At 38.2% G+C, this 72089-nt stretch overlaps 4 protein-coding genes across 6 annotated transcripts in view; 2 read left to right on the plus strand and 2 right to left on the minus strand.

The window, feature by feature from the left end:
• The window catches only part of LOC116214401, a 1940-nt gene extending 343 nt beyond the window's left edge, over positions 1-1597 (minus strand). Inside the window, exons 1-5 of the mRNA XM_031549810.1 lie at positions 1368-1597; positions 1210-1228; positions 794-1023; positions 562-661; positions 366-479 (exon numbers count right to left, since the gene is read on the minus strand). Of these exons, the coding sequence (XP_031405670.1) occupies positions 366-479; positions 562-661; positions 794-1023; positions 1210-1228; positions 1368-1597 (693 nt within the window). The remainder of the gene's footprint in view (positions 1-365; positions 480-561; positions 662-793; positions 1024-1209; positions 1229-1367) is intronic.
• An 18394-nt stretch (positions 1598-19991) lies between these two features.
• On the plus strand, positions 19992-36776 carry LOC116215493 (DNA replication ATP-dependent helicase/nuclease JHS1). Its single transcript, XM_031551219.1, has 34 exons — positions 19992-20552; positions 21183-21350; positions 21469-21675; positions 21957-22019; positions 22184-22390; positions 22485-22538; positions 22623-22684; positions 24645-24777; positions 24908-25018; positions 25112-25208; positions 25460-25542; positions 26115-26180; positions 26503-26655; positions 26771-26826; positions 26930-26987; positions 27062-27172; positions 27270-27326; positions 27434-27568; positions 27655-27912; positions 28210-28284; positions 28392-28507; positions 28598-28670; positions 28758-28862; positions 28950-29117; positions 30892-30961; positions 31038-31189; positions 32959-33036; positions 33164-33256; positions 33353-33490; positions 35108-35147; positions 35252-35325; positions 35454-35588; positions 36039-36158; positions 36331-36776. Exons 1-34 carry the CDS (start codon positions 20145-20147, stop codon positions 36502-36504), a joined length of 4098 nt encoding a protein of 1365 aa, XP_031407079.1. The 5' UTR covers positions 19992-20144; the 3' UTR covers positions 36505-36776.
• Positions 36777-46708: 9932 nt separating this feature from the next.
• LOC116213440 (protein PAT1 homolog 1-like) lies at positions 46709-55306 on the minus strand. 3 transcript variants are annotated; one of them, XM_031548381.1, is made up of 6 exons: positions 55132-55306; positions 54726-54851; positions 53607-53698; positions 53429-53485; positions 51861-51933; positions 46709-49508 (listed from the first exon to the last, which is right to left on the minus strand). In XM_031548381.1, exons 2-6 carry the CDS (start codon positions 54775-54777, stop codon positions 47419-47421), a joined length of 2364 nt encoding a protein of 787 aa, XP_031404241.1. In that variant the 5' UTR covers positions 54778-54851; positions 55132-55306; the 3' UTR covers positions 46709-47418. The 3 variants fall into 3 exon arrangements, with proteins under 3 accessions (XP_031404241.1, XP_031404240.1, XP_031404242.1); XM_031548380.1 differs by having other exon boundaries at positions 53607-53755; XM_031548382.1 differs by lacking the exons at positions 53429-53485; positions 53607-53698; positions 54726-54851; positions 55132-55306 and adding an exon at positions 52068-52190.
• Positions 55307-69343: 14037 nt separating this feature from the next.
• LOC116214402 (centromere-binding protein 1-like) lies at positions 69344-69877 on the plus strand. The gene has a single exon (XM_031549811.1). The coding sequence runs from the start codon at positions 69344-69346 to the stop codon at positions 69875-69877; it is 534 nt and encodes a 177-aa protein (XP_031405671.1).
• The last annotated feature ends 2212 nt before the right edge of the window (positions 69878-72089 follow it).

Raw genomic sequence — 72089 nt, forward strand, 5'->3', positions numbered from 1 at the left:
GAATAAAGCAGTAAATCCACTCCTCCAAATGCGATTCCACTGTTTCATGTAGCAAAAATTAATGGACAGTTAAAGTAAAGCAACATGACTAAATGAGAGAAGCCGTTTCTATGTAACCAACCATAGCCTAAAATTACATCAAGATCTCATTCGACACTCGTCAGTTGTCAAGAGTCGGACCAAGGTAAGATGGTTTTACATAAAAGATTTGTGGCTCTGGAATTGCTATAAACTTGCCTAAAGAGTAAAATCTTAACAACCTTGATTTTATGATAAAGCTCAAACACATCACAGTATTCAAGATTGCCGGAAATTATCTTAGAGGTTTGTAAAATTCACCCGAAGTAACTTCTACCCGAATTCACCTTTTGCAATGCAAATCCTCCGACAGAACCAATCCTCACAACATCTTTTGCTTGTGGTATCATATCTCTTCTGTAACCCTGAGTACTTCTATCAATGCTCTCTGATTCATTGATCTAAGAAGAAATCATGGTAAGGTTGGATTGTTTTTAATAATATATTGGAAACTGATCACATATAAGTTTGTTGCATGAGTACCGTGTTTAGGAGAACAATAATCAGGTCATCTTGGAAGTATTCAAACTCAAATAATTGTACAAGTGCCTCCGGAGCCAATGGTGGCCATGAAACCTTCACCCTTTCTTCCGCAGCAGAGAGAGAATAATCATTTCATTGAGAAGAGAATTCAAATAAAATAGGAGAGGAGATGAGACTAACAGAGGCGATTAATACAACTGGGTGAGCAGAGGAGTCCAGAGGAGAATCTTACTGGGAAAAGGAGCTTGAAGGAGAGTTGGAGACAAGAGCGACGGAGAGGAGCCGGAGTCGAGAGTCGGAGTCGAGAGTGACGGAGAGGAGGCAGAATAGAAGCTCAGCGGGAAAGAGAGCTGGAGTAGAGAGTCGGAGACGAGAGGAGCTGGAGTCGGAGACGATTTGCAATTTAGGGTTCCTCTTCCTTCTTGTCTTGTGTCTTCTTCCCGACTCTATTAGTGTTACAGACTAACTTTACCTTTCTTTTTTTCTTTTTTCTTTTTGTAATTATCTTCCGGTTCAGGGTACCGGTTCCGGTTCCAATTTTGGGTATCCTGTAGGTTGGAACCGAAACCGGAATTGGATTTCACCGGTTCCTTATTTTGATCTCGAACCCTACCTTAACGGGTAGGTTCCGACCGGTTCCGGATATACCCGGTATCTGTGCACACCCCTAGTACACACACACATATAGCAAAAACAACACTGATCGCTGACTTGTTGTCTTGGAGACATTCCCCCAAAATGATCCACAAATTTTTTAGTTTGCAAAAAATTACCCAAATTTTTAAAAATTTTCAATTTTGCCCCACATCTTCTCGAGGTTGAAACTGTTCATCGTCTTCTTCGGGAACCAGGTGGAGCATTGTTCATCGTCTTCTTCGGCAACCAGGTGGAGCGTCGATTCCTTCTGAATGTTGTAGTCGACAAGGGTCCGACCGTCCTCAAGCTGCTTCTCGGCGAAGCTGAGCCGCTGTTGGTCCGGCGGGATGCCCTCCTTATCTTTGATCTTGGCCTTCACATTGTCGATCTTGGACGCCATGAAATCGAAGCCCTCAATAACGGCGACATCGTCATCCTCGAGAAATTCGAAATCTTCGTACCTAGAAAACCCTCTCAAGGTCCAGCTCCTCCCGCCTCAGCTCTTCTAGCACCTGGAAAACCCTTCACTCTCAACCCAGCCCTCTCTCTCCCGCCTCAAGGACAAGCTCCTCTCGGAAAACCCTAACATCTACCGCTTCTTTGAGATCCGCGCCAACACCGACGACCTCTTCGCCCGACGGTTCTCCTATGTGTGGATTCGAAACTTAATCGAAGCTCTGGTTCTCCTCTGTGCCGATTCGAACCGTGCGGACCTGGAGAGAGAAGAAGAAGATGAACAATGCCAATCTGGGGCATTTTTCGAAAATGAAAAAAAATGAGGGCTTGCTATTCAATTTTAAAAAGTTTATAGTTGAGTCGGACCAATCGGAACGTGCCACGTCATCACAGTAACAGCCACTTTAGAGGTGTTAAGTCAACGTAGGCTGACGGTAAGAGTAAGTTAGATGTAGGACCAATGCTAACACTTTTTCCAAACTTATAGAATTTGATTACCTCTTGTAAAACTGTTAAGACTCAAAGTCAAAGAAGGCCAAACAATGAGAACCAACAGTGTCATTTTCCCGTTAATTTTCGTTTTGTTTGTGTTACTTTCCCTTATGCTTGGTGTCTTTATGTTCAATCTGGGTGATAGGTGGTTGGCCTCTTCAAGCTTACCCTATTTGTACCAGATTCCTCTTTAGGCGTCTATCTATGTGTACATTATGCTTGATCATCGTGCGAACCCGAATTTTGTCTCATCGGAGCCCACATGCGTTGTGCACGAACGCACGGCTTAGAAGTATCCCCTTTTTCGGGGGACGCGTGATGAAAACGCATGAGAAGGAGTTGTCACTATCTGTTTACGATCTAAAGGTTGAAAGCCGGTGAGATGCCCGGGTCTAGGAGTAAAGAATAGACTTAATTTGCTAAGCATATGATCTTGCAAAACCATGAGTTCCGACTTCGAGGGTTTTGTTACGTTCAGGCCTATATCCCACAGGTTCTATCGGTACTTTAATTTGTTTAGGATTTGTCATTTTTAGTTTACTGCTTCATTAGGTTTTGTTCATCTTACTCGGTTTGACACCGTAAATTCGTAAAAACAATCGATTTGGGCTAAAAGCCTGGGAGAGGAGTAGATTCTCGTGTCAGGGGATCGGTCCGCGTATCTCGGCTAACCGGATCATGATGGTCGGTTCACCGCGTGGACCGCACCCGTGACTCATGAGGTCCCACTCGTCTCAAGGATTCGCAAATCGACTCGATCAGTTCCGACTCTCGGACATCTCGCTCGCCGGCCAGGATCATTACAAGAAATGAATGTACAAATAAAATCATCATAGGTACTCTCAAATAAATATAAATTACATCAAGCGAATCTCAGTCGGTTCGCGTTTGGTCAATATTCAGCTCGCACTCCTGTGAGTTTAAAAGAATGAAATTGAAATTAATACGACGCGAACTCATGAGAACCGGAGGTCGGGTCCGACCGAACCAATGGATCCCAGGATGACCAAATGGTCTTCGAGTTAGCCATGGGACTAGTAGAGCTCCCAGGTGTTTAACCTCTCTTCACGTGCCTCGATCTGAGTTGTCATCCACTTGGACACTACTCGGATTGAAACAGTGACTCGAGGCCAGACCTCATGCCGCGCTCAGGTCGCGCACGGTCGGTGTGTGTGGGGCGTTGGACCCTGTACTCCACGGTTAAGGCATTGGACCTTGTAGGAACCGTATCCTATGAGTTCGAGGCTCGAATAGTTTGAAAATAGAATAAACAGACAAGCGGTTAGTTATTTACCAAATTTACGCGATTATCAAATTATGAACAGAGGTTGTTTAGCATACATGTCTCTATCCTAAATAGATTTTAAAAAAAAAACAAAATGGCAAACATGGTAAAAATCAACCATGGGTCGTCCCGGAAGAGCATGTAGCATTCGACTTTGCTTAGAGAGAACTCGATAGACATGATGCATGTCGTCAAGCCCCGAGTCTATTTTAAGTTCTTCTGTTTTGTGACACTGATAGATTAATCATTTATGACAAATATGTATTTTATTAGGATCCTAAAATTTAGGGTTTTGCCCTGCCTGTTTTCCAATGTTTGATTATGTCGGATGTATGATTAGTCCGATTTTGTATTTTATGATGGATCAACCTAATCTTAAGCACAAACTTAGAAAAGTGAGAATGTGAAACCCCACGCGAAACACCACGAGGTTGCCAAGGTCCCTGCTCATGTCTTATAAAGGACCAGATAACTTTTTACGGACCTTCCCTGCTTGCATCTTTGGTCCGGTTTCCGAAGCGCCCGAGTTTACGTTAGGATGAATAAAACATGTAGATAGGAAAGTGAGGGTAAGACAGGTGACAACCGCCCCTGGAGAGGCGCCCGCCCCTTTCCTTATTCGATATTGTTTTGATCATCCTAATGCCTAAGGTGGTGATAAATTATAAACCGATCGCCGTGCCCTTGAACCGAAGAATGTGTTTATGTGAAGAGAAAGCCGAGACTATCTGATACAGACCGTTGAGATCGATAGCTGGTGTCAACCGATCCCTTGGACCCGTCAGGATCGTGTAGACCCGAAGGGAGCCGAGAGAACGGTTGATCCTTTTGGAAGTGGTCTAAGAAGAACTCTTGCATTTCAACTCAAACAGCCTTAAATCAGGCCCAAACTCGGTCAAGACGCGTAAAGTCGTTTCCAAATGTCCATGCTACACATGTCACATGTCTCAATAATTTATCAAAAATTGTGAATTTTAAAAAAGGCATGATCATCAATTCGTGATATATCGATGCGATTACAGATTATTAGCCGGTTCGTGCACTTTATTAAAATGTCAAATGGATTAATTAGCCTAGTGAGCCGTCTCGATTTGCTACGCATGTGAGACTAATTAAATTAATTTTACCGACAGCTTTGGGTTGCGGGTTTCAAGCCGTCGAGCCAACCATTGATGGACCGTTCAATGAGAGCTCTAATTCCCTATCATTCTGGAATTAAATCCAATTATAAACCGACTTTACGTAATTAATTCTGTTGGTGTAAGGTCCTAATTGAAATGATAAGTAACACGTCCAAATACACTAATCATGGGAATATAAAATCACACTAACATTTAATTTATCAACTTTAAGTTCAAGTGGATCAATTAAGCCGATTTAGTGTGTTTAGTCGATTTTAATCCTTAAGGCTGAATAATCATGAAATTTGAATTCGCGTGGTTCATTCCCATTTCAAACAACTGATTTTAGGGCTGATTCATTTAAAGTACGACTTGCGGTGGAGTCGGTTTATGTTGCATGTCTCGATTTTAGAAGTCGAGTTTGATTAACAAACCAGTTCGTGCCATCTCAATCAAAATGCGCATTTCACGTCAAACTCATTCATACAAGCATCGAATCAACCAAAGAGGAGAGCCTTATACGTGATACGAGGTTTGAGTGTCCTTTTTTTTTTTTTTACCTCTCCCAAGCTAACGTTGAGAGGAACCACGTGAAGCGTCAAATCATCCACGACCCAAACCCTGACCAAGACATCCAAGGCCACTACAGCCATGGAAATAGGGCAGTAACAGTAGTGGCTTCATGTAGGAGGGGCGAAAACGGCATGAGCTTATCGATCGCGGGGAGCTCTAACCTACGAAAGAAAGAGAAGAACAACAAAAATAGAAAACACAGCAGCAAGGAACTCAGGGAGGAGTATCAACAGTAGCAGCAGCCTGCAAAAGAGGAGAAAATGAGCCCAACAGCAGCTGTTGGACGAGCTCATGGGAGACAGCAGCTCAAGGAGCTTAGGTGGGTACAACCACAATGGCTGGGGAAGCTCAAGTTTATAGAGCCCCGAGCGAGACCGAGAGGGCTGGTGAACAAAGCTCTCCCGAGCTATTGTTTATAGGAATCATACGAGCTCCGAAAATCCCTCAAGCCGAGGCTGGAGCAGGCTATCCAAGTAGCATAGCAGGCAACAACTTCTGGAGAGCCACTACAACAAACTCGAGCCCGTGTAGGAGCTCGAGCGGGGGCTGGAGTGGCTCAAAGGGGCCTGAGAGAGGCTGGACAACAGTTTCAGGAAGCACCCCCAATAGCAGCGAGGAGATCTGGAAGGATTGAGGAACAATGGCAACGAGCAACAAGAGCTCGATAATGAGTTAGGCAGCAGCGGCAACGACTTATTGCTCGAGGAAAAGTGACAGCAGCTTCAGGAAGTACCACCAACAGCAGCAAGAAGCAGTTCATGGTGCTTGGTGAAGAATTAGCAACACAACAGCAAGGTAGGACGAGCAGGAGCAGCTCGGGGAGAAGCTCACCATAAACACAACGACTTCAAGACGTCAGAGAGGGCCTGGACAGCAGCTTGGGAAGCTAGGTGGTCAAGAAAGGAGCAACAATTACGACTCAGGAGCTCGAGAAAGGGCTGAGCAGCAATTTAGCAGCTCAGCAGCATGAGGAGCTCAAGGAGAAGCAGCAACTGGGAGGTGGGGTAGCACGCAACTGCAAGGCAGAAGCAACAACAGCCGAGGGAAGAGCAAGAAGGAGGCGAGGGCAACAGCTGGACTCGATCAGGAGCTTCAGTGGTGGCAACAAACAGCAGCAAAAGGAAGCACAACAGAGGGAGGAGGAAAAAAAAAAGCAACACACAGATCAATGGGAGCTCGGAGGAGTTGTAATAGCGACTTGAGGAGCTCGAAAGAGACAGCTGCTTAGAGAAGTGTGAGTAACAACTTCGTGAGGAACACCGCAGCTTGAAGAGGAGGTAGTTCATAGACTCAAAGAAGCTCGAAATGAAGCACAACAGCAAGAGCAAGTAGTGGTAGAACTCAGACAGTAAAGAAGGTTGTGGTTGGATCTCGTAGAAGGAGCTCGTAGAAGGAGCTCGGATTACAATGACGACCGGCAGTAGCTCGAAGGAAGGAAGCACAACAACATCAGCCCAACAACCAAGGAATGAGGAGCAGCAGCAACTCAGTAAGCTGCAAGCAGGGGCAGCTCGAGCAGCTGTCTGTGTTGATGTTGCTAGTGCCGAGAGGAGGAATAGATGGTCGAGCTGGTCTGTTGTCCTGGTGCTATCCAGCCCAAGAGATAGTGAGTGAGTTATTGGTTGCGTGAGGATGAGCTCGGGGGCTATGTTACTGCTGTTAATGGCGTGAAGCTGAGGAAGATGAGCGGGTGATGGTGCAAAGATGAAGATCAGGGGAAGAGGAAGGAGAGGGAAGGTCTGGTCTGTCTTCCTCGTGCTCTCTAGCCCGAGACATGAAGAGGGGAAGAGATAGAAGGACTGAGCTGATGAGAGCCCGAGAGAGAGAAAGCAGAGAAGCGATGGTTGCATCTGGAGATGGTCATGGTTATCTGATGGAGACCTAATGATAAGCTGCAGCTACGAAAGAAGAAAAAGAGAAAGCCGGTTATGGTAATGGTTGCATGAGAAGAAGAAGAAGTAGAGGACATGATGTGGTAAGTGATTAGAGGTAGGCCGTGCAGAGGAAGGAACAGAAGGTAGAGTAGGCTCGTTTCAACTTGCATGGAAGCAGAAGAGGAAGGAAGAAGAAGGTGACAAGGTGGCAGGGGGTTGGCCACTGGCCATTGACCCCTCTGTCAAATGTATTTTTTTCTTTTCCTTTTTTATATATTTTTTTTCATTTACTTGAACATCCATCTTTTGGGTGAAATTCAATTTCTAGGCATTCATTGAAATTCCAAACAAATGTTTCAAAATTGAGAAATTTGACAAATAATCGACTCTATAAAAAGTCCAATTTGCATTGACGGAGACAGAATCTCAATAAGAATCGATATATGGCCTTCCGACATGCGTCCATAGTAATTGATTGATTAATTCCAAAATTCTTATCCTTACAATAAGTAATCCGAAAAAAAATAATTTTGGGGCCACTGTTGCATTCAAAAAAATTCGAGGATCAACATTATGCAATTTTTTTTTTCAATCTCAAGTATCATCTCGAATTTTGAAAATAGAGATTGACGCACGTAAACTTTGAAAACGTCCCGTAGGACTTTTTTTCCTCTTTTTTCTTCACTTTTCTTTCTTTTTTTTTTCTTGAAAATCAAAATTGGAGTTGATTAAAAGGAATGCCAAATTTCAAAAGTAGTGAATGTACTGAGCGATAGTCAAAGATGACTTCCTCGATAAATGAGAAATGTAGTCGGGTCCTGCTTGATGGTCTTGGAGAGGCAATGAACTAAAATGAGGTGCTGATAATTATCAATAGAACTTTACCATTGATAATAAAAAATAAAAATAAAAACTCGCATAACAACAACAACAACAACAACAACAACAACAACAACAATAATGATAATAACAACAACAACAACAATAATAATAATAATAACATATTATATTAGGTAGGTTTCAGGTAGTTAACAATAAAAAAATGAATAGATTCCGGGTATTGAAATTGAAAACCTTTAAAAATAGGTTCCAGTTGACAAATATTCAGAATTGAAACCAAGCATATAAAAATATATATACTATGTTATCATATTTTTATTTGTTTATTTATATTATTATTTTTAAGTAAAACCAAATAAAACTTATTTTCATAGCATTTTCACCTTTATTCTATTAATTTTCACTCTCTTAATTTCAACTTCATTCCATTCGTACGCATTTATTTACTCAATTTTCACCTGTACTTAATTCTATCCATAAGATTTTATTTTACTCAATTTTTAAAGAATTACGTGGCAATTACATATTTATTTCAATCAGTATTATTTATTTTTATCCACAGGCTTTCTTCTTCTATATTACATCTTTTTTATGGATTACACTTATACGCTTACCTTTTGTGAGACCTATGCGTATATATTGATATATAGTATGCATATATTTATTGATGACATTTACACACATAGGGCACTGTCGTTTACACACTTGCACTTGCATCATCATTCCAAAAAGGGCACCTGTAAAATGAGGATTTGCTGTAGTGTTTGATATCATCCTCAATGCTCGTACTCTGCAATAACATAGGACGATTCCACCTCTATCCATGATCGAATCACTTCTGTCCATGCTCGAACAACTGTAGTTGGATGTTGCTGAGGCTTGATCAAGATTTGTAGGGAAATCATCATTTCACCGTGGCATTTTGCAGCAATGGGAGTGCGAGCGATGGGAATGCAAACTCATCTTGAAGGTGATAGCTTGTTCGACTTTCTTCTGCATCCTCAACTCCCTTGCTCACTCCCTTTGCTCATCATCCCCTCCCTCCCAGCCGGAATGTTACTGCAATCAAAATTATAGCAAGATATCAAAATTAGGGCATAATGCAATAGGACAACAACAATGAGTAGACTGAAAGCAAAATTACTGCAACAACAAACAATTCTGACCAACACCAACCGGTCAAAATCACCAAAGCCTCTCTCAGCAAAGATGGCCTAATTTCTCTTCTTTTTTTCGGATTTCTTTATTTTTTCAAAAAGTGAAAAGGACAGAGACACTTCCCAATCGGAAAGCAAAGTTCCCACCGATGGACAGAGACACTGAGCAACTAGAAAGCAAGTTCTAATCAAGCCAAATCGAGTGAAGGTCGACTAACCTCAAAGCAGACAAACCAGACCGTCGTTTTCTCTTGTCGATTTCAGTACAAGTGAGTAAACGACGGTGCCCTGTCAGAGCCTCTCCCACCCGTAATAGTGAAGAACAAGGGCGAGAAATCCCTAATTTTGATTTCTTGCCCTAATTTTGATTGCAGATGGGGGAGGGAGGGGATGATGGTGACGACGTCGTTCGATGAGGGCGGGAGAGAGGAACGATGTCGTCATTCGATTGGGGCAGGGAAGTGGGGCAAGGATGGCGTTGTTTTAGGTAGGTAACTTTTTTTTTTAATAAATGGTCATTTTTTGAATGAGAACAAATGACGTCGCTCCTGAGCAAGTGCCACGTTAATTGGAGCCGTTTGTCCACTAGATGCCACATAAGCGTCCATATCATTTTTTCATAACGACACTAACGAAATTTTAATGGTTGTAGCAAAACGTTATGGATTTTGATCTTTGAATGATCGTTTTATTCGAAAAATTCTTTCAGGTGGTAATTTGTTAGTTTTAAAATCTTTTAATGATTATTTTGCTAATTGTCTCTTGATATAATCTATTTGGAATTATTGTGATATTAAAAGATGTGTATGGTTGTAATGAGACTGATATATTGTTGATGTTGCTTGTTTAATTATAGTTATGGGACCGCTGGACCTGGTGGAATAGAAATAGGGATATGATCGGTTGCTGATCTGGCGAAATATAAGACGGACGCCTACACCGCTGATCCGGCGGGATACGAGAAGGACGCTTAGACTGCGACGAGATACAAAAGGGGACGCCAGAACGCAGATCAAGCGGGATATAAAATGAATGTCTAGACTTCTACTACCGGAGGATAATAGGTAGGCCCTGCTTATGATAATTGATAGGAGGAGTTGAGATTGATGAGATGCGCGGAATCGCGGTACCGTATTAACTCTGTTGTAGGGAATGCGACCCTATGGCCATATTGTTTGATTATGTTATATATTGGTTGTATGGATTGATTGTGAAAGATGTGATAATTATTGAGGTTGTCTGAAGTTATTATGATATTGAAAGATGCGGTGTTTGCTAGAGCCTAATTTGGTAAGTGTTTCTATGAATTTGTAATGGGGTGCTTAGTTAACTATGGATTTCAATATTATTCTATAATTATAAGATATTTGATTATCTAAAAGTGAATTTGGTAATTAGTCGTGTGTATATATATATATATATATGTTGTATAAAGTCTTATGCTGGAAAGTTGAGTGATGCTTTAGGGTGGTGTTGTATTACTTAGATGAATGCTTGCTTATTCAATAAATAAATACATATCTATTTAATAGTTCATTTTGCCTAGGAATTTTACACTCATTGAGATGCATTTCACATTCCCTTGCATATTGTTTTTCTAGACGGACTAGAGATTAGCTCGATTGCACAGAAGAACCAGTTTTGATACAGGGGATCGACTTGGAGGACTCTCTAGCTAGACCTTTTATCTTACTGGTTATAAGAGATTTATATAGATTTCTTGTAAACACGTTACGATCCGAAGTATTTAGGTTAGCTCATTTGGATTATTAAGAGGAATTAGTGAATGAATATTATGGAGATTATATGTTGCTCTTGAGATGTGTTATATGTGATGACTTGATAGAGTTAGTTGAACCAATAGCTAATTTCGTAGTTTGTGAATAATATAATTTGTATTAAGTAGGTTGTGGTCTATAATTAAATTTTATGAAAAATATTACTGAAATTTCGAGTCATGACACCTTTAGTATTATAAGTAATACTTTTTCTCCTTTTTTTTTATATGTATCATGGTATTCGGAAATTAAACGGACCTCGACTAATTAAATTTGATATGGATCGGATCACAATGGGGTAAAGCTCTCCTAACATATATATTTTACTCACAAGACTCGAACATGAGGTCTTGTTCAAGAGGAATAAGTGTCAAACCACTTAAATTAACTCATGTTGGTTTTTTTCCTTTTCTAGGTGAAATACTTTTTCTCCCTTTAACCCATATTAGAAGAACCAATAATGAAAATTAATTTTATTTTAAATTTATTTTATAAATTTATAAAATCGAAATATTTTTATTTGCTTAAAATACATTATGTTCTCCATTACTTGATATAATTTGAAAAAATTCAAATTATTTGATGTAGCTTTTGGGTCCGCGGTGAAGAGCGGGCAAAATCTAGTTAAAATTGAAGAGTGACAACCCTCCATTTGTGTCTTTTTGAAAAGGCACTTCACATCTATAAATTTGTGTATTGTTTCATAAAAAAAGAAAAAGAAAAATTGTGTATTGTGTTTATTTGTATGTAACGAAAATCTCCCCAAGAGCTTTTATTCTGAAACGCTCTCATGTCTCTCCTTACGATTATTCAATTCTTCTCTCTCTTTGGTTTGGGTTCTAGTGAGAGAATGTCATGTTTGCAGCCACAACTTCTCGTGAGCATTATATTCCGAGATTGGATAATTCAATTGAAGTTACACTGCAATTTTGCGAGTAATTATCTATCGTCAAGAGAATTTATTGGAAATGCCTTACCCACATTCTGTTCTCCGTCCTTTTCCTCCCAATTTCGTCCATCAATTTTCCCCATTTTCTCCACAACACTTGATGTAAGAAATGTAACACGTAAATTTAATTAGCCTTAATAAGTCACAAAATTGAACGATAATTCAAATAGCTATTCGGACAAATAGAATACTATCAAATTAACTTAATTTCATTAGTATAGGAACTTGGAAATTCAAACCGAAACAAAGGCGAAACCGAAAGATACGAGAGAGAGCCGAGTCCTGTGTTAGACACAAACCCCTTGAAACAGAATTGTCCCCTCCTGGGTGCTTGAGGTTACGTGGACAATCGTTTCCCAGGATAAAACGGCAACAAGCGAAGCAGCAGCACAAACAGCAACGCTTCAGCGAACTCGAAGAGAAGCGTGAACACTTTTGAGGTCGAATTTTCTTCTTGTTTTTCAATCGGCTACAGGAAGCAATGGAAGGCAGGAGGCTTTTTCTCTTGTTCTTGTTTTCTTTTTGCCGTGTGCCCCTTTTATAGACTATGGGTTCCATCCGTTATATGACTCTTCCTATTCTCCATTTATGGGAATAATTAACATATATTCAATATATATGTTAATGACATTTGATTATTCATGAATGCAATCCATTCATTTCTTGTAACCGCCAAGAAAATCAAGAGTCATTAGCTCGTGAGCAATTTCCTCATTCACCCATTAGCCATAATTTCCAACAATCCCCCACATGAATGGAAATTGTTTTGTTTCGACTCGTAGATAGTGTTCACCAGTTGAACCTGTATAGGATAGGTAGGTGTCACCACCTTTGAACCTTCCCTTGTGAAAATGCATGTACTTTACTAGCAGTCCAATAGACACGATGTCCTTGAATTGTTCCACTGTTTTGTGTAAAGATATTACACACCTCACACAAGATTCAACTGACTTCCTTCAGTTCTCATAGTTGTGTCCTTTTTTGCCATGGAACACCGTTCTGGTTCTGCGAGAGTTTCTGAAGAATTAAGTCCATAAAAATTCTCCTCTAAAGCGGCCCCACTTTTCTCTCACATAGGTGATTTCACATATCATTAAAGCAATTTAGATTGCTAGCCTTATCCGTTTATCACTGTTTCATCAAGGAATGGTTCAGGGATTTTCTCCCTCACAGTGATTTAATTCGGTTCTATAACTTGGTTGTCCCATTGAACCTAGATCTTGGGATCTCCAGTCAGCTAGGTTGGGTGTCCGCTATAAAACCTTTCCTCTAATGGACTTTAGACCCATTCCCTTTGACAACTTCTCAAACTGTTCTTTACTTAACCCTTTGGTTAGCGGATCCGCTATATTATCCTTTGACCGCACGTAGTCAATAGAGATAATTCCAGTTGAGATCAGTTGTCTAATGGTGTTGTGTCTACGACGTATATGTCTAGACTTACCATTATACATATTACTTTGTGCCCTTCCAATTGCCGTTTGACTGTCACAGTGGATACAAATTGGTGGCACAGGTTTTTCCCATTGAGGAATGTCCTCTAGAAAATGGCGTAGCCATTCAGCTTCTTCTCCACATTTATCCAGAGCAATAAACTCAGATTCCATTGTGGACCTAGCGATAACAGTTTGTTTCGAGGACTTCCATGAAACTGCTGCACCTGCTAGTGTGAACACATATCCACTAGTGGATTTTGAATCCGTTATATCAGATATCCAATTCGCATCACTGTATCCCTCTAGGACAGCTGGATATCTGGTATAGTGCAGCCCGTAATCTCGAGTGTATCTAAGGTATTTGAGTACCCTGACAATTGCCTTCCAATGGTCTCCACTCGGATTACTCGTATATCTACTGAGTCTACTAACCGAGTATGCAATATCAGGCCTAGTACAACTCATCAGATACATCAGACTTCCAATGACCCGCGAGTATTCTAACTGAGAAATACTCTCTTTTCTATTCTTTGATAGATGAAGATTATTGTCTATTGGAGTCTTTGAAATTCCAGAATCATTTTTGGTAAATTTTTCCAGAATTTTATCTATGTAGTGTGACTGACTCAAAATTAGTCCATCTGATGTTCTCATGATTTTAATTCCTAAAATCACATCAGCGAGTCCCATATCTTTCATATCAAATCTTGAATTCAACATATTCTTCGTAGATTTGATCATTCTGTCATCACTACCAACAATGAGTATGTCATCCACGTAGAGACATAAAATGACGTAACCATTTTCTGTTTCTTTAATGTATACACATTTATCACACTCATTGATTTTAAATCCTTTGGAAATCATTGCATTATCGAATTTTTCGTGCCACTGTTTTGGCGCTTGTTTTAACCCATACAATGATTTGACCAATTTACAGACTTTCCTTTCTTTTCCTGGAGCCACGAACCCCTCGGGTTGTTCCATATAGATTTCTTCATCTAAATCTCCATTTAGGAAAGCTGTTTTCACATCCATTTGATGAACTTCCAAATTACGCAATGCCGCAACTGCAAGTATCATCCTAATGGAATTTATTCTTGTCACAGGAGAATAAGTATCAAAATAGTCCAAGCCTTCCTTTTGCTTGTATCCCTTAATTACAAGCCTGGCCTTGTACTTATCAATGGATCCATCTGCTTTCATTTTCCTTTTAAAGATCCATTTGGATCCTAAGGGTTTACAACTAGTGGGGAGATCCACTAATTCCCAAGTGTGATTTCGCAGAATCGAATCAATTTCACTTTTGATTGCCTCCTTCCAAAGAGGTCCCTCAGAGGAATTTACTGCTTCAGCATAGCTTTGTGGTTCATTTTCTAACAAATATGTCAGAAAATCATTCCCGAATGATTTTTCAATTCTAGCTCTTTTGCTGCGTCTAGGTTCAATCTCTTCATCCGAACCCTGCCTTTCATGATCTACGTCATGAAGTCCATCATTCATAGTGCACGAGGTTCGTTTTGATGAACTCGATACCTCATTCAATTTACATGGAAATACATCTTCAAAGAACGATGCATTCCTTGATTCCATTATCGTGTTCTTGTGTATATCGGGAATCTTAGATTCATGCACAAGAAATCGATAAGCACTACTGTTATGTGCATAGCCAATAAAGATGCAGTCCACCGTCTTAGGACCGATCTTTACTTTCTTTGGTGCCGGAACGACTACTTTTGCCAAACACCCCCACACTCGCAAGTGGTCGTAGGATGATCTCCTACCTCTGAATAATTCATAAGGTGTCTTTTCCCTTTTCTTTCGAGGCACCTTATTTAATAGGTAATTGCTTGACAATATTGCTTCACCCCACATATTTTGAGGTAATCCTGAACTTAATATCATCGCATTCATCATGTCTTTCAATGTGCGATTTTTGCGTTCAGCAACACCATTCGATTGAGGTGAATAGGGTGCAGTCACTTCGTGTATAATTCCGTATTGTGCACAGAATTCCCCGAAAGGCGTTACATATTCGCCTCCTCTGTCACTCCTCAATCTCTTGATTTTCTTGTTGAGTTGATTCTCAACTTCATTTTTATAGAGAACAAATTTCTCTATGGCCTCATCTTTGCTTTTCAACAAATATACGTAACAGTATTTTGTACTATCATCGATAAAGGTAATAAAATAATTATTACCACCTCTTGTTGTTGCGAACTTTAAATCGCATACATCACTATGAATTAGATCTAGTGGCTCGGTGTTCCTTTCAATCGTTTGAAAGGGTGATCTTGTCAATTTTGCCTCAACACAAATTTCACATTTGTGCCGTGAATCAATTTGGAATGTAGGTATGTGATTCAAGTTAATTAATCTACGCAAAGTATTATAATTAACATGACCTAGTCTTCCATGCCACAAATCAGGAGACTCAATCAAATACGCAGAAGAACCAGAATTCTTATTGATTATGGTCATTACATTGAGCTTAAAAAGCCCGTCACATACATATCCCTTTCCTACGTACATTCCAGACTTGGACAGAATAACTTTGTCCGACTCAAAAACCATCCTGAACCCATGTTTGTTCAGCAATGACCCGGAGACTAAATTCTTCCGAATCTCAGGTACGTACAATACATTGTTCAGAGTCAACTCCTTTCCTGAAGTCATCTTTAAGACTACCTTTCCTTGACCTTCAACAGCAGAATGGGCAGAGTTTCCCATATAGATCCTTTCCCCAGTGACCGGTTCGAGCATAGAGAACAGGTCTCTATTTGAGCACACATGTCTGGTGGCACCGGTATCAAGCCACCATTCCTTTGGGTTGGACCCAATGAGGTTCACCTCTGAAACCACAGCAGATAGGTTGATGTCTGCCACATCTCGAGCCATTTCATTGACCACGTTTGCTTCATGATCCTTTTTCCTTTTTGGGAGCCTGCAGTCAGCAGATCTGTGACCTTTCTTGTCACAGTTGAAGCATTTCCCCTGAAACTTGGGCTTGAAGACTCCTCCATTCGTACCCAGCTTCTTCTTGCCTTTTTTGTTCTTAGAGCTTTGCCCTTGCTCCATGACATTTACCTTAGCAGCAGGGAGGATGAGATCCTTTCCGGAGTTTTTATTGTCTTCTTCAATTCGAAGCTTGACAACAAGATCTTCCATTGTCATCTCCTTTCGCTTATGCTTCAGATAATTCTTGAAATCCTTCCAACCAGAAGGCAGTTTCTCAATGACAACAGCCACTTGGAAGGATTCACTTAGAGCCATTCCCTCAGCCTGAATCTCATGTAAGAGCACTTGCAATTCCTGCACTTGACTCATTACGGTCCTTGAATCCACCATTTTAAAATCGAGGAATCGTCCGACGAGAAATTTCTTCGCACCGGCATCCTCTGATTTATATTTACGGTCCAAGGATTCCCATAGTTCCTTTGCCGTCTTAAACCCCTGATAGACACTATACAGGGAATCATGAAGACTATTCATGATATAATTCCGGCAGAGATAGTCGGAGTGCTTCCAAGCGTCAACCGCACTGAGAGCCTGCACATCTGACTCCCCCACAGATAGGGTTGGAGCATTTTCAGTCAAAAATCTTGCAAGGTTCAGAGTTGTGAGGTAGAATAGCATCTTTTGCTGCCACCTCTTGAAGTTCAACCCATTGAACTTCTCGGGCTTCTCGACATGGTTCACAGGGACCATCGAGGGAGCAGCCACGTTTTGGCTAACCAAATGGTTAGGCAAGATAGGAGCAGGGCCGGAGCCAGTAGTTTGGCTTCCGTTGGTCGTATCTCCATCGTTCCCCGACGCCATTCGAATCGTTCAAATAACAATCTGTTTCAAGATTGTAACACGTAAATTTAATTAGCCTTAATAAGTCACAAAATTGAACGATAATTCAAATAGCTATTCGGACAAATAGAATACTATCAAATTAACTTAATTTCATTAGTATAGGAACTTGGAAATTCAAACCGAAACAAAGGCGAAACCGAAAGATACGAGAGAGAGCCGAGTCCTGTGTTAGACACAAACCCCTTGAAACAGAATTGTCCCCTCCTGGGTGCTTGAGGTTACGTGGACAATCGTTTCCCAGGATAAAACGGCAACAAGCGAAGCAGCAGCACAAACAGCAACGCTTCAGCGAACTCGAAGAGAAGCGTGAACACTTTTGAGGTCGAATTTTCTTCTTGTTTTTCAATCGGCTACAGGAAGCAATGGAAGGCAGGAGGCTTTTTCTCTTGTTCTTGTTTTCTTTTTGCCGTGTGCCCCTTTTATAGACTATGGGTTCCATCCGTTATATGACTCTTCCTATTCTCCATTTATGGGAATAATTAACATATATTCAATATATATGTTAATGACATTTGATTATTCATGAATGCAATCCATTCATTTCTTGTAACCGCCAAGAAAATCAAGAGTCATTAGCTCGTGAGCAATTTCCTCATTCACCCATTAGCCATAATTTCCAACAAGAAATTGAATCCAACTGATCATACATAGCACGAGGCAGACGACTCTTTGGGGAGAATGTGGTGGCATGCGATCAGACCGCACCCCCACGCCGTTCGACGTCGATGGTCACCCCACATGCTGTCGGCAACTTTCTTTAGGACGGTGGTGGCTGACAGGGCCCTCACACGCCTCCCTCTCCCACTCGCTTCTGACTCCCTATGAGCCGTTTTACGACTTGACTTTTTCGGAGGGTAGGCGGGACATGGGAGCCTCAGCTCGTACAACGGTTTACCGTTTTTTGATCTTCCAAAATTTTTTGAATAAAAACCTATAACACAGACTCCCTCGTCTCCTCTCCGTCACTCTCACCCCCTCGTCTCCTCTCGGCATAGTGTTGTGGCCTCTACCGCTGCCGCTGCCACTCCCTGCTCCCTCCCTTGCGGCCTCGACACCTCGTTCCCTCACTCGATCTCGGTCTGCTACTGCCCTACCACTCCCTACTACCTCCCTCACGGTCTCGACGCCTCACTCCCTCGCTCCCTCAGTCCCTCTCGGCTTGCTACTGCTGCTACCGCTCCTTGCTCCCACCCTCATGACCTCGATGCCTCGTGTCGTTCCCTCGCTCCTTATCGACCTGTTGTTGTCGCTGCTGCTCCTTTCCCTCCAAGCCCTGCTTAAGGTAAATTGTCGTTGACTCCTTCTGCTCCTAGTGGCCAATGATGAGGGCCGATGATGCAAACTCCACATCTAGCTGAATAGGTCCATATGCATAAAGTAAAGAGCTTTGAGCTTTAATCGCTGCAATGAATTATTTTTGTCCAATTCAGTTTTTTTTAATGAAAAAACTATAGTTTTGATAAGTTTGAGCACTTTTTTTATTTTCACGCTTTTCCTTAATTTTTTTTCCCGTTTAGATTTTTTTTGTATGTGTCTTTCCTTTACTAACACCGTTAACTATTGCTGAATTGGAGTCACATGGCCCACATTGGATACTTATACCACATTAATTACGACAAGTCAACAAGGAAAAATTAAGGGTTTTACGGTTAAAAAAATTGGATAAAAATCAATCGGATATCAGAGATTTCTTCTGGCAATGGCAAGCGAAGTGTCAAGAATGGACCTGGATGTGGGGCTAATCAAGCCAATGATGATTTTTATAATCAGGGTCGGCAAGCTTCATAGGCTCCTACGAGAAACTAATGTCCAAGACGTCGGACAAGATGCTCACCCTCAACGTTTACAACGATAAGATCAAGTAACTCCTCGAGCCTGACGCCCTCCTCCGACCTGTTCGCATCCATTTCATTGCCTCAACATCAGGCACAATTGCCGCTTCGAAGGCCTCAATATAATGTTAAATATGGTCGCATTCACTTTGTTTGATGTACTTATGATGGAGCTCAATCTGTTCGTTCATAATTTTTTAATGTGGTGAATCGTCTCCACTTCGGTTTGCGTTTTGTTACTTTGCTTATGTTTGCAACTTTGCTCCTGCGCATCGATTTGGTTCCGAGTCTTGCATTTTCTAGAATTTTTGGTGTTGGCTTGATTTTGTAGCTTGATGATTTTTGCGTATTCATCTCCTCTTTTCTTTTCTTCAGTTCCCAAAAACTTGATTTCTCCAAAATTTTTACCATTAATTTTTTTTCCATGTTGACTTGACCTTTTCTAATATTGATGTGGCATGGGTATTCTACGTGGCGGCCATGTGGCTCTAATTTAGTGGTAATCAATGGTGTTAGTAACAGAATGACACAAATAGAAAAGCATCTAGACATAGGATTAGAACAAAAAAATTTAACGAAAAAGGACAAAAATAGAAAGGTGTTCAAACCTATTGAACCAAAACTATAGTTTTCCCCTTTTGAATTACTGAAGCACGGGCCAGGTCGGGTATGCTCGCCCTGAACAGGCCAAGCCACGGGTATTGCTTGCCGAACCCATGTTGGGGCACGGACCAAGTCGGGCCTACGAAGAGGCATGGGTTGGGCCTAGGTCCTCAGATACTTGCCCTGGCCCAGCCCATTGCCATCCTTAATCCATATTGGGCACCTGCATGGCTTGCTGGACTGACCTATCTCTTGGATTTGCAGGATGCTCACATGAAACGTGAACCGTGGGATTAATTGTGCGAAACCCATGACGCTCTCTTTATAAGGAAAACAAAATCACTAGTTTGGACACAAAACTAATGCCAGGAGTAAAAGTGAACAAGTTGGAAAAGATTGAGAACAAATTTCAGTATGAGAAAAGATTTAGGATATAAATTTCACAACGGGGAAAGATTGGGAACCAAAAACAAATTTTTGTTTTTGTTTTTGATCCGCGCCCTTCTTCGGCGGGAAAATCCCAATCGCTTCCCCCCGCCCCCTCTTCTCTCTCTCTCTCTCTCTCTCTCTCTCTCTCTCTCTCTCTGTGTCGAATGCAATGCACAGCTTAGCTCAGCTACTGAGCTGCAACTGAAGGAAGGGCGAGAAACCTAGACATGGCCACCAAGCCGATCCTGTGAAGCTTCTGCAATGCCTCCGCGGAAGAGATCCACCTCATCCTCCTCCTCTGCGAAGAAGTCCAACCATCAGAACCAAAGCCCACAACCTTCCAAGTACGGCATCCAGCATTTCTTCGATCGCCACTCTCAGCAGAACTCCTCTCAGAATCTCCGGTCTGATTCCGGTGATTCGCGGTCGACTGCCGCGAGAAATGTTCCGGGAAATGAGCAGAACCCTATCTCGGGTGGAGGCAGGGTCGTCCCCGTGGACGCTTCAGCTTCGACCGCTTCTACGTCGAAACCTGGCTGCTTGCAGGATACGCTTCCGGAGGATAATGTGATGGGAAAGTGTGGTGATGGAGGAGAGAGTCCAATTGAGGTTTCACCAGAGATCTCCAAGTCCGTGCCCCTCAAACGCTTTAAGTTCTCTCCTGGAATGGTAAGTATCCCCATACCGGTACCCATGGTGTTAATTTGTGGGGGCAGTAGTTAATTGATTCCAATCAATAAGCTGCAATAGTTCGTTCTATGCTGGAAGTAAATCGAATTGGACTTTGATTTCAAGAAATGTGGACTTGGGATGGAGTGGGAAAATGTTCTAGTTACCCAGAAGAAAATAGATGTCACATTCCTTCCAAGATGAAAGGTAAATTTGAAGACGGGCAAATTGTAAAATTAATAAAATGATGCAGTTTTGTGTCTGGCTGTTTTCTTCTACGAGGAATACTGGTATTGCTCGGAATGTGGTTTGATTTTCATATTTCTTTTTCTTTTCTTCGTTTCGGCTCATTTCTGCTGTTGTGGCACTTTGTACCTCTTGAACTTCTCCGGGTTAAAAAATGAAGACTTTTCTTTTTCTTTATTGTTGCTTTTGCATTGTTAACTCATGGAAGCTTCTTCAGTAGCTAAATAATTCTATCCAGTATGATCCTTTACCTCTAGTATGACTGGGACGGGTTTTCAGCCATAAATGCACGTTGAATATTATCTCTTGCAAGCTAATGGGTTTACTTGACAAATTAATGATCGATCCCGGCTGCTTATATGTAGGATTAAATTTTGATTGCAGTTGATAAAACAGAGCCAGGATGATGGAGGTGATGAGGTGACATGGAAGATATCTCCTGTGAATGAGCGCCTACAAGCAGTATCAAAGAAAATGCCAGAGATGATTAAAGTTTTGGCAGAATCGTCAAAGCTCAACTCTTTGTACATCCGTCAATGTTCACAAGTTAAGGTATGTTCTCTGTTCGAGCTTTGAAAGAGAACAATTATCCAGCAGTAGTATTTGGACCTTTTGGTTGCTCCTTTTTTTTTTTTAAATCTCCGCAGCTGAGGGATGATCACTGTTGCAGAGTGCACCTGGTCCAACTGGCAAGGTTGAAAGATGGCTCTCTTCACCAACAAGAAATGCACCATTAATATGTGCAAACAAGATGGGAGTGAAAAGGGTCAATTCATGTTGGAATCCAGATAGCAAGGGGAGAACAACTGAGTTGATCAGCTCTTGCTTTGCCAGTCTACAAAGTCCTTTCCAAACTCCATCTTCCTGTCAACACAAGGTAATTCATTTTCAATAAAGGAACTGGAAAGAGAGCTCAACCCTGACAATGACACTTTTTTCAGCAATTAGGGTCTATGAAGCCCCTACAATTATGTCCTATATAAAAGTAGCTTAGTCAGCTATTACATTATTGCTTCTCTTTCAGGTGTTATTGATTTTGACATGATAAAACATGTCGGTGAAATCTTAATCTTCTCTGCTTGTGTTGCCTTTTCCATTACCAGAAAAGGAATAAGATTTCCTGGTGCTAATATAATATTGCTTGTGCGTACTTTGCAGCCAGTTAATAGATGTGAATGCAATGAAGCATGTAATCAGCAAAGTTCAGGACAGCACAAAAAGGTTTTACTTGTTCCCTTCTTAATGCTGTAATTTCAGCTCTGTGCTACATCTCTCTAGTTGTAATTTCTTTGACTTTCTGAAGGTGTGATTAGGCTACTTGCACAACTGGATGAGTTTTATTTTCTGCTACATGTTTTCTTATTTGAATTCACTTATCCCCGTAGGCACTTCTTGAACTATTAGATCAAGTAGAAGATGCCATTTCCATTGAAGGTTCAGGCACCAGCATAATGGAAGCATGTTTGGCAAAAGATGAGGATCAAGAATGTTTTACTATGCCAAGAGAAACTGGTCGGAATGTGCAAGTTGTAGCAGATATCCCCAAAGCAGCGAATGGTTCATCTTTAGATCGAATATTTCTTGTGTTGGAGGTAAGTATGGTTTAGTTCACTATATTACTCATATAAGATGTGGGATGAGGTCTGCCATTTCTTTCGCGATATTGATCATTCACTACATACTTAGGTTGCTGAGAAGCGTGGCACTGCTGATTCACTGACTGCTGATTGTCCATATAAGGTGACCAAAGTCTCTAACTTTGATGAAAATAGTAATTTTGTGTGAAGGTGGCAGCTACTTAAATCTAATCACAACTTATTCCAGGTTCTTTGGCTATTAAATGAAAAGACTGGAGAGGAAAAGGTTGTTTGTCTATGGGATGAATGGTAAGTTGTCAATGGCACATTGACTTCACCTTGAGTGGTTTGCTGGTTTTATTTGCTTCGCGCATGATCAGTGCCCATATGCTCTTGACAAAATCAAGATAACATATTCTTGCTACACGATCGACCTATGCAAAGTTCAACTGTAAAAAAAGAAAAAAAGAAAAAGAAAAATCAGTTTGGTAGGAATTATTAAGCTATTGGAAAGATTTAGATGATTCTAATGATATTATGTTATATTATTAGTTAGCAATGTCTCTATTCACCCTTGTGTTTTAGTTGCTTCTACCTCATTTGCAGCTCTACCCTGACTATATTGTGAGTAGTATAAGGTCTCTCTTCACCCTTGTAAATCTATATTAACTCCCTCTCTCTCCCGGTTAGAAAGTTTGGCATCAACTACATGTTTCATTTCAGCATTGAAATACTAAATAAATTTGAAATGCACCGTAAGTTTAAGAGGATTCACCAATTTTGAACTCCTTTGTATCTCCCTCCAAGACAAGGTCAAAAGACTTCCTTTTCTTAATGGTTTACTCTAGTGGAAGAAAAGGGGAGAAGAGCCCTGGTCTTGGAAGAGTTATGGAAAAGTGATGCAACTTATTAACTGCAAATGTATTATCGGGAGAAGTAATTCAGGCAGAAGGTTGGATTACATAGAGGCAAGATCTTATTCAGAGTTATCAAATCTACTTCAATTAGCAAAATGCAATAGCTCCCTTCATTACAAAAGGAAGCATGAAACTAGGTGGTGTAAGATTACATTAACATGCTTAAACCTAGAAGTCCCAAATTTGATCTGAATTATGTCCTCGTATTCTCTGGTGATACGGAAATAGCTTTTTTGAACTAAGTAAACTTAAATGGTTTTGGGGGTCTATTCTGGTCTTTGTTGTCTTTTAGTTAATTGCCTCTCCACCAAGTTTGTCAAACGCAAAAAGCATCTTAAGGGGACGGTTTCTTATCGGCTGAGAAGAAAGCAACAAAAACAATAATTGCCCAGTGAGTGAGGTGCTTTAAAAATTTGCTCGTTAATGGAGAACGATGAGTGTATACATGGTTGGAGTATGTTTACTAGAATCTATATTCTACATGCCAACTCCAACATTGATGTTTGCGAGGGAGACGTAACATGCCGAGCAGAATAAGATAAGAAGACAACTACAATTAAAGGAAACAAAGTTCTAAAGAAAGAATCGACCTTTCAATTTTCCTCATCTATATATATATGTATATATATATTTGAAGAAGCTAAAGACTTCAGTTGAAAGCTTTCACGAAGATGATTGCCCGCTGAAGGTTCAATTTGGTTTGTCAAAATTATTCTCCACATCTCCACTCTTCTGACTTTTATTTTCATTACTTAAAAAGACACCCAAGTTTTTCTCGGATTAGGTACTTGTCAATTGGATTGTTTGGTATGAGGCCAATGCAAGAGTTGGTGGAGGGAATTGGGGAACTTAGATGAAGGGAGAGGAGGCGGAGGTTAGAGACTCAGGGGAAGGAGGAAGATGGCTCACAGAAGAGAGATTGAGGTGGGACTGTTAGAAAAGGTGAAAAATATTTGGGCCGCTCTAAGCAATTGAGAGTGAGAAGAGTGGAGCGAGTAGAATAAATTTCACATAGAAAATGGAGCCTAAGAACTTCAAGGTCTCCATGAAACAAAACAAGAGAGAGTCAAATCATGTGAACCAATGCAGGGACTAAATTTATTAAAGTCAATTTCAGTCATAGGAAATAATTCATTGAGGCAGGAAAAAGCATGAACATTTTGGAATTGCATTGCTCCTTTGGCAACACCGCTTCATACTAGATCATAAAGTCTATGGGGACATTGGATTTTACTTGTTTCTTTCTTTCCCCCCTCTTTTCTATGAGCAAATGGGCATAACTGTTGCTAGTTACTATTATGAAACATGAACCTCAACCTGTCTTGCTAATCTAGTTTAGTGTTATTGTCCAGGTTTTATAGTATCATTTCACCTGGAGATACAGTAAATGTTATTGGCCGATTTGATGACCATGGGAAGTGTAATGTGAATCGAGGCAATAATCTCTTAATTGTTCATCCAGATCTCCTGGTTTCAGGGACTCGGGTAATTATCATTTGGTCTAGTCTTCCCATTTAAGAATGTACATGAGCTATTCTTGTCCCATTGGTAATCTCCGCCTTGATCGTAGAGTTTTCTTTCATTTGGCTTATCCTAATTTTTTAAAAGCTTTCAGGTGGCTGCCAGTTTTGGTTGCCCTAGGAGATCTGTTCTGGATGAGAGATTAAAATGTAATGATTACTCCACTGCAGCTATTGTTGGCACCATGCTCCATCAAATTTTTCAGGTTCAACAACCAAATTTTATTCCGACCTTTTTCTTGTTTCATTTATTTTCATGAGATCTTTATGAGATATATTCTCATGATTGGAAAGTGCAGGCTGGACTGGTGAAGGAGAATCTTACGAGGGAATTTTTGGAAGAATATGCAAATATAGTGCTCCGAAAAAATTTCGAGAATCTATTTGCTTGTGGAGGTTGAAATTCATATTATGGTGCTTTCATATGATTAATATATATGGTGCTATCATATGAGATACATATATATATATATATATAATATTAGACATATACTTTGTGGCTCAATCAGTTCACCTATCTAGTTAAATTTGTGTATGAAATTCTCAGAACCATGATAGAATACTCTATTGCAAAGTATAATAACTTCTTTGGCGTCAATGATTTTGCGGATGGTACTTCTCATCTCTTTCCTTTGTTAATTTTGCAGCTGCTCAGAAAGATATACTTGAAACTTTGATTGCGGCAATTCCAAAATTATTAAATTGGATCAATCTATTCAGAGATTCACAGGTTCTTTTCAACTTCCCCTGTTATTTTTCTAATTTTATTCTTTCATTTATACAACACAATTTCTATTCTGGGTGCATGCATCACCTATAATATCGAACAAATTTTGCAGTAAACAATTATCTGATTTTCATGTGATGTCCCCTCTGCTTATGGGTTCAATGTCTGTAAATACTTGAGCTAACAAGTAACGATTACAATCTGATCATTAAAACTATTTTGTGATGTACATATTAGATGAAAATTAATTTTTCCACAACGCTGAGGTGTAACTGGTGGGCCATTGTTTTACAGAATTCCTACTGTGACAAATTCTTTCAAAGATGCTTTCTCAACTAATAAACATAAAATCCTATCCAGCCACTTGAGTACATTGTAAACTAATCATCAATGTTTGTATTTTAGCTTGTACTCAAAACTATATATGCATTGGGAAAAAAATAAACGGGTTATAGTTTTCTACAGACTATATAAGTTAGTAATAATCTATGCTATGTTTTCATCATATTCGCTTGGTAGTTGTACATTTTCCAGTCATCTCTTTGATTTGTATCTCACCTAGAACCCTTTGACAGTGCTCAAAAGCTTCTGAGGTTGATTTTGGATTAGATGATGGGACAAAGAAGATTAAAATTTCCGAGGTAAGGAATCTATTTTTTTCTGTTGCAAAGTTTCAGTAATGATCAAATTAAGGAGATACACCTTTCCTTTCAAATACCTTACATATAGGGTTGAGCCATATTTATCTGAATGCAATATTAACTAGTGTCTTGGGATAGATACTGAGCCTCGCACCTGTTGTTCACTATCAATATCTGTCACTAGTTTTGAGAGGCTAGCCATGTCCATATCAGTTGATTGCTTTAGCTAAAGTATAATTTTATATGGTTGACAAATGACTGTCTTTCTTCAGTGTCCTTGTTGCTCCTTTTCAGCGGTTTCTCAAAGTTTATATTCGTATAGGTGATTGATATTGAGGAGATGTCATGGGCTCCAAATTATGGCTTGAAAGGGATGATAGACGCGTCTATTAGAGTAAATGTCGAAGCAGAAACTGGAGTTATAGAGAAGATCATGCCATTAGAGTTCAAATCTGGAAAAGGACCAAATGGCCAGGCATGTGCACTCACTGAATGTATTGCATCCAGAAATAATAGGATGTGAAGAAATTATTGGTGCCTTTGTATTTCTTGATATCCTTCTCATGATCCATAGTGTTTGTTTTGTGCAGTCATCTATGGAACACACTGCTCAGGTGATCTTGTACACTCTCCTCATGTCTGAAAGGTTCATCTGACTTCCATGTTATTGCTTTGTGGTTTGTGAAGTTTTCTAGAGAATGGCAGTTTTACAATGCAATTTCTGTTCTGATCTTTTGTACCTTCATTAGATACCTGAAGCCAATCGATTCTGGCCTTCTGTACTATCTTCAGTCAGAGCACACTCAGGTAAATTGGAGCTTCTCTGCACCTGCTTCTTCCTTAAATTTCCATGTATGAATTTTGGCTAATCAAGTTTTCAGGGTATTGCTGTTCGAAGATCCGACTTGGTGGGGTTGATCATGCGTCGCAATGAACTAGCAAATGATATTCTGAAGGCACTGACAGCCCAGCAGCTTCCCCCGATGTTGCAGGTTTGGTCTTCTTTTTTTTTTTTACTTACTTTCTTCTCATTTGATGAACAAAATTTACCAAGAATTTCATTTAAGATCTCGTCACCTTCTCTGGCAGAGCCCAAGCAAGTGTAAAGGCTGTCGTCACCTGAATGTTTGTACTATCTATCACAAGGTACCGTTTAGAGACAGGGCCATGAACATTTATGTGTGAGAGCTTATTAAGTCATGGACATTTATCTTATTAATGCACAAGTTTTTAAATGATTTGTAATGCTACAGGCACATGGTGGTGGCATGGAAACCAGTGGCCTCAGTCATCTGTTTGATGCGTGTACTAACCACTTGACAGCTGACCATTATGATTTCCTCAAGCATTGGGATCGGCTGATTGATTTAGAAGCTAAGGATGCAGAGGTGCAATAAATGAATATACTTCATTGTATATGAAACTGCCTAAACAGTGAACAAATGGTAAATCAGATGCTCTTTTTATATCTCAGCTTGGGAGGAAGAAGATCTGGCGATCTAGGAATACAAGGCACAATCACTTAACCAGTTCCCTTTCACCTATTGTTCTTGACACTGTTGAGCTTCCCAACAGTAAGCATATCAAGGATGGCCGCTTTCACTATCGCTTTGTGCGCCAAGATCTTCCTTTGGACAAAATTGAAGCATGTCCCAAAGACAATATTACCAGTGCTGCCGCCAATTTGTCATCAAATGATTCGGCTTGCACCCTTAGAAAGGGGGACCTTGTGGTATGGTTCTTTTCAGGCTTCAGTGATGACATTACTTCTCACAGAAGTTAGGCAACAACATATTGTTTTACACAAGTGTCTCATACATGTGTAGAATGAGTAGTGGTTACTACTGGGTATTTCTATCTTTATCAATCAAAAAAAAAAAAAGGACTAGTGGTTACTACTAGTTTTTACCCTCACTTGACAATTCTATGTATGCCAATCAGCATCCTAATGTTTGTCTCTGATGCATGACGTGGCATCTTTAATTTGTTCCTTTGTCTATTACTACTTATCAGTTATCCTTTTTATTAGATTCTTACCACTGAATCTGACTGCCAAGCAATAGCGAGTGGAGTCATCTCAGAGATCAGCGGGTCTCATATTTCTGTAAGAAATTTTTTAATAGTAGGATACATGCAGCTGATACCTGATAATGAAACTATATGTACCATGATATTATATATCAACTAATGGTTCTCCCTTGAATCCCTCAGGTTTCTTTCTCCAAGCGACTACGACTTCCTCAGAGACTCTCCTCTGCATCTAATCTCATTCACGAGGTTTGGCGTATTGACAAGGATGAAATTATGACTTCATTTGCTGTTATGAGGTTATTCTCACTTTTCTTTTATCCAAATTAGTTTCTTTAAAGTTGCATCATCTTTTTGGAAAAATGTTCATCCTTCTTTTATAAATGAAGGTTCAACCTCATCCAGCTATTTCTGGAAAATGCCTGGAGTTCTCACCTTAGGAGGATGATTGTGGACCTCGAAGTGAGTGTTTTCTGGCTTGCATTGTTCTGAAATTGCAGTTGGCTGACAATTCTTCTTTAAATATCTTTTTCTGGGAGTCTATTGTAGGCTCCAAGATTTGATAGTGGATGCATATTCAGTCAAGATCCTGCAATATCTTATGTGTGGTCAGAAGGGAACTTGAATGATGATCAACGTCGTGCAATACTTAAGGTTTTTACATGCCCTTATTCAGATTTTCAGGATCCAATTTTGATGATTGTCAACTCATCTTCATTCACTTTGCTGTGCTAATTTCAGATACTCACAGCAAGGGATTACGCTCTAATTCTTGGAATGCCTGGAACTGGCAAGACATCCACGATGGTGCATGCTGTAAAGGCCTTGCTAATAAGAGGTGCATCCATTCTGCTCACATCATACACGAACTCTGCGGTTGATAATTTGCTTATCAAATTGAAGGATCAGGTCATCTTCTAATCTTGAATTTTCTGTTATATTTTTTCCAATAGATCCTTCTCCTGCTGCTTTGGCTTTTATTGAAAGGCATCACTGTTTTGGAAGCAACTTCGTTGAATGTAAAATTAATTGAAGATGCCCCTTGACTATTGACTGGGTGTGTAATTTTAGTGTACTCGGCCAATTGTTCCAAAATTGTCTTCTCTCCCGTTAAATTCTTTAGTTTTCTTTAACTCTCTGGTGAGCCAATCTTAAGCTGATTTATAGTTAATGATGAAAGAGATAAAAGGCTTCTCTAATTTGAGGATGAATTTTCCAAGATAAAGTTGTTTGACATTGATCAGGTATTGCCTTGGAGGATTTTAATGCTATTCTTTTCCTACCAAGATTAGCAATATTTCTGCAGTAGTGATAGCTGTTTCCGCTCAGTAACAGTTTCCTCTTACATAGTGCAAAACACAGTCTAGTGTCATTCCTTGACACTTTACTTTCCTCTGATATAATCTTGGTTCGCGGATATCATTTCTGCGTAACAGCATGGGGCCTGGAATGGAATAGCATATGATTATAATCTAATGCGATTGTACTTTCAAATTCTACTGTACCAAATGGGCTACCCTTGAAAGAATAATTTTCGAAGTTTTGACCAATTATAACTATATTTCGGTTTTCGGTGACTTCACACAAAATTCTGTGGATGTGTTATAAGTTAATTGAGCCTCAAAACTCTAAAGAGTCTACACTTTGGTAGTAGAAAATAGGACTTCAAATCGAGCTTTTCAAGATTTCTGGATTTCTTTTTTTCTTTTGTGCCATCTGGCAAAACCTATTGTAGTTCTATTCCATGATTGTGAGTAAATTTTCAGTTTTCACTCTTTGTGAGAGTACATTACGTTTATTCAATTGTTTTTTTTTTTCCAGTAGTTGTTTGTTAGTGGGGTTTCATTTACGAGTACTATCTCTTGCGATATTGTTTGCAAATTGTGCAAGGAAGAGCAAGAGATATACATATTCTTTAAAAAAAAAATTATATAAGTTTTACTTTTCATGACTGTTTTCTATTTAGTTTCTTACACGTGGATCAGTATCAGAACAATGGTGTATTACCTCTAGCTGCCTCACTGCCCCAAGCATAAAATAAATAAAAAATAAAAATAGGGTAAATTACAAAAAAAAATTCAAGTTTTGTAAAATGTCTCAGTTTTGTCCTAAATTTTGTTTTGTAACAGAAAAAACCATAAGTTTTTTAAAATATTTCAAAAATGACCTCCGTTATGACTTCCGTCAATTTTTGCCTACGTGTGACCTACGTGGACTGTTAAAGGGACCCACCATCAGCAGCAAAAATTGACGAAAGTTATAACGGATGTCATTTTTGAGACATTTTAGAAAACTTATGGTTTTTTTTGTTACAAAACAAAATTTAAGACAAAACTGAGACTTTTTACAAAATTTGGATTTTTTTTTGTAATTTGCCCTAAAAAATAAACAAAGAGGTGCATCTCTAAGGAAATATTTTTGTTGACTTGATGCCTTCCGTGAACTACCAAATCTACTGTAAGATGGTAGAAGCGGATCTTCAAGGAGATTAAAATAGATTCTCTCCAATAATGAGAATCTTAAAGTTGATTACGTAGCAATCTGCTGGGGCCCTGTGGATTAACATTTCATTAAAATGGACTTTGAAAAGCTTCTGGATACTCTTATCATCGTACTACTGTAACTGGCCTTTCTTTTTCATTTTCTCTTCTTTGCATCTTCCTCAACCATATAATAATTTCAGGGAATTGACTTTCTTCGCATTGGAAGGGATGAAGCTGTGCATGAGGAAGTCCGGGACCATTGCATTTCTGGCAAGAATTTTTCATTAAGATCTCTGTTATATTACTATATATGCTATTAATGTGCTAATAGAGCATTGGATTGCAGCAAATGATATGCAAAGTATAGGCAACATAAAGCAAAGACTCAATGAAGTCAAAGTTGTTGCGGTCACTTGTCTGGGGATAACTAGTCCTCTACTCACCAACAAGAGATTTGACATATGTATTATGGATGAGGCTGGCCAGACAACCCTTCCTGTGAGTATTCAATTGCAATTGTATAGTTCAATGTTTTTATTCTTCTATTCACTTCATAAAAGAATGTGATGCACGAAGACAATGCTTGGCTTCACTTATGGATTTATGTGGCAGTAGCAATGGCCTTGTGGGGTCATTGGTGGTGGGTCCACTATGGGGTAGCTTTTAGGATATCGGCAACCAATTTTCCCTAACTGATTTTACATTAATCATAATGAGGCACAAGCTTTGGGTTTTATTTTCTGGATTGGAAGAAACGATGCAACAGGTAAGGTTTTATTGTAATTTGAGATGTCAGTTTGGAAGCCATGGAATATGGATCTTAAGATTTTGTTGGCCATTACTTAGGACAATTAGTTTTCAATTAGAAGTCCAGAAGCTGGATATGTCTCTGTGCTTGAGGAAAGGGATGTCAAGATCAATGAATGGTTCCTAAGTTTTTCATTGACCTATTATAGGTGAATATCGAATAAAATGTACTATGGGGTAGCTTTTAGGATATCGGTAACCAATTTTCCCTAACTGATTTTACATTAATCATAATGAGGCACAAGCTTTGGGTTTTATTTTCTGGATTGGAAGAAACGATGCAACAGGTAAGGTTTTATTGTAATTTGAGATGTCAGTTTGGAAGCCATGGAATATGGATCTTAAGATTTTGTTGGCCATTACTTAGGACAATTAGTTTTCAATTAGAAGTCCAGAAGCTGGATATGTCTCTGTGCTTGAGGAAAGGGATGTCAAGATCAATGAATGGTTCCTAAGTTTTCATTGACCTATTATAGGTGAATATCGAATAAAATGTACAATATGGTAACTTCCCCTTTTTTTCATGTCAACATCAAACTTCTGTTACCTTTTGTTTTTTACTTTTGAGATAAATGCTGCCTCCTGTTATATCAATATTGACATGTAGGACTAGTGCAACACTAACAAAATATAGTGATGCCATTCGAACTTTCTGAGGCAGCTTAATGTGCAACTCAAATGATCACTACAATAGGAAATATCTTCGCATTAGGAGTTGAAAAATTCTGCAAAAGATTTGGTAATAAGACAGGTCCGAATGAGGGAGTTTTGGCCAAAAATGGGGCTGAATGTGTCTATTCTTCGAAAAAATCAGTAAAGTCCAAAATTTAATTCCTGGCCAAGAATTCAACATTATGAGATTGACCACAAAACATTCGCATATGCTCTTCATAAATATATGGAAATAAAGACAAAATATTTCTCCTGAGCCGTTTTAAAGTGCACGGTTGCATTTAAATTCGATACCAAATGTCCATGGTACATAATGTTGTGTAGGATGAAGGTTTCAGATGAATATTGTGAATTTAAAAAACTAGAAAAAGTATCAGAATTGAGTGCCCGGAATGCTTTTTCAGTTAATTTTTTAATAGAAAATGGGTCTAAATTGTGGCAAAGGATCATTTCCTTGGAAGTCACAGATCAGGCTCCATTATTTGACAGAATTCATATTGTAGGTGTAATTATATCTCTTATAATATTATTGTCTTTGAGAAAGTTCCAAGATTGCCTTGATGTGTAATTTTTGTCGATAATAGGTATTAGAATATGAGTTGAGAACAAGCGTTAATGATTTTCTTTAGTGAAATAAATGCAATAGTATTAAGGGGGAAGTAATTGATTTTGTAGGACAGACCTGCATTCTTTAGCATGAGGGTAGACATCAATACTACGCTATTCTGCTATTGTTTGATACTTTGATCTCATAGATTTATTTACAAGATATGGGACTGAATATACAGGTAGCACTGGGGCCCTTGATGTTGGCTTCAACATTTGTCCTTGTCGGTGACCATTATCAGCTGCCTCCACTTGTTAAGGTACCTGTATTGTCTAAGTCTGTCTCTTCCAAATGCTCTATCTTTTAATCCCCTCTTACTCTCTCACTTTTTTCCCATTCTTAATCACCAAATGGTATTATTATGAATGGGTTATTTAACTTGACAGAGCATGGAGGCACAAGAAAATGGACTAGGTATCAGTTTGTTTTGCAGGCTCTCGGAAGCTCATCCTCAAGCAATTTCAGCTCTGCAAAGTCAGGTGGGTTTTAATTAAATTAGGTCCAGCTGGGTCAATTCTTTCAGTGTGTACTTTATGTTTGTGTACGTTCAGATAAAGATATATTATATGGTGCAGTATCGCATGTGTCAAGGCATCATGCAACTGGCAAATGCATTGATATATGGTGATAGACTACAGTGTGGTTCTTCAGACGTTGCAAATGCCAAACTCAAGTTTTCCATGGTGAAGCCCTCCAAATTTTGGCTAAAGGAGGTAAGGTATTATCGTCTTGTAAATGCTTCAGCTTCCATATATGTTGATCCTTTGGACATGCTTTTTTTTTTCTATTCAAAGTAAATGAAAAGATTGTAAATGCTGGTGTGTTCTTGATGGTTGGTATTGGACAAATTTTGGAGTTATCTTTTGATGTTTCCAAAAAAACAAATGTTTTTGGCTAAACCATATTAAACCGAAGATAATTATGTTCAGAATTTTGTGTGCTTTTGATTTTCTCTCATAGGCATGGGATTCTTTTTTTCTTTTTTTTTTATCTAAAGTAAAATCAAAATAAAAGATATAAGCAATGTTAAATATCTTATTTCTGGCACATTATCTCAGAATATGAACCATGACTTACATAATTAATTTTAGAAACTGCAAATGGTTGTATCTAATTATGTATTTCTACATTTCTTACATTTTTTGGTAATCCGAAAGAGGTTCACTCTTATTCAAACACCTTCCATGTGCATGTTTTCTCGGAAACATTGTTCTTATATACTCACTTGTCAAGTTTTGTTGTTTTTTTTTTTGCATAAAAAGGTCTATTTAATTTCTTCAACACTTTTTACAATTAATAGCACGATAATCACACATAAATCGTAACTTAAATTATAGAGAAACAATGATGTGGGTGAAGCTACAAGTATGATAATAAAAAGTATATTGTAACAGTTCTGAATTCAGCATAGTCTGTGAATTCAGCGATTAATTTCTCTGTAAAATCATGCCTGCCATACTAGGCAAGTTATTTTAACTAGAGAGTGCAAATATCTGAATAGGCAGATTGGTTGAATCAAGGAAATAACTATTAGGGGGTGGAGGATGTGTGCAGTGAAGAATATTAAGATTACTTACCAAAAGTTGTCTACTTCGTTGAGAGTCTTAAGGAGAAAGTCTACGGAGGATCCTTTCTAATAGGGAGGGAAAGGCAATGGAATCCTTAACTCGGGTAAGACTGGTCCATGGTCCATGTGCCTTGTGAACATTCCCCTTCCCTCCTCCAACACCATACCACCCCCCCCCCCCCCCCCCCCCCCCCCCCCCCACCCCCCCACAGTCCTCTCATTTCCTACGTTGTCTTTGGCTCTTCCTCATCCATGTGGTGAGGAAGAAAGTTGTATCCTTCAGTCAATTTTCACTTTAAAAGTGCTAATGTGTGTGCTTTTAATGGACTGTGCTGCCTTTATACTTCTATTGGCTGTTTCAAACACTGGTCCTACAATTTTAGATTCTTTGTTTGTGCGCTTCACTTAGGGTTTAATACATCATTTTATGACAGCTCTTCTGCATCTTGAGCTAATAATTTGATTATCTCTCCTTCAGAGTATAAATGTTGTCAAAAGGCGCTATAATATATGATATATTATTGACTTCCTCATCACAAAGCCATAGATGTGACAAGTCATATCCATTCTGATAGTACCCTTGGTTGGCCTGTCTGTGTATGCTTTTCGTATTTGGGGATTCATGTTTCTCTGTGTTCTAATTTACTACATTCAGTTGGAGTTTTCCCTTCTCTCTTTCTATCTCTTATATGCATATCTTTGTTTATTTCCATGCCAAAGTTGGCAATTTAAAAATGATGAATTAAATTTTAATTTACTGCAGGTTCTTGATCCAACTCGACCAGTTGTATTCATGAATACTGGTTTGTAGTGAATAATCCTTTCTTAGTGCTGTCCTTTTCATAAAGTTCCTCTTTTTTACCACTGTTGAATAGTCAGACCTGATTATTTCTTTTCACACATTTAGATCTGCTGCCTGCTTTGGAGGAGAAAGATCACAAGGCTGTGAACAATCCCATAGAAGCCTCTATTATTGCAGAGGTATGGCTGCTACATAAAATCCTAAATATAACATGTAATATAAAAATGATTATAGAAGATAGTAAAACATATCAGAATTTTGGTGGTTTAAATTAAATGAAATGAATTTCCGTATTCCCCTGTTGCAGGTTACAGGGGAACTTGTAAACAACGGAATCATGGGGGAAGAAATCGGTATCATCACTCCCTATAACTCCCAAGCGAATCTCATCCAAGCTGCTGTGACATCATCTGTGGAGATTCACACCATCGATAAATACCAGGTCAGGATAATCTCGACTTGTTATTTGAGTTTCAAGTAACGAACCTTTGGTTTTTCTTTCTTTTCAATTGGAAAAGTGGCATTAGTCAGATATATGGGCCTGTGCAGAGGATGATTGTCATCTTCGGCTTGCGAAACTAAATCTAGTTCCCAGTATGTAGAATTATTGTGTTCCATTTCTCAAGGTGGTTATCTCTCATTAAATCCGATTTATAAAATCCCATTTATAATGGCTCTAGCATTTCCATTACATGTGATTGTATTTTATTATATCGTTGAGGTTTCAAGAAACAATTTCACCAATCTAACTGAAGCTAACATTATAGTATCACGTCTGCTGAGAAGGAAACAATAAAACAGAGGAAAAAGACAACGTACTTATTCTATATTTGTTGGCAATACAACGTACTTCTGTTGCATATTTAGTGAGCTTGGTTTTTAATGTGTCTAGGGAAGGGATAAAGACTGTATACTGGTTTCATTCGTTCGCTCCTGTGAGAAGATGAAGCATCGTAATTCTTCAATCCTTGAAGACTGGCATAGAATCAATGTGGCTCTTACCCGAGCAAAGGTACAATTCAATATAGAAAGCCAACTTTCTGCTACCCAGATAGAGATTATTATTGCTTGCAGCAGGGTTACTCCCCCCCTTTTTTCCTCTTTTTCCCAAAAACCTAAAATAACACTATTATTTATATTTTCATATAATAATAAATGAAGGCCTGTTTATGTTGTATTGGCAGAAAAAGCTAATTATGGTGGGGTCGTGTAGAACACTGTCGAAGTGGCCCTTGCTGAAGCTTCTCATGGAGAAGGTTGATGAGCAGTCAGGCTTGTTAAATTTGTCCAGAGAGGATCTTGGCATCACCACCACCAACACCAGCAGCAGCAGGCTGCGAGAACCAGCAGGCTCCTGAGTGTTGGGGTGTTATTGTGCCTATAATCACAGAGCGTCTCCTTCGTTCTTCAAGGCTATCTTCGTGTTGGCTGAATGAGATGGAGTAGATGGCCGTCTCCTGTGTAAATGTCGGAGATGTATATATATCTATAATGAGATGCCCTTGTGCCTTTTCTTGGATTCAGAGGGAAATGGGAACGAGATTCACCCAACCAGAACGGTAACATCGTTATCAAATGAGAGTATTTGGTTGCATCCTGATGATATATAATTACCTCATAATTCAAACTATTCTTAATAAACTTGCAAATAAATCGGTAATTAATGCATACTGGAGGGACGTATCTGAAAATTAGATAGATATCATTTTTGCCCCCTGAAATGAGCATTTATTGGATTATGGATGATTTACTTGAAATAAAGAATATAATAGTTACTGAGAAGTGGAAGAGAGATTGGGGAAGCACCGGTTATGGTTTTAGCACTGAAAGTTGGGAGAGTGGAAAGGATAGTGGGTAAGAGAGTGGATTAGTTATGATCGAAAATTTACTTTTTATAATCTTAATTTAGTAGCTCCATTAGTTCAAGGAATATTCAATGAGTAGTTTTCGAAAACAAAATATGAAATGAAAGTTTTTTTTTCTCGGCCTTTATTATAGTAAAGGTAGTTTTCGCATGGATTGGATTGCCTATGATCATTAAGAAGTCTTTTTTTTTGCCCCCCTTCAATTGGTGAATCACTGTAGCTCCACCTGGGAGAGGGGCAATGCACTGCAACTTATAGAATAAGAGATTTTGATTTTTCTTAAGATGTCGGTAAAATCCAAAATGATTCTGATGAACGTCTGGATGATCTACAAAATTTCATCATGACGCGAAGAGGAACCCTTTTCTATCATGATGCAAATAGGAACGTATGCGGTTTTTGGCATTTCAATGAGGAATTTATATCTATATATATATAATATAATATAATATAATATAATAATAAAAATCTCTAACTACTCTCACATAGTCGCATATTTATAAATATAAATAGAGTTTTCTCGCGTTGTCACATTATCAATTTTATTAACAAATCATCGGTGCGATCTAGATTATAAAATCATATAAGTAATGTCTTATTTTGATTTATCAAATAAAATTCTTATGCCAAAAACAATTTTTTTTTCAATTCAATTAGTTTCTCTGAATTAACTAATATAATCTCGAAAATAATATATAAATATATACATGAAAAAATTTCAAACTAAATTCTCATGCCATCACATCATAAGAAATATAAAACGAAACTCTCTCTTGTGTTGCTATGTCATCACTTATAGATTAAGAAAAAAATTTAATATTCTTTCATCATTAATTGTGCATTAGAGTATATAGATAATATGCATATAGCCCAATATAATACATACAAGGGAATAAAATATACAGTGGACTATATACACTATAGGGAAAATAACGTCATGTATCCCAACCTTTACATGTTATCTTAGTTTTATCCCAATGTCGATTTTTTTTAGGTATCCTAACATTAATGATTTGGTTTCAAATCTATCACGTTGTAAAAATTATGTGCATTTTTTTTTACGGAAAATGCTAACGTGACTCGTTAATTGCTTGATGGAGCTGACGTGGGGAGGGTGTGAGTCTCAATATAAGGGAAAAATTACACCATATATTCCAATCTTTTTGTTGTTTCTCAGTTTTATCCCAATCTCTTACTGTTTTCTCAATATTATCCTAACATGTGTTGGAAATTATAGATTGCAAATTCATTGGATTTTATTAATGAGTCACTTAGTGTGATTCATGAGTACTTGGACGAATTCGGGTTACGAAGTGAAGGTTCATTCATTCAATGGATACATTTGAGTGCAAGACAAGTAATGTATATGGAAGTATTTACATTAACTGAGTGTTCATGTAAGATCATTAATTACTTATCCATGGGTGATGTTCCATCTAAGAGTTACGTCCAATACGAAGGGTTCTGACTCTTCGAAAGTGTCCATTGAGTACATATAAATAGAGACACTATAGTGCTCAAATTATTATTAAGAAAATTCCAGAAATCAGAGTGAGAGTTAGGAAATTTCTTGATTTTGTTAGTTGAAGGAATTCATAAGGCGTCGTTGTATCCCGGGAGGACTTTTGCCTTAACCCTCTAGCAACTTTGTGTGGGGGCAAATAGTTCTACTTGGAAAGCGTCATTCGCGCCTCGAATCCTATCGTGTTAACCACACATCGCCTCCGGATCGATCGTCTCCACCCATTTCCCCAACAATCAAAGAGAACTATTTTGAGATGGCGACGGAGGCTACCACCGCGTTCAAACTGATGAACCAAGAGTTTGTGAAACTCGATCGATTTGACGGCACAAACTTCAAACGCTGGAAAGACAAGATGTTGTTCCTCCTTACCGTCTTAAATGTGGCGTACGTTCTGGACCCGAACCTGCAACCCTTGGAGGATCCCGCCCCCGATGCAACCCCTGAGGAAATCGCAAAGGTGGTCGAACTCAAGAAGAAGCGCGAGGAAGACAAATTCACATGTCGTGGACATATCCTCAACACTTTGTCTGATCGACTGTACGATTTCTACATGTCGATGCAATCCCCGATGGAGATATGGAAAGCTCTTGAGGAGAAATACAACACCGAGCGGCAAGGTACCGATAAAATTTTAATGATGAAGTATTTTGAATTCAAAATGCTCGATAGTGTCCCATAGATCAAGTCCATGAACTGCAAATCCTTGTAAGCAGGTTTTGTGACCTGAAAGTTATTATTCCGGAATCGCTACAAGTCGGGGCTATCATCTCAAAGTTACCCTCGTCTTGGAACGATTATCGAAAGAAACTCCTGCATATGGCGGAGGACTTCACTGTGGAGAAAATACTTAAGCATTTGCCTATTGAATAGGAAACTCGGAAGCGCGATGCGGTGTATCTTCCCCAAGGTTTTAAAGTGATCCATGTGAGTGAGTCCAAAAACTCTCGAAAAGGCAAGCGAAAGGCTACGTCCGAGACCGAGGACACGCAAGACAAGAAGAGAAAGTCTTGCAATTGCTATCATTGCAATAAGAAAGGCACTACATTAAGGATTGTAAACTTCTTAAAAAGGAGAAAGATGCCACAACTTCCAAAGCCAATATGGTTGAGGACATGGACTTAGTGGCCATGATTACGAATCAAGAACTTGGAGATTAGTATTATTACCGAACTTAACATAGCCATGACTGATAAGTCCTATAATTGGTGGCTCGACTTCAGAGCTACTGTCCATGTGTGTAACGACCAGCAACAATTCAAGAGCTTTGAACCAGTGGCAAACCGTGGGGTGCTTATGGGCAACTATCAATCGGTCAAGGTGCTCGGTCAAGGGACGGTGGAACTCAACTTTACATTCGGGAAGAAATTGACCTTAATCAATGTGTTGCATGTTCCCGATGTAAGAAAGAATTTACTGTCCGCGAGTCTTTTGTGCAACAAAGGGTTCAAGGTTATATTATAATCCGATAAGTTAGTATTGCTTAAAGGTGATATGTATTTGGGAAAGGGATATTGTAGCGAGGGCATGTTCAAGTTGAGCATTGATATAAATAAAGCTAATTCTTCTGCTTATAATATTGAATCTTATCCTTTGTGGCATGCGTGTTTAGCACATTTTAATTTTAAAACTTTACAATATATGCAAAAGAATGGTTACATCAATCTAAGTGATGATAAACTTGTGGATAAATGTGAAATTTATATTCAATCAAAAATTACGGTGAAATCGTTTCTTAAAAAGTGTGAAAGAAATTCACAAGTGTTAGATTTGATCCATTCGGATGTTTGTGAATTAAATGGAATTCTAACAAGAGGTGAAAAACGATATTTTATCACTTTTATTGATGACTTCTCAAGATTTACTTATGTGTATCTCATGAGGAGTAAAAACGAGGCTTTTGGCATGTTTAAACATTTTAAGAATGAGGTTGAGAATTTGTTTAACAAGAAAATCAAAGTGCTTCATAGTGATAGAGATGGTGAATACTTTTCCAATAAATTTGATGTATTTTGTGAGGAATAAGGTGTGGTACATGAGTGTTCCGCGCCGTTTACTCCGCAACAAAATGGTTTGGCGGAAAGAAAGAACCATACCTTAGTGGATATGGTTAACTCGATATTGTTAAATGCTAAACTTCCATATAACCTATGGGGTGAAGCATTATTGACTGCGTGTCATATCCTTAATAGGATATCATCGAGAAAATTCAAGGTATCTCCATATGAGTTATGGAAGGGTCGGAAGCCAAACTTAAATTATTTCAAAGTGTGGGGGTGTTTGGCTTACTATAGAGTTCTTGACCAACAGAGAACAAAATTAGGACCAAGAGCCATTAAGGGTGTATTCGTTGGATATGTCCAACATTCTAAGGCTTATCGTGTTCTTGACTTAGTGTCAAATACGATAATTGAAACGAGAGATGTTGTATTCATTGAAAACAATTTTTCCGACGATTCAGTGGATTCGGAACAAGAATATGAACCAATTATCTCAAGTGATCAAAACAAGAGACATCTTTGTGACAATAGGGATACGGAGCCGAGGAAAAGTCAAAGTGTGAGAAAAGAAAAGGATTTTGGTCCCGATTTCATTTCCTCGCAATCTCTAGCGTATCTCGTTGAGGGAGATAGAGGATCTATAATTAGGAAGATCCTCATAATACTTAATGTGGAAGGTGATCCACAAACCTATTGTGAAGCCATGACTTCTAGGGATGCGGCATTTTGGAAAGAGGCGATCAATGATGAAATGAATTCAATATTGTTCAACAATACTTGGGTCCTAGTTGATCTTCCTCAAGGATCGAAGCCTATCGGGTGTAAATGGATGTTTAAAATGAAGAATAACTCAACCGGGGGTTCTTCGACTTTTAAGGCTAGATTGTCGGCAAAATGATTTAGGCAAAATAAAGGCCTAGATTATTTTGACACCTATGCACCGGTGGCTAGGATGACTTCCATTCGAGTCCTTATGGCACTTGCATCTATCCATAATTTACATGTGCATCAAATGAAAGTTAAGATGGCATTTTTGAATGGTGATCTCGAAGAGGAAGTCTACATAGAGCAATCGGAAGGCTTTGTGCTTCTCGGGAATGAACATAAGGTGTGTAAATTGATCAAGCGCCTAAACAATGGCATGAGAAATTTGACTCGGTTATTTTGTCATATGGTTTTTCGCATAATTGTGCGGATAAGTGTATTTACACTAAATTCACCGATAGGTACAGTGTAATTATTTGTCTCTATGTGGACGATTTGTTGATCTTTGGAACGGATTTGGAAGGTGTTCGTGAGACCAAAGAGTATCTAGCCTCGAATATTAAGATGAAAGATCTCAACGAGATAGATACAATCCTAGGTATAAATGTGCAAAAGCATGAAAGGGGCTTTGCACTAAGCCAATCTCACTACATCGAGAAAGTATTGGAGAAATTCAAACACTTAAATATCAAGGATTCAAACACTCTATTCGATCCGAATTTCAAGTTAAGTGAGAATAATGGCAGGGCTGTAGCGCAATTAGAGTACGTTAGCGCAATTGAAAGTCTAATGTATGCAATGCACTGCACCAGACCCGATATCGCATTTGCTGTGTGCAAATTGGCGAGATTTACAAGTTGTCCTAGTACCAATTATTAGAAAGGAATTTGTAGGATTCTTGGTTATCTTAGGAAGATCAAAAATTTGGGATTATTATATGGTGATTATCCCACGGTACTAGAAGGTTACTCGGATGCAAGTTGGATTACGAGTCTAAGTGACAATAAGTCCACATCAGGATGAATTTTTACGATTGGAGGGGGAGCCATTAGTTAGACCTCCAAGAAACAAACTTGTATCTTACATTCAACCATGGAGGCTGAATTTATAGCCTTGGCGGCTGCCGGCAAGGAAGCGAAATGGCTAAGAGATCTCTTGCTAGATATAAAGTTGTGGCCATAACATAGGTTTGCCATTTCTGTATATTGTGATAGTGAATCCACCATGTCTCGAGCGTACAATAAGGTGTATAATGGAAAGTCTAGACATATAAGTTTGAGACATGAGTATGTGAGACAATTGATTAGGAACGGTGTGATAATTGTTACCTATATTAGGTCAATTGACAATTTAGCGGACCCATTGACGAAAGGTTTGTCAAGGGATTTGGTTAAGAGTACCACCACTAAGATGGGTTTAAAATCATTCTAATCATCATTAATAATGGAAACCCTACCTCATTCTAGCCAAAAGTTAGTTTTGAGGTTCAAAGGGTTTAGGTCAATTGACAATTTAGCGGACCCATTGACGAAAGGTTTATCAAGGGATTTGGTTAAGAGTACCACCACTAAGATGGGTTTAAAATCATTCTAATCATCATTAATAATGGGAACCCTACCTCATTCTAGCCAAAAGTTAGTTTTGAGGTTCAAAGGGTAATAATAAGTTATCGAATGACACCGTGCACTAAGAATTATGATTTAGTGCTTGAGTTTTAGGAGGATAAGTTTTACTCTTAATGGATGGACATTAGTTGTCATGAAATCCACCTATATGGACATGAAGTGGTGCCGCTTCAACGATAGTTTTCTTTATGGTTTTTTCTCTCGTACATGTTCACGAAACGGGATGAGCACATGACCATAACGGTGCTAAAGCAAATAAACTCTTACTCGAATACTTTACGATTATGTGTGCGACTTTTTCGGTATTGACTTTAAGAGTGATGGTTCAAGCGACTAGCCACCAATCACTTTGTTGATACTTTGAGAGTTTGCACTAAGGAACTGTTCAATCTGCGGACACCACTTCTTTATGCATGATCGTTGTGTACTTGTGTTCTGGAATTAGCAATCTAGTAGGGGATTGTTGGAAATTATAGAATGCAAATTCATTGGATTTTATTAATGGGTCACTTACGGTGCATTTGATTTCAGAGTTAAAATATCTTTGATTTTGATTTTGATTTTGATTTTGATTATGGAAAAGAACAAATGAGATGTGATTATAAATTTGACTTGGGAAACGCGTGTTTTTGTTGTGTAGTGTATTGAGTTAAAGTTAAAGTTAAAATTTTTGACTTGGGAAATGTGTGTTTTTGTTGTGTAGTGTGTTGAGTTAAAGTTAAAGTTTTTTTATTCCCTATCCAAACAAGGCCTTAGTGTGATTTAAGAGTACTTGGACGAATTCGGGTTATGAAGTGAAGGTTCATTCATTCAATGGATACATTTGAGTGCAAGACAAGTAATGTATATGGAAGTGTCTACATTAACTAAGTGTTCATGTAAAATCATTAATTGTTTATCCATGGGTGATGTTCCATCTAAGAGTTACGTCCAATACGAAGGGTTCTGACTCTTCGATAGTGTCCATTGAGTGCATATAAATAGAGACGCTATAGTGCTCAAATTATTATTAAGAAAATTCCAGAAATCAGAATGAGAGTTAGAAAATTTCTTGATTTTGCTAGTTGAAGGAATTCATAAGGTTTCGTTGTATCCCGGGAGGACTTTTGCCTTAACCCTCTAGCAACTTTGTGTGAGGGCAAATAGTTCTCTTTGGAAAGCGTCATTCGCGCCTCGAATCCTATCGTGTTAACCCACATCGCCTCCGGATCGATCGTCTCCACCCATTTCCCCAACAACAGGTTGGGATAAATTTGAGAAATCATGAAAAGATTGAGAAAAAATTGAGAAAAAAACAAAACGGTTGAGAAAAAATTAATAAAATATTAAAATGTTGGGATACATAGTGTAATTTTTCCCTTGTATTGGGACCCATACACTCTCAACGTCAGCACCATCAAGTAATTAAAGCGCCACATCAGCATATTTCCGTTAAAAATGGACGGAATGTTTACGGCGGTATAGATTTGATACAAAACCATTAACGTTAAGATACCTTAAGAAAAAAATCAACGTTGAGATTAAACTAAGACAACATGTAAATGCTGGGATATATGGTACAATTTTCCCTACATTATATATACATTGCGCAATAATTTGCATATATATATATATATCTTATCTCGAAAATCTTAGATTGTAAGAAAATTTTGAAATAATATTATTGACTAACTCGAGGTTAAGAATGAAATAATTCATACATGCTGTTTCCTATTATGTTTTCTTAACTCATATTATATAGTTCTATTAAAAGTGATATAATTACAAATCTCGTGTTTTGTTTCCTCTGCCTCAAGTGCTCTTTAAGTTCTTCTCTCTTCATACTCTATTACTGTTAAGCTTATATTTTCACACAATTTGTAGTTTTATTTTGATGAGTAATTGCATATTTAAATAAAAATAGTTGAATAGTTTTAATTTTTTTAATCTAAATTCGTGTAATTAGGTTTATATTGTTTGAGAAACAATTCAGTACTCAAAGAGTTAATATTGGAGACAAGTTATATGGTAGTTTTATTAGTATAATTTTATTTCATTCTAACTCTTCTATTGTTTATATTGTATAATTCAGTACTCAAAGAGTTAATTCGTGTAATATTGTTTTCATTCGAACTCTTCTAAATTCATGTAATTTAGTTTATATTGTTTGAGTACATTTCTAAATCACAGAAATGCTATTTTTGGGTTGGTAGGGCAGAGAGCCACAGCCCTAGGCCTTAGACTTAATTTACGAGGAAGGCTTTAGAATCAAGGGGCAATGAGTGAACCCAACGATGCAATCGAGTTCATCGGCTGATGATGAAAGTTTCCATCGTCATCGACTGGGGATGATCGAGGACGACAAAACCTCATGAGCTGCCAGACGACGTTGTATTCGGCGGCTAGAGGCCGCATGCTAGTCGCTGGCGCCACTTAATCCTGGCAGCGATGCAGTCGGATGGTTGGACTCTAAGAATAGTCCGGTCTCGTTTTCTAAATTGATTGGGTCGAACTTACACTAAACTATTCCATTGAACCGAATAAACTGCTTTGGGTAAACGGTTTGGGGTTTACTTTACACGTGGATGGTTATGGTCGATGACATGGTGCTTAGTCATTGGTCCACGTGTGGGGGCAGATTTGCAACACTAGTTGAGGTTTATGGGAGGAAAATGGAAAAGTAAAGAATGGAAACACTAATGAAAAATCATGAGCACTGGACAGTTATAATTAAGAGGTCAGATTTAACGGTCCACATCCATGTTGGACCGTGGAACATTTTTAAAAATGTGCACCGAAGAAGCACCCATGTAAGTGTGTAACTTCTACTAAATTACGTCAATTTTATTTATGAATATATGTAGTTGAGAGATGTTTATTGAATGATATGTCTTCTACTAGGTTATGTTAATAGTTGGAAAATTAGTCTGCATCCACAAAACAAAATCAGTCTAAATATACAGGGGTAACAAAACCAAATCTAAATGAGAATTTGTCTACTTAATTACCTAATGGATATCAAACTCTCTACATAATTTTTTTTTTCTTCAACGAAAATGTATACAAAGTTAAAAGAGGTAAAATATGACATTAAATAAGTATACAACCAATGATGCTAAATAAGTATATCAAATACATGAAATTATAAAAAAAAAAAAGACATTAATCAGTCACTCTGGAGTCTGGACCCATTGATCTATAACATTTTCTCTACCAAAATAGTTTAAAAAAATTATTCATCCGTTTTAGTGCAATAGTACAACGCACGAATATTTATATATTTTATGTAATAATAAATTCCCGAGCTGGCATCATGCCACTACCTCATCGAATCAGTCATCTCCTATCAAACTGCGACGTCAGAGTCCTTTTTATTTTATTTTACTATTATTTTAAGAACTTTCGATGATATAAATCTAGTGCACAATTTCCTACTATAATAGAGCTTTTTCATATGGTAACACTAACCCTATATCTCAAATAGTTGCCTAATAAAATTGTGAACATTTAATCGGACTGAAATTGATTGTGAAAATAGAATCTTTTATTGCACGCTTTATACCTGAAATATATTGATATATTTCGACATACCACTAATTCGATCCCTTCTCTTGTCAGTTGTGGTCACTGCCCATGGAGCTACGGCAAACCTCTGACGACAAGCCAAGAGTCCAGATCCGAGCATCCTACGCCATGCCTAGTTGAGGCCAATGGACATGATCCACACTATATCTCACAACAAATTGGACCATTTGCCGCCAACATTACCAAAGGAGATTGCGAGATTTCTCCGATGCAAAGGGTCAGAGAAGAACGCTGCAGAAATCAAAATGCACACAACAGAGGTAGTGAGAGCCGGAGGAGAGGGGGAGAGAGGGAGGTGTTAAAAGCTCCTCTTTACAGTTTCTGCATACAGAATTATTACATTATACAAATAGAAAGCTTATAAGATGACTAGGCAGCTCCCCATCTCCTCCATTTTCTGATCCATCCATCCATCCAACATCCAATCCTCCATCCATCCTCCCATGACCTAAAACAGCAATCAATCCTCTTGTCGGTATCATAATAGACATCCAATAAGCTGTAATGTACATTTCGCCCTAAGTGTCATCTCCATTCCCTTCCCTTCCCCATTTTCAGATCTTGATTCAACCACAGAGCAGCAGCAGCAAAAGAGTGCTCCCTCAAGATGATGATCGAACACAACCACAAACTCCTCCCCTGCTCTAAATGATACACCATTTATCTACAAGCACTACCCAAAGACAGTTCTCCCAAAAAAAAAAAAATATCAGAAACAACATATTAAGTAAATGAAGGTGCAACTCATCCGCAATTAACTATAGTTGACTGGATTTGCATCCACTTCCCGAGTGGAACCCCCACCTCCTTTGCTGTGCTACAAACTCCAGGTTTCGTCATATCACCCTGGCAATGCATGCTCGGAATTACAACACCTTCTTCCTGACTGCAACATAACTGCGGCTTTTCCCTAGGGTTTTCACCTGCAAATTTACCCCCTTACCGTTGACTCTGGACTCACTTGTCCACTTGCTCCCGTGCGGGTTCCCAAGACAGCAATTGGCATCGAGCGCTGCGCAAAATCCATTAAGTGTTTCCGCTGGTTCTCATCAGTGTGAGGAAGACTTGCCCGCAGGAGCTCCACAGGCATCTCCCGGCTCACAGCTCTTGCTGCCTCCGCACCCATATCTTCCGAACTGTGCTGGTTCTGGGTGGAGAAGATTGATTGGACTATGGTGTCGTACTTCGTGAGGCAGTACTTGGTAAGAAGAGCAAAGAACTCATTGAAGGAAGCCTGCCAGAGGGCCCTGTTGGGCATTCTGCAGTGAGCAGGAGTGTGAGGATCAGTTAAAAGCTCCGTTGCACGATCAAGCACTGATTTTAGGATAAGTGAAGCCCCATCTCCTGCTGGGCTTCCAAGTGGACGAAGTGGTGGCTGCTCAGTGGAACACACAACAGCAACGAGACACGCACTCAACGCCCTAAGGTCCATGCCATTAACACATTCTGAGACTCGCTTGGCGAGATTCACTGTGGTTTCAGCTGCAGACACATCAGGAGGGAGGCCACCAAAGAGGAACCTCAGGTGTCGGAAAACCGTCATGCAAATGATTCGGGCAAGTTCACTTCCCGGGAAGAGAAGCTGTAAGTATCTCGACAAGAGCTTCCTGCCCTTGGGAAGAGCTGCTAGACGCAAGAAAACAATGTCGTCCTTGGGACCCAACGGGGCTGCATGGCTACTTTTCCCTAGCGGATCCACTAACTGAAGCGATGCTGCTAATCCCTCCAGCAGAATTTGCCGCCTCCGCCTCAGCTGAGCACCACCATCCTGAGGCTGCGTGCTCTGCAGGAAGCGGTCTATATCGTCCACGTCAAGCAGAACGCAGAGGCTGTCTTCTATTGTGATTCTAGCGGCAAGCATTGGTTCCTGCTCCAGTGGTCTCTCAGAGACTTTCTGCTCAGAGCTTCCTTCAGCAGGGCCAGTTGGAGGGGGCTCTATCTCAAGTAGTGGCCGTGGTCTCCGAATGGAAGAAAGCGGGACTCTCCCAAGTGCGTCAGTGGATAGAAGAGAATGCTGATCCAAGCTGTTGCCGCGAGATCGAGAAGGGAGCTCCCTCAGATGAGACGGGGAAAATCGGTGCTTCAACCTCGATCCAGAAGATGTAGACTTCTTAGCAAGCCGTGCCTGATGGTAATAATCATCCACATAGGGATCGTTGCTGTGTGTGGCAGCAAGCTGCATCTTGAGAATACTCTCAATCTCTTCAGCAGTCATGTACTTGGACCTGAACTGTATACAAGGCCCACTCTCACTTTTCTGGCTACTAGCATCAGAGCCCTGGGAGAACCGAGCATTTTGCCTTCGGGATGATTTAGGTTTATGATCTCTGGTATCATTCACCGTCTTATATGAAGGTAAAGAGAGTGAGCTATATAGCGGGGGTTGCAAGGCAGCATAACGGGCCAAAGACTTTAGAGAATGATGAAGTCTCTGGTGCTGACTCGACATCACTTGTGGAGACATTAAGCTGTTTTGATGAGACAGCTGTTGTTGAAGCAACATGTTACTCAGGAGACTAGACTGACCACTGTGCAGTACACCGGCTTGGTTGACCCAGTGATTTTGTGGCCTATTGTTAAAAGGCAGGCCAGAAGAAGAGCTGAATTGCAGGACATTATTCCCACCATAGTCAAGACCATGGGGCAAACCAGTAAGTTGCTGAAGATTAGAGTTAGACAAAGGGGAGAACATTGTCGCAGAGAAAGGGAGCTGCGAATGAGATCCGCCACTAACAAAGGACGGGATATTACTTTGGTTACGAGGCGATGCTTGTTGAGATCTGCTACCAGGAGGAGGGAATGATGTATATGCTGACTTGGGCACATGAATTGGTTCACTGGAGACATGATGCAAATGCGGCTGCTGCTGGGGGTATGAGGATGTCCGATACAAAGGTTTCATTTCTGCAAGTGGCTGGGACGACCATCTCTTAAGTTCTTGAGGGTGTTCTGCATTAAAAGAATATGGATCCAACCAGCTGGTGAAATCCCCATCAGGAGCCCAATCAGTGGCAGATGAGCCTGTTAGAGAAAATCACATGAGAATACGCACCAGGATACAGGATACATAAAAAACAGAAAGCACCATCACAAATGTTTGTAAATCATCGAATATAAGAGAAATAATTCAAGTGATAACCGAATTGCTATGATGTCCCAACTTAAGAAGTTGACAAGCAATCATTATCCGCCATATCAAAAGCATCAAAAAGTTTGTATGTCTGTATGTACATACATATATATGCATAACAATGCATTTGAATGCAACAATGCACCACAGATCACATCATTCTGCAGCTAAATCATATAAAGGTGGTGGAAAGTTGCAACAAAAACGAATAATGCAGGAAACGCCATGATTTCCGTATGAAAATAATAACAATGATATTTCAAATTCTACTAGGCCACGTTTCCAGGAGTCATGCCGCAAATGATTATCAGGTCGGCATGGCCATTTGATTCCATTTCCTTGCTCTTCATTCTTAGCAAAAGATTTCCAGAGACATCCATGTATTTCTATACTCTAAAATTCTACAGTCAGCAAAGGGGTCCCTCCCACTCTTGGTAGGTGAGTCCACCAGCATGACGGATTTCAGTATGCCTCCAATATCAAAAGCACAGGACTATGATTTCATCCCTGGACTTTGATAAATTTGGTAGCAAAATACTGAAGCAGGGAGAAGCCAAAGTCCCTTTAAAATTAAACGTTTCAGAATTTTCAATTATTGCTAAGCAAACGACTCTTAAGGTAGCTCCAGTGACCTCTACATATTTTTACAGGTTTTGTTTCTAACAGGTTTGAGTCAGGGCCAAGGAACAGACAAGAAATAATCTTAATTCAAAGCCATCAGAAAATGATTTTCTGATTACGTGTTCAGTAACAAAAAATAGAGCACCTACCCAAGTTAGGTATAAAGATAAAACCAGCAACTCAGTGTCGTTTTAGAATAGTTTGCCTTAAACATGCCTTAGCTCATACAAATTAAAGCCTCTAACCTCGACTATGATATAAATATATATATAATATGAAAGGTAATTAACGCAGGGGTAGGATCCGACTTATGATGTCTAATCTCCCTACTTTTTCTATTTTATATATGTACATATACAACCAACCTCAAAAAATCCATTTGAAAAATCAGCTGAAGCACAATCTATTTGGAGAGTAAAGGAGGGCGCCATGAAACTACTCAAACAAGCTACACATAGATGACAGCAATACGCAGCAGCAACATCTCCAATATTAAATCTCCAGCCTCTTCCTATATAAGTCAACCAGGAGTCCCCTAGCTGTGGTCAATAAATATACTTTCCAAGATAAGATGAAATTGTCTTATTCTACTAGTTTCCAGAGGTCGAGAGTCAATTATTATTATTATTATTTTGGTAAACAAGCAATTTCATCAATATGGAATTAACAATCAGCAACTGAGAAGCTAGCTAGCAGTCAATAGCTCAAGTAGGGAAGGGAGACAACTGGGGTCCGACAGCCCTCTATGAATCCCTTAACCCTTCTTGGAGCTTACTAGAATTACTCAGCCCCTTTATTACACCCTCATGCCCATCAATCACCAAACCCCATAAACCGGTATAGCTCTCACAACGAAAATCAAAAGGCACCTGCCAGAAATGCCCTCTTGAAATCTCAACGTAACCAAACAAAACAATTGACTCTAGATTTCCCTCATTTCTTTTAAAGGGTTTGACTGGAGAAACAAGAACAAGTCCACCGAGACCACAATACAGAGACTAATAGGTTCAGCACAAAAGAAGTGAATACTGAAGAATCCGCAGCACAGACCACAGTACAAAGGTACAATAGCCCACTCCTATTCCCTTAAGCAGCAAGGAGTGCACGCATTTTATCTCAAGTACGGAAAAGGAAGAACCGACCAGGGAAAAAAAAGTCCAAAGACCACTCCTGATAATCAGCAATAACAGGCCCATGCAAGAATTTACAATCCACAGTACAAAGGCAAATAAAGATTATTTAGTACATAATCCTTCAATCATTTTAAACAGAGATTCTCAAGAGAATGATTATAATGTCATTCCAATTTTCTAATGAAATGTGTATAGCCTGGTTCATTGTTCATACACTAGCATGAGGCCCCTCTGCAGTAAGTAGTCTTTTTAGAGACAAGTAATAAGGGTAGGGTCTGAATTAAGATGAAACTCATCTTTGTTTAAGCTGCTAAGGAAAACAGTAAATTTCTCATCTGCTGATCCTAATATTGATAAATTGCCAATCACATTGGAACATATGATATCTGAGAATAATATATTTCATAATTTCACAAAATGGTTTTGGGAGACGGACAAAAAATACAAAACATTCTTATAGCAAATCAGAATAAAAGAAGTATATCTTACTTTCCCTGGAGAAAGATCCTGACCGATCGCCAATAACTCCAGGGTTCCTCGGCCCTGTAACAGCTCGGTTCAACTGCACAAATGAAAACTCAACAATCAATCCTAACATGCAAAAAGGAATTTAAAAAACCAGAAATGTAGCCAGTATGTTGTCCCAATCACAAGAATAAAAATGCTACAGCTGCCTATAAAAATGATGTCACTCACAATAAACCAACGGCTGATGAAGAAAAGCAAGTCTTTTGCATTTTCTTTCTCTTAAAAGCTTGCACAGGATGGAGAACCACGACTTAGACAGATTTATCATCACCAACAGATCTACTGAATTCCAAAAATTCAAGAAACCAGTATATTATAGGACTATCTTCCAACTTCATTATCTTTGTCATGACTGTCTTGAGTCATGCATGGGTTATCATAAGAAAGGACGCTTATCATAGTGGACAGTGCATAATCATAATTAATTCATAATAAAAGGAACAATCTTTAAATAAAGATAGCATGAAAGCTCTTCTAGAAATATTGTGAGGCCATAAAAGATTTCAAAAATAACTGCAAGACTCATGATAACATTCTGCTTTGTATGCATGTCAAATAAACCAACTAGACACAGGATCAAATTCCATCAAAAGGAATCTGATATCGGTCCTACCACTATCATATGGTTCATTCAGCACAGTATAAATTAATTTCAATATTATCAAGGATATTAATCCTTATGTACTTGTTGAAATGTGCTTTTCACTAAAATTAAAGCAAGACTAAGAACCTTTTGCCCTTCTTAAATATAAAATATAACCGAACGTGACTATGTACTAAACAGAAACTAGACCAGATAAAAGACCCTCAGCTGATAAGCAAAATCATGGTTGCTGATTGAAATTCATACTAATTTCGGAGTTCTGACCTACAATGAGCTGTCTCCCTCAAATCCTGGAGAGACATCCCTTACGTTTCCTATCATCTCAGACATGATATATAATTAATGTACCAGGTTATAGATCTAGTTAAAATGACATCTGAGAAGGGCATTGTTTATATCAAATGCAATTACACCCCGATGAGTATGGTCTCTCACTGATGGATCAAGACGGTTTTCATTAAAATCTCATAAATATACATAATGATTGTGGCTGTTGAAACTTCCACCACAGCTGCTACTACAATAAAATATAGCCATAGTTGTCAATACTACTCCCAGGTGTATGATGAGATTCAACTCAAACAGAAAAATTAGCTCCTTAGATATAAGCCTTTTTCTACTACAATAAATTAAATACCACCTACTTTCATCTACTACGATAAATTAAATGCCACCTATTTTCATATCTCACAAGAGGAGAATGCCCGAGGAAATGAGAAAAATAAAATACTAAATAAAATGTCGATCTGCCACTGTGAGATACAAGCTATGAAAGTGTAGACTATCTTGATCCACAGGGAAATAAAAATCTTAATTTTGCCAGTACGGCCCATAATGCTGCTATATAAAGTGCTAAAAACAATAATTAAACAAAATGACATTGATTGTCATTGGACAAATAAAAAGTATCACAAACAAGTCTAACCTTTGCAAACGTGGTAGCAAGATCATCCACATCAGACAGAGATCCAAGACCTCCACTCTGAAAAGAAAACATAACTTTTGAGATAAGAAGGGCAGATAGAACCAGAAATGTGACCACAAATATCAAAAGAACAGCAAATATTTCCCACAGAAGACGGTGATGGGAAATGGGGCCACACCTCCTCTCTCTCAAACAAATGGTATTCATCATCTGCAGCACCAAAAGTTGGAAAGTCCTCTTCACCATCCTCTAAACCACCCAGTTCCACACCTTCCGCAACGTTTTGACCAAAAAATTCATATTGTGATGCATCAAAGAGTGCATTATCTGCAAAATATTGAATGAAAGTACATCTTGATCCTCTTCCTAAATAAAATCATTAATCCCTAGATACAATGTAAACCTCCATTACTACAAACTGATGAAAACAGTTAGTAAAAGAAATGTTTTTAAACACCATATCGAAATCCCAAATTATAAACAAATGCATACATCTGGAACAATAATTTCAAACAGTTTCAAAGTTCAGTTAATTCAGAGCCAACTTCAAATCCATTATGCCCATGTCAAATAAGATTCTGCTTGATATTAAATGTGCCTCAGTCTATATTAACAGATAATCCTCATTCATAACCTTAACTGCAATAGCAATCTACTGGATAAAATATAATTAATCAGCAAGGAGAAAACTAGGAATATCATTTAATGTTAGTGATGGTGTTAAATGAGATGTACATGCTCGAAAGGAGCAATAAACGTTAATATACAGTTGAATGCATGGAAACTAATGCAATTGCAGTAATGGATCTTAAATTTAAAACAAGAGGGATCTCTGGAATAAACACAATAAGCTACAGGAAACAAAGCTCAATAATTAAACACAAGGATCTCCAAGATAAACACCAACAAATGACGCACACGCTAAAATTTGTGCATATAATTGAAAGAGTAACATCATACATAACAATCCTACATCAACAGTATGTGATCCAAAACTTTCAATTCTTACAATATATCTAACTGGAGATTATAAAGTAGCAGGTTAAGCAACCAGATATTAACCAGAGAAATATTTTATTTAAACGGTAAACGTATTTTTGTTTCAATGGTTAGAAAGAACAATGACAACGGAACATCCACTGTATGCAAAATATAAGCTGACCAGAACTCAAACAAACACGAACTAAACTAAACATATATGTGTGTGTATATGTAGAATGCGAGGATAATCTTCAATCATCAATCATTATCAATAAATCAATCTATATTAATAAAAATTAAAAGAGACTGAGCTGACCTGAGGAGCTCTCACAGAAGTCTCTGAAATCTTTGCTACTGGATCTTTCCATCTCCAGAACCCCAGAAACTCGGGCACTAGAGAAGGAGGAGCATGACGGCCAAATAGGCGACGAAACCCTCGCAACTACATGACCAACGAGAGAAATGCATTAGGATTATGAGGTCAACAAGATACATACCTTTTGCAGAGAAACGGTTCCCTCTGCACGAAGAACCGAGCCAACATACAAGCAAGAAAGAGCCAACTCCATTCACGAAGACAAAAATGCAACTTTTCTTCTGCTCGGGCATAATCCCGGCCACGAAAATAAGCCAACAAAACAAGCCATCGATTTGAAGCATCCTTCTTCCAGAACTAAAATACACCGAACACCATGAAATGAATCGGAGATGGGTTTCCATACCTTGGGGAGTGAAGATCCGCAGAGACGACCAGCACACACAGAGAGAGAGAGAGAGAGAGAGAGAGCAAATGGCAGCGCGATGTGGAGAAGGATGGTCGATTTCGAAACCCTAACCTCAGGATCGGGAGGTCGTCAATGTATGGCAGCGACCACACCCAAACTGAACCGGAAATCCGGTTCCTTTTTTGAGGCTAGATAGAAGATATGACCAACGCTGCCAATTCTTTTTTTTTTTTTCCCCCTTTGAAGGTAATTCCCAACGCTACCTATGTTGGTGGGAAAATTCTTTGAGCGTTAAGTGCGATTTATGTAAGTTTTTTATCCTTAAAATTATCGGTTTGGTTTCGATTTTGAATAAAATATATTAATCAACCTAGCACAGCTCCATTATTCTTCGCAAATTCAATAATAAAAGCATTACTTTTTTACATTTTTTCTAATTTAATAATAAATTCTAGGGAAAAGGTCAAATTTGGTCCTCAACTTTTAATTTTTTTTCTATCTTAGTCCTAAATCTTTTCTTTGGCTGAATTTCGTCCTCAATCTTTTTCACGCGGTATGAATTCAGTCATTCCGTCCATTTTCCCTGACATGTATATTCGTCAAATGAGAGTGCGCCACGTGCGCGACAGATCACTATTATTCTAAACCGGGTGTTATCCAATTCTTTTTTTAATCTGATTTGTAAACCGGACTAAGATATTTTCGATTCTTTCAGGATTTCAGCCATCGCTTCTCTTTCATCATCTCACGCACCGACAGATGACTGGAATCCTAAAAAAATAGAAAATATCTTTGTCCGGTTTATGGGTCTAATTAAAAAAAGAATCTGATTTGCTCTATAACAATCAGTTTAGACTGGCGCACTCTCATTTGACGAATATACATGTTAGGGAAAATGGACGGAATTTTGGACGAAAGGACAAAACTCATACCGCGCGGAAAATATTGAGGATGAAATCCAGCAAAAAAAAAGGTTTAGAACTAATATAGAAAAAGAGCTAAAGGTTGAGGACCAAATTTGACATTTTCCCTAAATTCTATCACATACATTTTTGTAATAATTTTTATAATCAATTTTTTAACAATAAATTCATCGTCTACTTTCACATTTATATACATAACAATTTTTTATAAAATTTTCATTTACTTTCACATTTATATATACATATATATATATATTCTAAATATATTTATTAACACTTACAATCATTGCACAAAATCAAGTTGAATTGGATCATTATTCAATTCGAAAACCAAACGCAAGCATATATTTTTAGAATTATATTACACATCTTTATCTATAATACTCAAAAATGAGAAATAATTTTTTTTTAACTTTTACTTTCTCGCTTTACGAACGCTAGATATATTCAAATTAATAAGAGCCATTCATTTAATATTAAAATAGTAAAATAACTTAAAAAAATTATCCATTTGCTTTTCAAATTCCTACTATTTCTCTGCCTTATCTCTCTCCATTCTCATTTCTTTCTCTCTAGGTCACTTTTCTTTTTCAAAATTTTTATGCTTTCTTATTATCACCCTCACCCCTTTCTCTCTATGTCACTTTTTTTTCAAAATTTTTCTAACAATCCCGCACATAGTGCGGACACACGTCTAGTTACTGTATATGGGAGAATGAAACAGTTGGCCTAACTTTTGTTCTCCCAATGGTACATAAAAAAATTAACAAAATTAATTAATAACCACTAATTATGGACAATACGGTACTTTTAGCTTTTATAACTACCCACTCCATCGATTATTTTCTCTCACTACCATTCTCTCTCCTCTCTCTCTCTTACCGTTCAATTCTCCTCTTCATTCTCTCTTTACACTCTCCCATCTAATTTATACTGTTAATTTTATTAATTAAACTTTTGACTTATAAAAGATCTTTTTTATCTCTATAAAAAATCCATATATATTCGAAAATTTTAAAATTATAAATATAGTTTTCTTTGGAGGCTTTAAAGAGTAGAAAAAAGTTACAGTAATCACGCTTAGCACGAGACTTGAAAGTTAGTAATAGGAATGAAATTTTATTTTGTTATATATTATATTATTACGCACCAAAAACAAGGTATATATTACTACATTAATTTTCATTTTAATCAAGTAGTCAATGATTCTCATGCATAGCACAGGTCAACATCTAGTAAACATAGATTTAGGTAATTTCTTTTAGAATAATTTTTTGATAAATTTACTATCGGGGACCCGAACCAACCCAAAATTATAATTAAGTGAATCAACAAAACAAAACCCCAAGTCAGTGATAACTCCATGAAAGTAGAGTTAAAAGGTCACAATTACATTCTTAATTGATGCTAGATGTTTGAGTTTAGGTTTATTTTAGGTGCTTTTAAGTTTTTTTAGGTTAGGTTAGTCTAATTTAGTTTTAGGCTTGGTTTGGGAGTGTTGTTGCTGAAACAAAGGTGCTGAAAGAGAATTGCTGAAAAATAATTGATGATTCTCAATAGTTGCTGAGGTATTTGGCATGTTGTTTTTTAATCTACTAAAATGGAAATAAAGAGCTGATAAGCACAACAAATCTATTCTAAATAATAAAAATTCAACTACATGGTAAAAACATGTGATATATTTTACTATATGGTAAAAACTATGAAAAACAACATCTTTTTGAGAGCACCATATAAAGCGTTTTTGTTATGTGGATTAGAGACGTATTGATGATTGCTATGTACTTAAAAAGATAATTTTAATAAATAATCACGTAAAAGATATGTAAAAAATAAAAATATTAAAAAACGAAGTCTACAATAGATTACATAAATATTTGTTAATAGAGAGATATAATTGTCGTGGGATTTGAGGAAAAATTGCTTGTGGTAGTGCTTGACGATGTTGGATTGATTCGATCTTGAAATTAATGGAGAAAAAAACAAAGGAATATGATTATAAGGAGTTGAGCATGATTCGGGAAAAAGAGAAAATGAAAAAAAAAAGTGCTTGAGGTTGAAGGTGAAACTTAGAAAGGGAATAGAGCAAACATGAAAAATTGCCAAGAATACATTGCGGTGGGAGAAGCATATTTTAAAAGCAACGTGCAATTTGCTTTTATTTTTCGCGGTTGAGGTTATAGTTGCAGCAACAAACAGACAACAAAAAGCAACCCCAAACAGCTTCGTGTTGCAGTGAAAGCAGATAAAACAGAGTTTAGGGAGAAGCACCGCACTCCCAAACTCAGCCTTAGTTTTATTTTAGTTGGTTTTTATTTGATTTTAGCTCAATATCTATGTGATTGTTGCAGCATCTAAATTCATGTTATTTTTGGCAAGAAACAGTCGAGGCAATTGTACCAAATTTATGTCTACGGATAGCTTATTGAGTGAGGAAGCCAGCGGATCAAACCAGACGCAAATCAAAGTTTGAATGAAGAAGTTATGAGTAGCCAAAGTGACATGGTCAGGAAGACCGTGGTCAGTTCGTCAGAGACCGCGGTGACAGAATGCTGATTCCAAATTCCATTGCCTCGATTCCCCCAGGTTAGTGTGTTGTCGACTTTGTGTTTTTAAATAGGAATATTTGTAGTGAAATGGGTATTTTTGGCATTGAGGAGGGTCTCTCTATGGAGATTTGGTAGATATTCTTTTTGTCATTTAGGTTAGGCAAGATTTTAGGATCCTTGGGAGTGATGTATAAGTCTGGACGTTGCATAATATAAGAGGGGGGCCGGAATATGAATTTTCAGAGAAAGCTCGAGGCAAATAACGAGAGAAAGATCAAGAAGACATTCTGGATTTGAGTTAGCGAACTGGATTCATTCTTCTTCTTTGATCCTATCCTAGTCTATTGTTCCAAAACTATGTTTTTAGTTAATTCGATATTGCTTTTGATGAACATGAGGAGCTAAATTTCTTTTCCTAGGGTTATCAATGGAACCTAGCATTCGATTCTAAATTTTGTGACTCTTTTATCTTATTCTATTGAATGAATTATTTGCGTTTACGCTTATCTTGTGTTTAATACTTTTCGATTGCTTGATCACCAATTGAATCGATTAGGTAACCTAGTTGAACTCAGAAGAGGAATTCTAGGTTTAGCCATGGATAACATAACCTAACTTCAATTTTTGTTTGAAAACAGAATTGAATTCGTCAAGAGGATATGAATATACCCGATCACCTTAGGTAAACTGATTAGGTTGATTCTTAATGGATTCCTACTAGTTAATTGCTTAGGAATATAGTAGGTAATTCGATACATGGGAATACGTCCTTATGACATTCGGAAGGTGCTTTTAGTTCAGACTTTTATTTTGTTAATGCATTTTCTTTTTCTTAATTTTCTTTTTAAGTGATGGCATAATGTAATTATCATTGGTTGGTAGGGTCAATGTGGTCAAGTGCGAAAGCAACTGAAGTTGAGTTTGAGAGCCCGTTTATAAGTCGCGATTTTTGTGGGGACTATCATGCAAGTGAGCATTGCTCCAATACTCCGACATATACAACTCGGGCTGGTGGAATCCTCCTCCTAGATTTGAGCTGCAACCAAGTCTTCAGATGCAAGAGAATAAGCTTAGTGTCGAAGAAATTTTATCGCAATACATTTCTAAGACCAATGCTCTCTTGCAGGAACATGCCACATCCATTTAGGAACACACCACATCCCTCTAGAACATAGAAAATCAAGTCGGCTCTCAAGTTGAGGCCATTCGAAATATTGAGATCCAACTGGGGCAATTAGCCCATGCTTTGAACTTAGGATTCCAAGATGTCTTGCCAAGTGACAATGAAATTGACTTGAAGGAAGAAAATATTAATGGAGTCACAACAATTATGGTGTAGAACCAGAGTGAGCAACAATTGCAAGAACACGTGCACACCTTAGACCTCGAGAACGATGTCACACCGATGGAAGAGGAAGACAAAGAGGAACTTAATGCCACGATCTCTGCCCATCCAGCTCTAGGTGCAAGGGACTTGGAAGTTCCACATGAAGTTTTCTTTATCCCTAAATTTACGAATGGAGATGTTGATTTTATGAGTGTACTTCAATGGTTCGAACCCACACAAATTGCACAAAGGGTGATAACTCAATATGGAATAGGAGAAATAGTTTATTTGCCAAAACTAATTAAAAAATTTGTTCCTCCATAGGTAAATCGAGAATTTAAGGAATGGAGTAGTTGCTTGAGGAGAGTATCACAGTGGCTTTATCAAGAGCTAAAAGAAAGAGTTTATAAGTAGTAAAAGGAGCTAAGGTGGCAATTGAGTAGACATAGAAAACATTTATGCCAAGATGAATATCTACTTCAATTCAAGGGAGTCTTCTATCTGTCGTATTCTTTTGTTCGAACTATATTAGTATTGAGGATATTATTTGGTTTTAAGTTTAAGAGTAAGAACTAGAATTTAATTTTATTTGTTAGTTATTTGATTTGATTTTATTTAAGTTTAATTGGGTGTTTTTCTTTTTCAATGATGCGGGATCAACTAGTGATTATGGTTTGGACCCGAAAACCGTGGCCTAGTATCAAGCTTCGAAGTCAGTAGAATCGTAAATTATATGAATATCACGGTCCTGGTTTGAGAGACCGCGGTCTTATGACGAAAGGGTCAAAAGTCAGTAGCATATGAAAATAATTGAAGACCACGGTCTGGGTATGAGAGACCATGGTCTGAGAGCGAGAGACTGGAAAACTAGTAGCATCAGGAAAAAAAGGAAGATTGCGGTCTGAGAAGGAAAATTGCAGTCTCTTGGAATTGGTTTTATTATAATTGGCGGTTAAGGGATTGAAATCTCTAACCCCTAAATTTGCTCTCAAAGTTCCATTTTGATATCTCTGTTACCTTTCTCGTCTCTCTTTTTCTGTGAAAGCTCACACTTTCTCCGTTCATTCTTTTTTGGTGGAGAGCAACAGAGGATGCATATGATCTTGCAGCTTTCCAGAGATGTCTGATTGGTCGACCTTCCAAGTCGAGCATGATGATGACAATGAGGAGTAAAAGTGAAGACTTAGGGCAACACAACAATAAGTTTGGCTACTTCAATAATTTGGGGAGTTCCTTTTGACCTTATCTTTTATTGTCTAAATTTACTTACTTGCTTTTAACATTGAGGACAATGTTAGATCTATGTTTGAGGGTATATGATGTGTATTTAGCTAGCTTGCTTGTTGTTTGTTGCCTCAGCTGACTTGATACTAATTGTTGATCCTGATGATTAGTTGGTTAATTTAATTATGCTTTAGGTTGTTTGAGAATTAGGTTGCTCCAGCTTGACTTGTTTGAAATCAATTATGAATTGGTACTTGTTCAATGAGAGTTTTAGTGGTTGCATTCGTATCTTGTAGTTAGAGAATTTTATGAACTGAACTTGTGTTTAAGTGCATTTACTGTCCATGTTTTAGATTTTTTTTTCTGAACCATGCATATTTTGATAGTATAGGTACATTAAGTTGAAAAGTTTATGAACTAATTAAGCAAATTAACGTACCATTTGACTTGTTTTTGGTATGATGTTTGATTGGAGAATTAAAGCATATTTTCATAGTAGATCAATTAACCCTTGTGAGATTTTGAGCCTTCTTATAAGATTGATATATTTTTTATCAATCAAAATTTTCTTTCATGAGGTTCATTCCATGTCTATGACACTTTAAAACTTGCTTTAAATGCTTATAGAGACTGCATTCATAGCATACAAGAAGAAGATGAAGGCAATTAGGTTGCGTTTGAGCCAAATAGCCTACCTATAACATTTTATCTCCCAGTGAGCCAATTTAAGCCTTGCAATTGTTTCATTTTTCTTCATATCCCATTCATTTAAGCTCTTGAGTTTTTGTGACAGATTGTGTGATGAATTGGGTAAGTGCTGGTATTAAGTTTGGGGTGAATGTGGATAGGAAAATGAGTAAGAGTGCAATATGTGAATTATTTAATGTATGATTAGTATTTCTCTTCTTCTAAAAAAAGAGAAAAAAATATAATAAAAAAGAGGGAAAAAAATAAAAAGAAAGAGAAAAAGAAACTTCTGAGATGGTAAAAAAAAGGGAAAAAGGAGAAGAAGAGAAGTCAAAAGAAAAATATAAGTATAAGCACTCAAGACTCGTGTTTAGATGAGTGAAAGATTATGGAAGTGAAGCATAATGAGCGTTTGAGATTTATTTTTGGGTAAAGAGATATGGGTTTAACTCTAGGGTTTATTTGTTATATTAGTTTGAGAGTTAATAGCCACTTTTTTGTCAACATTTTTTTTACTTCTATCTACATTACAACCAAATAAAAGACCTTCTAATTCATATTTGCATTTAAGTTGAGTAGTGGGGATGAAATGGACGAGCAAGCATATGGTAATGCATTTTCATTTTCATTGGATTGAATATATACACATTTCCCATATACATGAGAGCTGAGTGCATATACTTTACCAGATGAGAATTTGCTATGTTAATATGTTAGGTTTTTTGATGAAATAGCATGCTAAGACTCTTAAGTTGGTGATGATAATTTGTTTATGAAAATTCATTCTCTTAGACAACTTGATTTATCTCTTGCTTTTAGTGTGTGTGGTTTATACATATTTTTGGGCGATGATAATGCATCATTTCTTAGACAATTTGTTATGTTAATATGTTAGGTTTTTTGATGAAATAGCATGCCAAAACTCTTAAGTTGGTGATGATATTTTGTTTATGAAAATTCATTCTCTTTGACAACTTGATTTATCTCTTGCTTTTAGTGTGTGTGGTTTATATATATATTTGGGCGATGGTAATGCATCATTTCTTAAGCATGAGTAAGTGATGAAAGGAATGTGATCAATAGTCCAGATGCAATCATTTATGAGAACTCTAAGGGATTTATTCATATTGATTAATTCGAGTTAAGTTGAAGATTGTTTGCTTTGCTTGGTTTTAGCGTGTGTTTGCTCCAGGACAAGCAGTCAAGCAGTCAATCGATCTCACTTCTCAAATTAACTTCCATGATTTCTATTACCTCTCTTGTCTTCTTCTTCCTTAATTACTTCTGCGTACTTATATACAAAGGCATACATAGAATTATATTCTGGCACTTCAAGGATTAAATACTGTCTTTGAGCTCTCCAATGATGGCTGCAGCGGTAATACATAGCTTGGACTCTCTCTGGTTCTTAAGTATGAATTTCTTTCTTTTGGATGCCATGCTATATATCTTAAACCAGCATATCGTATGGCCGGTCACTCCCAGTTTGAGGTGTCAAGCTCGATCATTGTATGCTGCAATTTATTGATAGAGAATGCTTAGTGTGTCTAGATTCTGATATCTAGATTTTGGCTTGTATATGCCACCTCGTAAGCAAACTGTAACATCAGTCGCTCTGACTGTTCAAACCCTCACCAACCCTCCTACTACAAACCGAGGAGATGCCCCTGAACCTATTAAAGTGGAGTCCCGCTTAAAGGTATTTAGGGAGTTTAAGAAGATGGATCCCCAATTTTTAAAAGTGAAGTACTGCAAATCCAGAAAATGCCCCTGAACCTATTAAATATATGGAGTAAATATTGAGAAAGTTGAATTGCAGCACTCCCTCAACTCCATAGCTAGCTGGATAATTTCACATAGGTTTCTAATATTTAAATGGCTTTTGAGAAGTTGACAAAGTGCCCAATACCCTCTGCAACATTCAAACAAGCATCGATGAGTATAATTCATTTATTTATTTTTGAAATTTTGAATTGTTTGATAAGGGGAAATAGGTATAGAAAGAGAACATATTTATTTCTTCTTTTTTTATGCATCAATAATCGAATAAAATATAAAATTTTATTATTATTTAAAATTTTAATTTTTTAATAGAGCAAAATAGGTATGGGAGGATGTCGTAGGCATGGTTCTTAAGGCTTCGCACAACTTGGAAAGCTAGATTAGTCCGTAGGCTTGGGATTAGTTTGAAATCACCAATACACCATTTTTAACTAGACCGGTGAGTCCTAAGTCTCTCTAATTAGGCTAGAACACTAACCACTTAGGAACTTTTTCGTTCGACTCGGTCTTGAACAAAAAATATAGATTTTCAGGAATTTTTGTTACAACACCAACTCCCGCAATGGTGTTGCCCGAAACCTGTATCCTCCTAGATTTCTAACTCATAACACTTGTTTTGTTTTTGTCCAATTGTTTTTATCTAGAAGTTAGGGTCATGTTCGTGTACATTCGTATATACAAGAAAATGCACAATTTACAACTCTTGTACATCGCACCCATATAGATCACGTTTACATCCATACATCGTTTATTCACATTCATCCATCAATGGGCCTCTAGATGGGTTTCAATGAGCCCAATCATACTCAATGGGTCAAGAGAAATAAGATGGCCAAGTGGGCCTAGAAAATGAGCTCAAGCCAAAAAAGAGAAAATGGGGATAGGGCCCCTAATTTAGGAAAATCTATATCTACTTAAGTCTACTCATTTTATTCACAAATTTATCTCCTTTCTTTTTACCAATTTTATCGAAGTCCCAGAAAATCTAAGAAAGCCCTATGACCTTCAATTTAGACCCAGGGATCCTTGATGTGGGTTATCCCCAAAGTCGTTAATTAAGTGTCAAATATACATGATTAACCACTTTTGATCTTGATTAACCAACTTTCACACACTTTGGACACTTAATCAATTATTTTTCCATTTTTAATCAAGTGAGGACTTAATCAAGTTAATTCCCGACTCTGAGAGTCCTAATCCCATAAGATCACATGGACCTTTTCATTTAGACCTCAGACTCTTCTCTAAGTGGGTATTAATCCCAATTCTATGAATTAAGACCAAATGTACATGATTAAGCCATATTAAGACTCCAATTGACCAATTAGAAACACATGAAATTCCATTTTGGCCGAGGCAAATACAATACCACAGACTCGGCCATTTCAATTTTTCAATACCATGTGAATCACCTAACCCATTTTGACTTCCAATTCCTATGTGCCCGACACTAGGGCATCTAATTTCAACAATTCTTAAACAATTTAGTTCAATTAAACAAATAATCCTATTTAGGCCAAATCACTAACCTAATTCATTCGATCGAAATATATACATTAGGATCCGAGACTACTAGAAGCAATTTCAAGCATTTCGGTCTAATTAATCAACTAATCAACTCGGTTAACAAGAGAACCGAGACTAGGACAACCTAATTAGTCCATCTCCTAGCAAGTCTAGCTCTAATTAAGCTTGCAAAAAATAAAAAATCTATCCACTTGGTCATTCATCCAATCATCATCCATCACATAAGCATATATTGAGCATGTAAAGAACTTGGAATTAAACGAACCAACCCCCAATATTCCAATCTTTTTTCCTTTATCGGAAGCTTTTGATATCAAGAGAATTAAGTAGGGAATATCGAAGGAAGATTCAAGGAGCATGATGACACATATATACATATACATAGTTATATATGTATGTACTTAACGAAATAACATCATGGTGACACTCTGACTTCTCTCCCTTGCCAAATCTTGGAATCGAGGGTCTCACCGGGAGTGCAACAATCGAAAACCATCATTCGGGAGTGTAACAATTGAAAGCCATCGTTAGTCATCATTAACTAATTAGAAAATTGAACGAAACGATAAATGCAGTGCTTGTTCCACTATATATGTACCTATTCGAGCTAGAAATGAAGAAATGAAAGGAAAATGGGTTCGGACTCGAGCTAGGAAGCTCAAATCCTCACCGACCAGAATCTGTAAGTTTTGGTTTCTACCTTTTCCGATCAGGTTCGGTGGCACGACCTCCAAGAAACGTAGCTAGAGTATAGGTATAGTTGTGAATTTTTGGGTTGATTTTGGCATAGTTTCGGCTTGTGAGGTGCCAAAAATCCCCTAGAAATCTGAAATGACCCTCTATTTATAAAGAAATGAGAGTTTTCCAAAATTATAGGGGTCAATTTAAGAAGACCTTTTTAATTTTCGGAGGTCTATCGCGTGTCAGCTGTCCGTTCGCATAAGAACGAGGTAGATGGCCTTGGCTGCACCAATGCGCCGGGCGTGGTTGATGCCCGCGCCTCCATACGTTGTCACAAGTAGTTTCCACGCTCACTGTCCTTATTTTTTTTTCGTAAAGACGGAGTTGAGCTCATTTGATCTAAATTAGTCCGATCGGTTCTAATTGTGCCTTAGCTGCTAAACTTCTTAAAAAACCTCATTCTCACCCTTTTTAAAGATTTAAAGTACATCTTAGCAGAGAAAATTTATCGAAAAATATTTTCAAGTTCGGAAAATAATTATTTATCAGAAAAACCACCCTGAAATGAATATTTTTCACTGCATGAGAATATCGATTTATCCTTCATGAACCCTTCTTCTATTGAGTAAAATGTGGTAGTTAAAGGGTTTTGAATTTTTTATTGTCAAAAATAATAAAATGTTGATTTTTAAAGAAATAATATGGATACTTGGGTTTTAAAATGAAAATCTCAGAGAACTACACATTATTTTCGAAAATTGGTTTTTATGCATGCAATCCCTGAGAAAAATACAATCGAAATCGGCATATAAGATGAAGAATTGCTTAAATATAGCACTCGATGACTTATCTTGATTGTCCTGAACACCGTCTCTCGTTCCTCCCGATTCTTCTGCTTGAGTGTGCTTTTTGACTAATGATGTATCGGGGTCTCTTCTTTGATTTTTTACCGAGCCTGGCCAAAACGAGGTGCTTATAGAGGAGAAGTTGTTTCTTTCTTTTTCTTTTTTTAATATGCATCGAAAGTATAATAGAATATATAATATATAAATTTATTTAAGGGAAAATGACACCGTGCATCGCAATGTGAACACAATTTTCACGGTGCATCATATTTCGAAAAATTATCATGATGCATCACGAAATTTTTTAAAATTTTCACCGTGCATCATTTTCGTCAATTGATGGACGGAAACATGAATGGCACGTTATTTGAACAAACGGTGCCAATGTGGCCGTGCTTACTCAGCATCTGGGTTCCACTCCCTTCTTTCCCCCTGCCCCAATTCTCTCTTTCCCGCCCTTCTCTAAAATGAGTGTCTTTTCACTCCTTTCACAAATCAAGAGCATACTTGATCAAAACCCTAAATCTTCAAGTATTAGGGGAAGGATCGACGGAATTCCGAAGGAGAAAGTTGTCGATTGTTGAAGGGTGTCAACTAGTTGCGAGAAGAGGAGCACCCGTTGGTACATGCAGGAGCAAATAGAAGGATAAATCACGGGTACTGTCTTATTCCATTTGCATGTGGACAATCTGAGTTGGCGTTGATGATGACATTAAAGTTCATGATGGTACACAAAATCATTTCTTTAGTTGTAGGAGGGGTAAAACTTGGATAAAGTTGGTGACTTGGAGCAGTTGGTGTCCTGCCAGTGAATCAGGTCCTTCTCATCCCAACAAAGGAAGACAATGTACGTTCAAAATAATAACCTGATCAACTAATTTGGCATGGTTTATTTGTCCGCTGCTAGTAGACTGAGGATTAAGTGGCGTGTATTTTGAGTCTTTAGTTTAATGGTGTCCTTCTCATTCCACAGTTTTCTTATCTGCTGTTAGAAGATTGAGGATCAAGTGGTGTTTGTTGTTGAGTCTTTAGTTCAATGAACTTGTGTTTTGCTATTATAGGGTGGGAACTAAGTTTGGTATGCAACTATACTACGGAAGGCACATGAAACTAACTCCACCAGTTGAGTACATTGGTAGTACAAGTTGTATATTAACTGTGGATGCTAATATAATGTCGTAGTATGAGATGAATGGACATCTAAATGACTTTGGCTACAAAAAACATAACAGAATGTGGTATTTACTTCCTAAAAGTAGTTTAAATGATGGTTTGGTTGACATGAACACTGATCCTAAGGTGATGTCAATGGCTGAGGTTGGATTGAAATATGAAATAGTTATTGAGTATACTGAAGCAGATATGATGGAAGATAGTGATGATGATGGTATGGAAGCAAGGGTAACAGAGGATGGTGATTAGGATGACATTGATGATGATGTTTGGGAAGCAAAGGATGGTGACGAGGATGAGACTGAGAGGGATGACTTTGATTTAAGTGGGTATGAAGGTGTTAGTGATGGATAAAATAATGAGCTTACACAAGTTAGAGAGAAGAGACAATCATTTAAGATGCAAACTGAGCAAGGCAAGAAGAGACAAAGAAGGAGGTTGACCGAGGAACAAGCAGATAAGCAGTCCACTGATGTAGATATACCTCAGATCCCTGTAGATCACATAGGGGAAGAAAGTAGTATGGAAAAGGGGAGGAAAAAATACAGACCATTCAATCCCAATTGTGATATTTCCAATATCACACTAAGTGAGAATCTGATATATGATGATTAGTTCAAGAAAGCTGTAAGGAGTTATGCTATTGTGAATGGCTTTGAGTTGAGGTGGAAGAGGAGTTGTAAGATGCATATTGAGGTTCCGTGCAAAGAAAAGCAATGTTCATGAAGAATTTATGGTAGCTGGACTCGTAAAAGAGAAGGATTTGCTGTGAAGAGATTTACCAATGAGCACACACGTTTTAGAGTTGCAAGGAATAAAGAGGCAACTATGAATGGCTGGGAAAACATTTCATAGAGAAAGTTAGGGAAAATATGAACTAGAGGGTTTTAGACATGATACTGGAGGTTACTATCCAATTTGGAATCCAAATGTCCAAAGTTACTTGCTACAGAGTAAGAACACATGCAAGAAATCTTATTGTAGGGTCCATGGAAGAGCATTATTGATGCAGCAAAAGACGTGACGAATCGGTATCTCGAGAAAAATAGGTTATGATGATCCTGTCTCGAGAGAAACGGCATCCGGAGCAAAACTCACAGCCTTTGGCTGTGAAAAGACGAGATTTTGGCCGAATTCCATCATTTAGGGCCTCAAACGGGCATTTTTATGTTATTTGGGCGTTTTTACAATTTTAGAAAAGTTTATTTCTTTTTGTGTAATTTAGGTTTTTTAAACCCTTTTTAAGCTTTGTAAGCCCTAGGGTTAAAAGAGTTGTCTTTTGATCAGTGAATAAAATTTAGAGCTTTCGTGCTCTTTGCCCAATCTCGGAGTCGATTCAAGTTTGATGCTTATTTCCTGGTATTCTTAAAATCAACATGTGGTAGAAGGTCGTAATTCCGGTATTCGTGCGCAAATCAACGGGTCTGTGACGAGTTACTCACGTTTACGCGTCAGTTGGTATCAAAACCTACGGTTTGATCTTGATCGACCATGCTGCCCAGGAGGAGGGATCGTGTGGACGATGTTCTTGAGCGTGACAACCTGCGACATCTGGAACAGAGGATGGAGCAGATGGATCAAAGGATGGATAGTATGATGGAGCAGCTAACACAGCAAATGGCTGCACTTATGGAGAACCAGAATCGGGAAAACCCTAACTCGAACCCTAACCCTAATCCTGAGCAAGAGGAATCTGGCGAGGAGTCAGAGGGAGAGATTTATTTTGTCGAGTATGATTCCTATTCTGAAGGGGACGTGAATATATTTATTGAAGAGGGTCCGTCTGACAACGCATTTTTTTTAACGGGAGGCGATGGAGAGCCGGAGTTCAACGAGGATGATGAGGAAGATGACAAGGGTTATGATGAGAACTGGAAATTCGATGAATTTGAGGGGAATGATATGGGTGTCTTTGCTTTTGCGAAGTATGATGAGGACGATAAGGAGGTTGATGCGGTCTGGGAGGCCATCGACAAGAAAATGGACTCGCAAAGAAAAGATAGGAAGGAAGCGAGGCTGAAGTAGGAAATTGAGAAGTACCGTGCCTCGAATCAACAGATGAGGACGAGGATGTCAGATGTATCTATCGAACCAATCACCGCGGCATAGTATTTTGAGTTAGAATTTTTTCCAATCATCCGTTCTGGAGTATTGGCTAATATCAGTTTCCAATCAAGTATGGAATATGTATGTTTGTGTGGATAATTTTATCTCTGGACTCTTAGGGTGAATTTGAGGGTGAATTCTCTCCACCCAGGGGAGAATGATGCGGCAAAAGATATGACAAATCGATATCTCGAGAAAAATAGGTAATGACGACCCTGTCTCGAGGAAAACGGCCTCCGGAGCAAAACTCACAGTATTTGGCTGAATTCCATCATTTAGGGCCTAAAACGGGCATTTTTATGTTATTTGGGCGTTTTTACAATTTTAGGAAAGTTTATTTCTTTTTGTACAATTTAGATTTTTTAAACCCTATTTAAGCTTTTTAAGCCCTAGGGTTAAGAGAGTTATCTTTTGATCAGTGAATAAAATTCAGAGCTTTCGTGCTCTTTGCCTAATCTCGGAGTCGATTTGAGTTTGATGCCTATTTTCTGGTATTTGTTGAATCAATAGGTGGTAGAAGGTCGTAGTTCCGGTATTCGTGCGCGAATCAACGGGTCCGTGACGAGTTACTTCCGTATACGCTGCGTCAACTATAATCCGCTGCCTGCATATCTTGCTGAGTTGAAGAAGGTTTATAGGCGAAGTACATTTGAATTAGTACTTGATAGGGATGGACCTGATTGTGCAAGTAGGTTTAAGAGGCTATATGTATGCTTTGAGAGTTTAAGAAATGAGTTTCTTGATGGTTGCAGAGTTGTCATTAGTGTGGATGGATGTTTTTTAAAAACTTAGCTTAAGAGGCAGTTAATGAGTACTGTCGGGAGGGATGCGAATAATCAAATGTTCCTTATAGCATGGGTTGTGGTTGAAAGTGGTTTTTTGAACTTTTGATGTGTGACTTGGGAATTAGAGATGGATTTGGCTGGACATTGATTAGTGATCAGCAAAAGGTATCTATTTTGTTCAGTCATTCATTTGCTTTATACTCTTAATTGTTATTCTCCTAAATGATTGGGTCTATTTTGATTTGTCGGGGCTGGAAAAAGCTGTGAAGACACTTCTTCCGCATGTTGAACAAAGAGTTTGTGCAAGGTATGTGTATTCTAATTGGAAGAATAAGCATAATGGAGTTGCTTTGAAACACTTTTTCTTGCGGTTAGTAATGAGTACAATTGAGGCAAGTTATCTTAGGGCAAAGGGGCAGTTGGAAGTTCTTTCAAAAGAAGCAGTTGATGCATTTAGACGTATTGATATTAAGAAGTTTTGTAGTGCTTACATAAATGATGGAATGCATGTGAGATTGTTGATAATAACATGAGCGAGTGTTTCAATGATTAGATACTGGAAGCTAGGACTCTCCCCCTTATAAATATGTTGGAGTGTATTCAAACATCAATCATGCAGAGGCTGATTGAAAAAAAAAAGAACTGTTTACTGGTTGTAATGGAGACATTTGTCCTAGACCTTTGAAAAAACTTGAAGAGGTAAAGTTACAAGGTAGGGTCTGCGTGACACAATATGGGGGTAACAGTAACTACTAGGTTATTGAATATGGGGACATATATGTTGTAGACTTAGACAGATGGACATGTTCATGCAGAAGGTGGGATCTCACAGGAATTCCTCGCAGATATGCTGTCAGTGCTATCTATTATTGATGTGAGCAATCAGAACACTTTGTGAAAGGGTTTTTGAAGAAACAGATGTACTTAAAGGCATACCAGCATTTTATTGAACCATTGAATGATAAAAAGAAATGGATTATGGTTCAATCTGATACTGTTTTCCCTCCTATTGTTAAGAAGCTTCCTAGTAGACCAAAGAAGTCCTGGAATAAGGACCTACATGACAAAGAAGACAGGGGAAGGCAAATAACTTCATCATTAACTGGCTAGGTAAATTTTGATATTATAAATTTTGTAACTTAATGGAATGAATTTGTCATGCTTACTACCATGTCATGAACAGGCTAGGAAAAGAGTGAAAAAGACCATGGATGAGCATGTTGTGCAAGAGACCATTGACAGCACCTCATTTTGGTTCAACAGTTCAAGCAATGTTCATCAACGGCGATTCAAGCCATGACGTGAGCATTTATGCAGAAGAAAGCTCGACAGAGCAGCAAATTGCT

The sequence above is a fragment of the Punica granatum genome, chromosome 7 (genome assembly GCF_007655135.1).
Source record: "Punica granatum isolate Tunisia-2019 chromosome 7, ASM765513v2, whole genome shotgun sequence".
Lineage (NCBI taxonomy): Eukaryota > Viridiplantae > Streptophyta > Magnoliopsida > Myrtales > Lythraceae > Punica > Punica granatum.

Coding starts and splice junctions, on each gene's coding strand:
- LOC116213440 (XM_031548380.1), bottom strand. CDS start 54,777: ATGGAAAGATCCAGTAGCAAAGATTTCAGAGACTTCTGTGAGAGCTCC. Junction 53,756..54,725: donor CTTCTGTGAGAGCTCCTCAG/GTCAGCTCAGTC, acceptor AATATTTTGCAG/ATAATGCACTCTTTGATGCA. Junction 53,486..53,606: donor ATTTGTTTGAGAGAGAGGAG/GTGTGGCCCCAT, acceptor TTTTCTTTTCAG/AGTGGAGGTCTTGGATCTCT.
- LOC116215493 (XM_031551219.1), top strand. CDS start 20,145: ATGCCTCCGCGGAAGAGATCCACCTCATCCTCCTCCTCTGCGAAGAAG. Junction 27,913..28,209: donor TTAGAAAGGGGGACCTTGTG/GTATGGTTCTTT, acceptor CCTTTTTATTAG/ATTCTTACCACTGAATCTGA. Junction 28,285..28,391: donor TCAGCGGGTCTCATATTTCT/GTAAGAAATTTT, acceptor TGAATCCCTCAG/GTTTCTTTCTCCAAGCGACT.
- LOC116214402 (XM_031549811.1), top strand. CDS start 69,344: ATGCTGCCCAGGAGGAGGGATCGTGTGGACGATGTTCTTGAGCGTGAC.